This window comes from Metopolophium dirhodum, chromosome 6 (genome assembly GCF_019925205.1).
Source record: "Metopolophium dirhodum isolate CAU chromosome 6, ASM1992520v1, whole genome shotgun sequence".
Classification (NCBI taxonomy): Eukaryota; Metazoa; Arthropoda; class Insecta; order Hemiptera; family Aphididae; genus Metopolophium; species Metopolophium dirhodum.
This window is the reverse complement of record NC_083565.1, coordinates 10,713,803-10,785,891: the sequence shown is the minus strand read 5'-3', so window position 1 is coordinate 10,785,891 and position 72,089 is coordinate 10,713,803.

The following is a 72,089-nucleotide window of genomic DNA, read 5'->3' as shown; positions in this document are numbered from 1 at the left end:
AAATAGAGGTACCTACCCATCAATATCGCACGTGATGATTACTGTGTCAACATGTAACATGCCCAGTAATAATGATAATACAGTTCTACCTAATACGACAACGATACGTACACATTATTTTAACACGCGAGAGGCACGACCGGATTTCGCTTGCGCGGCATGCGTATTGTGCGCGTCGTCGGCGAGTGTGAAAAACACAATGTCGGTAATTGACTAATAATAACTATAATAATGCATACAAGTGAAGAAGAAACCGTGCATGAAAACGCCCACGCATTATATTCAAATGTCCGTCCGATGAATTATGCATAACACATGCTATTACGAATAGGTACCTATGTAGGCGTATATATATATATATATATATATATCATATTGTTGTATGGAAAGATACCTAGGCGTAATACAGGGTACATGGTCTAGGCGCTTGCCTATACGTACGTACAATGTACATAATGTGTTTAGTGCATATTGTAGTGTATACTGTATAGCCGTATAATATAGGTATTATTACAACGGATAGTATGTGCACATGGTATGCATGCATGACATCTTGTGGCGGCGGCGGCATGATCGCAGCTCTTCGTGCATATTATTATACAATAATATTTGATGTATTTTGTACGCATAAAAAATACTTGTATGTTATACATTTATTGTATATTTATAAATCCAGAGCAATGAAAATTAAAAAAAAACCATAACAGTTTATGACGAAAACTATCAGCAAATTATGTACCTAAAAGTTTACTACATAGGTAACTAAAAGTCAACATTTTATAGTATTTCGTACGGTATTTTTTTCCATTTGAAATTTTTTTCGAAAATATTTTGTTCATAACATAAGTACCTTATAATAATAATAATAATAATAATTAATCGAATAATTATACAATGAAACCATTCGTATAGTACGCACTACACACTACACAATATGTATCATACATGATGAATATGATCTGTAAAATAACTTATTTATACTAAACTTTAGGTGTGTAGAACACCAGATGCATGATAATTGATATTTGAATTTGTGACAAATATATTTATTTTATCGTTGTAACCAAGTCCAAGACTTTTTCTAAACATATTTTTTTATCAGTTTCCGTATTTTTAAAATACTTTAGTCACTAATATTTAATAGTTAATATTTATTTTAAGTAGGTACACAGTATTATGCATCTACACGAACATTAATGAGCTGAGTAAAACTGTACAACGAACAGCTTGATAAAAGAAACCACCCACCGGTGTCACTTCCTATATTTGTTTGGTTTTTTTTATTTATTGGTGAACTGATATTAATAAATTAGCAAGTATCTGCAGAATTTTCACAACACTCGTCTTGAAGGGTTATGACTTATCAGGAATTACATTAGATGGTAAGCTTTGGATCACGGGGTCAGCGTGAAAGCCAAGGGGTTACGCTTATATTGACATTGTTTGCATCTTCCTGAACAGTATTTGCGCAATATGATAACGTTAATAAACAATAATATTATATAAATAAATAAAACGTTTGTTCGCAGATAGGTACACCTATTACCTATATACTATATAGGTATAGAATATAGATAACCCTCTGATACGTAAAACGCGTTTCGCGGATGACCCAGTAAATTTAAAAGTGTAATTAACACTGGCTCATACCTATAGTACACCTCGTATAATAATATATACGCACGCAAACGGGAAATTTTTTTTTAACGTTCGTCTCGCCCGTACAGTAGAAGTATATAGAGGTCGGTTGTAGTAGTACCTACTAGTAGTAGTAGTAGTAGTAGTAGTTGGTATTGTAATATTGTTATACTGCGATCAGACGATGTGTATAATATAATAACGATATTATTACAATATAATAATAATATTACATACACGATATGACCATAAATATATGCATAATATATACGGCGACTGAGATATTCTTCGTGTCTGAAATTAATTAAACGGTTAATGAGAAAATATCGTGAATCGATCCGATTAACGATTGCCGTCCGTAGGTTATATACATGATATAATATCGTGCGTATAATAAAATATATTTTATATACTTACATCTTTGTAAATATTATCCATCTGAAATATTATATAATAAATACTATATACAGAAATACAGTACAGGTACAAGTGCATCATATTTTACACGTTCGTTTGAGCACAACACGAAAATATAAGCGCGTGAGTTTGCGTGGACAATTATTATAAGTACAATAAAGCATTATTATTATTATTATTATTATTGCTATGATATAACACTTACTATAATATTCCTCCGGGTGTACACACACAATAGGTATGCATACATTTAAAATGTCCGATGATACGCGGTTTTTAGCAAAATAAAAGTGGCTTACATAACTGACGCGATGTTGTGATCCTTTGTGCGCACGATGGAGGTAATAAGGTATATAGGTACCTATAACTCAACGACGTGTTCTCACGAGGGAAAATAATGCAAACAATTTAAGTATCAATACTTTTGTTTGATATATGGGGCATGTTTCATAAAAACTAAACGATATTATTCAGTAGCCTATGAAGACGAACTGTCCCACTTCCATTATTTTATAACAGGCGCCCCACATGTTAGATCCACCTCTGATATTTCTTACTCGAATAATACCATTTTGACTACTTTCACTAACTAACGTCGACCCAATGCAAGCCTTTAAGTTGCTTAAAATTCACACCAAAAGGAGCTCAGACATGTGCTCTCGTTTAGTCTTATGAAAATGTAAACAAGTCAGCCCATATACGTTTTTCCCTGCGTCCCGGAACTAGCGACTTTACTTATCGATGGGTAATGACATGATTTTCCACACATAGTTACCAAATAACCTTGACAAAAAACTCGAAAAATTTGTCTCAAAATAAGAATTTATAAACTCAAACACCTTCTTAAATGGAATATTTCATTCAATACCTAACTCCATCTCTATGAAAAAATATTCGGTCCAATGGATAACCTTTATTCCATCACTCTCTCAGACAATTCAACTCGTCTGCTTGAACGAAAATGGCTTATAGACCTTCTCAATGATTGAACCCATCTATTCCAGACCAATAAATAAATTCTAAAAATAAAAAAACATTTTGGGTATAGTGTCAATGGATTCGCACCGATCCTATTTTATACAGATTAAAATATTGCTTTATAGTAAAAAAAATAAAATCGGGTGTATGTATGAACTCCATTTTAATGACTATATTCGTACACGTCAGTGATAATTAGTAAAATAAATAATATGCAATGCTGCATTATCTAATATAGTAATAATTAGATCCTTATTGTGACAATCTCAGCATTCAGAATTAATGATTTATTGATGCCAGAATTATTGTTGGTACTAAAAACAATCTGAATCCCGGTATTTTCCTGGATGGATTATGGAATATTTCGATTTTTTAATTATTTAATTTCGAAACATTATTAATATAAATTAGTAATTTATGATGGTATTCACTCTGAAATGTTAAAATAAAATAGTTATTAAAGGTCCGTCACATAATAAATATTATTTATATTTTGTCCAGAATATAAATTTAATATAAATTTAATCAATAAACAAAAAGCAAAAGCTATAATATTATAATATGATATATCACATAATTTAAAACTTTCGACTTTTACCGCGAGAGTTGCAGACAAGTAAAATGCGATCATACATATTATAATAAGACGACGTTATAAAATAAATGTATGAATAATAATATAATATAGATTTTGCATGAAAGTCGATTTACTATAAAAATATATGTATATATTGCAAATGAATTCGCGTATGCAAATACCTATTTAAAAACTAATTTGGATTTGTATCAATTTTTCATGAATATATTACATACGCACTTACCGTACGAACATTATGTCATGTAGTTAATGTATATAAAAAAAGCACCAGTTACTTATTATTGTAAATTATAGAAACGTCATAGATATCGAAAACAATTTCAAATACATAATGTTCACAAGCTCTTCAATTCGTTATTAAATATTTGTATAATATTATATTATTATAGATACAGAAAAAATATATAAATAATTATACGTGCAAGTATTTTTTTTTTCAAATGTATTTCATATGTACAGCATAATACTGGTACAAGGACGATCTGAAGCTTTTACTACTTATTCTACCTATATATAATAATAATATATAATGTGTAATAATAATAATATGTCGTTCAACGACGGACGCGTTTGCTACACGTATATTATGTATAGTCTCCTTCAAACGCGTTAATTTAAAGCGTTACAAATGCATACAAATTATGTGTTAGAACTTAACACGCAACGACATAAATATAATACGAAATCACATTTTAACGTAACGCAAGGATGATTATACGAGGTGCCCGAGGAGTCTGATTACTTTGTACCTACTTAACGTATATACTTAGTCACATATATATATATATTAGTCGAAACGTTAAATGCAAATATATTATACAGCCGCGTATCATCGTCACGTTGGAATATATAATATATTAGGTAATACAAGACGTATAATATTATGTAGGATACCTATATGGAGTGATTCATTTATTATACAGTCTTGTCTCAGTAAATGTTTAAGTAGCTATTTTATTTTTCATTATTTTAAATAGATGGTAAACTTACTTATTATAATAGCTATAGTTAATAGTTAAGATAATGATTACATTAATTTTTTGTAATTTTGTTTATTTCAGTCCAACCCCTATTTTTATCCAAGCAATTCTAATTTAAAAATCATTTATAACGAATACAATATCATTAACGTTGGTAACGTCAAATAAAATTATTCCTATTCAGTTAATGCTAAGCTATTAATGTTTTATTTAAACACAGTACACATAATTGAAACTCAATGCGGAAATCGACAGTTTATAGACAATCGTCATAACTGGAGCAGAATTTATATTTTAAATGAAATATGTTATTTTTTCTAAACTAAATAATAATATGATGAAAGAATAATTTGAGTTTTCAAAAACTATGAATGATTATACCTTCATCAAATTTAAATTTAAAATAAAATAAATAATGAGAAATGTATGATAATAGAGTGTTAAATATGCACTTATAACTGTATGAATCACCCTGCAATTAGTAAGTATATAAAATACAAGATTATTATAATATATTTTGTTTCCCGGTGCTTAACGTTCTCCTAATCGGCCTTCGGAACTCACCTGAATTTCGGTTAAATTACCAATAATTGGATCAAATTATGAAGAGCGATAATCGCATCGAATTTAAAACGATTAAGCCATTCACAAATATTATATTTATATACTGCGAGTATATTATAGGTAGGTACTATAATAGTGGTCACTGTTCGAGTCACAACAAATGTTGTACGACCGGTCCGTTTAATGTCCATCCAATGCACACCGAGTGTATATATTATGTATATGTATAGGTGCCTGGTAGTACATGCGTTATATAAATAATATATACACAGACGACTAATAGGTGGCACATTGACTCGCGGGTCTTTTTGTCTAAATTCAATTCCGGTAGCTCGTAAATTGGAGTCACAATCGTTGCTGCAGCCGCCTCTGCGCCTTGGAAGGACGCACGTTTGCATGAGCGACACAGTACCGCGAGAGACTTGAATAGTCGGCGTGTTTTGTTTGTGTTTGAACGCTTTGTGAATAATAATGGTGAAAAACACACGACGTGCGCTTGTATTGTATAATAATATATTACACTATAATATAGTTACTGTTTACATTATCGTTTAACACGAAAAGTATAATGATATATTATTATATGTATATATATTCCAACATAATGTGTAATTATACAATATATAAACCTAATATAGAATAGAATGTACTATATACATCATAATAATATTATATAGTTATCACTGATCCTGAAATAATGTTCTTATGATGAAAACTGCAAGTCTTATATACAGACGATAAAAATCGATTTATGTATATAAAATATAAGATATATAATAATATTATATAATAATACTTTATACAATACCAATAACACCTATATACCCAACACACGGCTACAGTCTATCTTATTTTCTGTAGCACATGATTTTCTGTACTCCATCATAATATTAAAATCACACATTAATATATTTATAAGCAATTTTTCTTCTGCTTCCACGTCCATCCGGATTATTCTTCCGCGTCCATTCTCGACGGATAAACAACAATAATTATATAATATAAGCGAGTATATACCGAATATCGTTTTCGAACGCTCGTCCTGCAATCCTCACAGTCGCTTTTGTTTCCGCAGTCGTATACCTACACCGTACAGTTGTAATAATATAATGCGTGTGTGTGTGTGTGTGTGTGTGTGTGCTCGTGTGTGTGTGACGTCCGCGCGCGGCGTAAGCGTTATCCGCGATGGCGATCAGAGATTGCATTCGAATCGAACGAACGCCACAAAAAAAAAAAAAAAAAGGAGAAGAAGAAGAAGAATAAAAAAATAATAAAAAAATAATAGCCGGGTCCACCTGCTGCCCTCCTTTCAGAATCTTTCCGGGAGATTAGAGACCGCTCTACAGATGCCATTGATTCGCCCCGGCCGCCGCGCGTTATTAATGATATCATTATGTGCCGGCCGGGCCCGCACGATTTCTCGGAGATGGGTTGGCGACGTGTTCACTTTGCCCACCGCGACTTAGGTTTATGTATAAAGTATATAAGTGATATAATATCATACCGCATTATACGCACCCGCTAGACGCACACGTATGGGTACTATATATATATGTGTGTGTGTGTGTGTGTGTGTGTGTGTGTGTGTGTGTGTGTGTATGACGTGTCGTGTATAATAGTAATGTGTGTTGTTGCGACGATGGCCGATCCGTTGCGCGCATAACTTCCCCGCCGGATCCGATGCCGCCACTCGGGCACATGATATTATAATATGTTGTGCGCCGCTCCTGCAGTATACCTACGTGTACATAGAGGTACCCATGCCACTATTGTGCCGCACGAAAGCGTGTACCTACACCTATGATGCCTGCTGCCGATGTCCTATACGTATGCGTGTAAGTATACAAGTATACCATGTCTGAGGCCGCGACGGATTCGTCGTTATACGTCGGTATTATATCCGGTTCGATTGACCGGCTCGCGGTCTAACGTGAATATTGTCAATGTTCGGATTTATATACATATTATATAAGAGTAGACGGGTAATGGGTATGCCGTACAAGCACCCAATGAGCAGACGCATTCCATGTGAAATGCAATTTACTGGCTTCGACCATTAGGGTTGTCACCTTTTCGGGTATTCATTTGCGATGTTCAAGCTTGTCATTTCATTCCTGTCGCGTATTGGAGTTTAAACCATTTTTACATCCCCTATCACTCTTAAATTTCGTTCAGACTTTGACATTTAATAAACACGATTTAAAAGATCTTGTTGGGTTATATCTTGTTTATTTTAAGTAAAAGCTTAAACATCATGGGTTATTAGCTTACAGTTTAAACACAGAGATAAAAACAGGTCGAGAAAAACTAGATTGAAATATTAATAGTTGTTTACAAATTTTTTCTTATATGCATGATGTGGACAAATGTGTAGATTGCTTCGTTGAGAGCTTGTCGGAGAGATGTTGGGTTGTTGAAAATTATCCGTGCCTAAGTTACGTATACATGTTTTATAATTGTGTATTAAAGAAATTATTATTCATATTTTCCAATAACTGAACAAACAACAATGGATAACTTTTAACATTTCACATACCTACTACGACTTATTGTAATAAATTATAAAGGCTACTAATTTAAAAAGTTTTTTTTTCTTAATCAATTATTTATATTTATTGATAAAGTATTAAATTTTTAACTTATTTTACTTACTTGTTTAAAAAAAATGGTATCTATACATCTGACCCCTAATAGTTCTTCTTATTATTATTCGAACAAGTCAACATTATCAAGCCGTTACGCGATATTCGACGTTATATACGTCTTCCTAGTTCCGATTATATCAACAAAGGATTACACTGGGTGTGGTTATATAATGTTAATGTTTATTATGTATTATACAGATTGATATTTGATAATAATACGGTGTATGAGAAGATAAAACAAAATACAGAACGAAACGATAAAAAATAATAATATATATTATGCCTTCTTTGGCGGATCAATGGAATACCATATAATAGCAGCAACATGTGGTGTATTATAATAATATCCTACGTATTCTTTATGACGTTTGGTTATTATATACACTATATTATAATCGTCAGTCGGTGGATTTTCAATTTTCTAAAACGTTTACTAAATAGTTTATAATCAACATTTATTTTAATAGAAATTCGCAAAGTTTCAATTTTCAACCAACAATAAATATGTTTTATTGTTAAAATATTAATGTGGGTACAGTGTTCACGTATTAATTTATTGTTGTTTTGTTTTCATCCCGTTGCGTAGTTCGTTTTCGACGATATTTATCAGTATATTATTCCGTTTAAACTGGTTTTATAAAACCCGGGCCCGTAAGAAATTCAAAATCTTGCTCGTCACGAACCATGTTTTTGGCGCCGTGGGCAAAACTTAATTTATATTATATCAGCCATTTGTTCTAACGCCACGCAGTAGTAGGCACCTACATTATAGTACGTACCAATAATTATATATCCGCTTCATCGTGTACATTACTGAAAATATTGTAATTGTATACCGCGGCACCGCGTATATGATGGTATACGAGGACTCTACCATCAGTTAGTACACAAGCAACGAGTGGGAAATCAACAAAGTGGTAGGTATAATGCGTGTACAATGGGCAATGGTCGTTGTGCGACGGTCTCGAGATCGGTTATGCCAAGACTTGGGACCTGCGTAAACCGCGTTACGGATGAAATGTGTGATATAATAGATAACAATATACTCACACCGAATCACGACCGCTTGTCATAAGGTCATATTTGGTGAAATTTTTATTATTTTTTTTCCGGGAGGGCTTATATTATTATTTAAAGTGGCCGACAAATAGTCCGCGGATGTACATAGAATTTCACTAAGGGGAACTAAACCCCCGGAAGCCTCTCCCTCGGCATTATATATCTACCTACATATATTTCAATGCAGTATATTATGAAATAATATGCAACCGTGGATAATGAGATCATACGGCGATGTCAACTAGCACTTCACCCACTTTCTTACGGGTCATGAGTGCTTTGGGAGCTATTTGTTCAGATTCAAGAAGCTGAACACCCCGGAGTGTTACGACTGTCAAGCGCCAATCGATGATCCTGAACATGGAAGATCAATGCTGATTTCACGCTCCTCCTCAGACGGTGGTCAACAAGATGATGGGGAGTAGAAAACACAGGAAAGAAATAAGCTATTTTGTAGTGTAAATTCTGTAAAGCAGGGAAGAAGAAGAGCGACAGCGTCAACAAAGACCAGCAGTAAATTAAATACTAGTAGAAGAAAAAGAAATTATTGCGGCACAAAGGGCAAATTTTAGGGGATAGAGCCCCTCAGATACTTGTAATTATTACTGTGTGAGGTTACGAGAGTGGGAGATTGGCCCATCGGGATCCCTTATTATCATAATTATTGTATTTTAAGTGTTAATAATCGGAGCTCAGCCACTTGAGTGTTGGATTACCGAAAGAAAAGTCCCCCCCCCTCGTAATTATGAGAAGCACATGCAAAAAAAAAGTATATTAAATATACATAAATATTACATTATAACTTATATAAGTTATAATATAACGATGTATAATATTATTATTAGTAGACTTTGATCTTTATGCACCTATATTGGACAGGTTAATATAAAACTTGAGACGCACACGTAATAATATGAATATTAATTAATAATAATACACATGTATTTATACATAAGTACCTACTCAGATTTTTCACTTAGACGTTGTACGCGGCATTCGTATGGTTGTGTTTCCAATAATTGACTGTTTTTCGTTATTGATGTCTTATGCACACTTATTCCTACCGTCTACAACTTACTGTATGATATATTATAGGTAGTACACAATAATATTTATTTATAATATAATATTTGAGTTGAACGCATATTATATAAGATATAAAATAGGTGTTGACGTGTCTTTAATTAATATTATAATTCACAATAATATGTTCCATTGTGATTTTTATCCGAAGCGTAGGTATATATTATAGTCGTTAATGTACGCCGCCATATTATTATATTGTCCGAAGACAATAATTATAGTTAAAAAGTAATTACATTGTGATAAAACTGACGATAATCGTACCTAATGAAGTTAGAGACGCTACACGTAATAATATAATATGATATATAGTAGGTAATATTGTATATCTACATATCCTATACATACAATGTGGACCCAGTTTAGTTACAAGTAATTCGTTCCGGTGGACAGCATTAGTTGGTCTTCAACAATCGACATTATAATATAATATAGGGGGACGAGGTGGCCGAGTGGTCTAACGCGACGGATTCGGCACAGCCGGTCCGAGTTCGATCCTCGACCACTGGGCGGCATTTTTCTCCGTGCAAGTCACGGTGTCCGGAGAACAAGTGCCGCCATCCCCCCACCCCGGGGCACGGCAGAAACCTACGGGTGCCCCATTAGAAATTCTGCCAAACACAACACACACGTGTACCAACCTACCCAATATAAAACCTACCAAACCTACCCAATATAAAACCTACAGTGCCCTCCCCACACCCAATGGCCTATGTTGCCGCGGGTTACCCAATAAAAAAAAAAAAAAAAAAAAAAAAAAAAATATAATATAATACGTACACTACACATATACAGAGTGCTATTTCGCCTAAACAATATTACGCGTGTTTTTTTGTTCCTACAAAAAAACAGGTCTACACTGTAACATGTAACTCAGCCTTTACCGCACAGCGCTGCTACTTCATAAATGGAAACTTATTGTACCTACTGCAGTCTGTCTGTCTATTATTTAATGCCACGGTCACTTCGTACGGTGAATATGTTAATATGTTGATTGATCGTGGACACATACGTCGCGTCATTATAATTATCGATGTACGATAATATGGATATAAATTTAAAATTATATTTATTAAGGGTCAAAACAATTTTAAAACATCCGTGGACCAAAAAAAAAAAAAAAGCGGTTAAGACTATAAAATTCGAAGTGATAGATAATTATAAGTGATAGAAAATGCATAATTTCAGAGACATAATATCATATTATGTAATGATTATTAATTAAACTATATGATTTTTTTTACTATCTGAAATTCTGAAATATGTTGTTACTGCCTACCGAAAATGGTTGGTACAAAGTGCATAGGGGGCATTGTGAATATATTTATGTAGAGAAATTTATCAACCAATATAGGTTAGGTTCTTATTTATTGATTTTGTTCACCACAAAGTAATATTTATCATCAAGTAAACCCATGACTGCAGCGCCTGTGGGATAAATTTTTATTTGGACGACGAAATGGGAAAGTAATATTCGATTATTTAGCAATAACATTAGGCACCTAGTTCAAAAGTCATTATAAATATAATTAATAATTTTTAGTGAACCTAATACAAATAGGTATCATTAATACTTTTAAAATGCATTTCTACAGTGTAATCCGGTATTTTATAAGATGTTTATACAATTTCTTCTAACTATGTTTTAGGAACAAAACTTATAGTCAATATGTATAATAAGTACAATGGGGCGGACGCAACACTTACACATTTGAAACATATAGTTTAATGGTTTTCCACAGACATTGGCGGTCTCGGGTTAAACTTACCTCACTTCAATCTTTATAAATCTGTCGGCAACCGCCCAGCATATAGTTATATTTTACGAGTCGTATAGCAATGCGGTGAAGACAATAAGACGTATATGCCTATACTACACGCCTGCAGCGCGATTCGCGGTCACGTGTAGGTATTCAACATCAAAAGCGTTCGATAATATTGCTCGTCACCCGCGCAATATGCAATATTATAATTTTATAACCGTTTATCAATAAATTATCACAATCGTAATATATTATGGCGTTGATTTTGTTTTTGTTATCGAACGTTTTCGTTGTTACTGCACCTTCGCGGGTCTTCGGGTGCGAAGAACGCGTCGCATAGTCGCGTACGAGTTGCGTCGCGAAAACACGTCACAATATTATGATATAAAAAACGCGCACAAAAGAGTTGACGAAATCCGTAGGTATATCTATAATATTATCATGCCCACGATATTAGGTCAACGGGTTAATACGGTCGGTCGCGTGTGTTGAAACACCGCGGCGGCGGTCCGAACCCTATGGGCAGTACGTTATTATTATTATAAACACGATACACATATATATTATTATTATTATTATTATTATTATTATTATACGCGGCCAGAGATGTATTTTATTTATACATTATACATATATTATATCCGAGATGGAATAGTGCAGGTCGTGCTTTATGCGGACCACAACTACAGCTGTATATACATAATATTATATATTATTATTATTGTAATTATTATTGTAACGTAGTTATCACACGGGGGCATAGCGGTTTTGTTTTTGTCCGTACACTAAAAATTATGCGGTTTACAGGGTGATTCTTTTGTCGTCGACCAGGCGCGATACCTGCATGTAGAAAGTACAGCGAGTACCCACTGTCACGTTTAACAAACAATAATGTCAATATAGATATATCGACCATATTGTAGACTGAAAATGTAAAATATGACATAATAATATTACTTCGGGTATGAAAAAAAATAATAACAATCGGTTCATCATAATATGTGATATCCTTAGATGACGTAGTTCGGTTCACGATCGACGAATCCGCCCTGTACGTAGTGATACGTGAATATTATTATAATTTTTTCATCGATATTATACAGATATTATTATAATACACGTACGTCGTACAATAATATGTACCTACCCATGCTCGTTTGTGTGCGACGGGTCACAGGGAAATAAAACGAGAGAAATTTACACGCGGCGGGCGTTGTGCCGACGACGATATTAATTACTCGAAATTATTTGCATGAGTGCGGGAGAGATTTAATTACGACAACGGTGGCGGCGGCGGCAGGTCCGCGACAATAAATAATATTATTATAATCCCGCTTAGCCCCCCCTCGTGGAGTGCGCACGCGCGTCGTGATTAGGCCGAAGGCGGGACAATAATGTTATACGCTATTATATTATTATTATTATAATAAATATTTATATTATACACACAATATAATATTAGAATAATATACGGTGGCGGCGGCGGCGGCGGGTCGTGACGGCGCGGCGGAGGCGGCCGAAGAACACATTTGGATTACGCATGCGTATACCGGCTATGTTATAATACACGCACCTATATATTAATATAATAATATGTATAGCGTTATTTTAATAATAATAAATTATTATCTATTAGAATATCTGAAGTGTGCACGTAAATTTAGGTATAGGTATGATATTGTAACCGGCATGGCCGTGCGTATAATCTCGAACGGCTTTGCTGCAGAAGCACGTACCTTGTTATGACGTATACTGTGCTTTTGGATGTATTCTGTGCCTACTCCCCGTAATAGTATTAACAATGGTATAGTTGCTACTGTTATAATATTTTTTAACATACTATGTCTGCGACGAATCTCTCCTATTGCAAATCGCAATAATATAATAATATTTTATGTGACGATACAATAATATAATATATTACAGGAATTCGCAACTGCTCTCAAACTTTCGTCCGAGAGAAAATTTTTTCTCGTTGCGTTACGTAAAAAATATGGGGTTGTGCAATAAGTAGAACAAAACGACTTCGGACCGACGTCACTGCGTAGGTATCGTCGTACCGACTGCCTATTATTATTATTATTTTATACGAGTGCGCAACAAACACGCCGAACGAAGGACCGGACGCTCGGCGCATAAATTCTCAGACCGCGAAGAATTCCGACAGACCCGCGAGAATTCATTCTCCGGTGGACGACACGTCGTCCTGGTACGTATCCAGGTGTACCTACTACGTATAATATAATATCATTATGTACACGCAGACTTCGCCCGGTTATTTTATTATTTTTCGAATGCGTAATAAACTAATAAGTAATAACATTGTGTAGGTACCTGCAGGCCGAGTATTGTAACAGTTTCGTGCAAATACCTACGATGTTCATTGATATATTATTAAACAATCACAGTATCGTATACCACGGGAGTTTGATATAACGGTGCAATAGAGAGAGACAGGAAAGGAGAGACTACGTGTCCTCACCGAAAAACATTAACAATTTCGTTTTTTTCCGTTTCAAGATTATACAATTTTATTCTTAACTAGCTGATCCCGTGCACTTTGTTACCCGTTAAATGTACAAACTTTTATATGACTCAAACTATGTTCAATGCGTTATATTTTAATATTCGGTGTATGGGGTTCTAGATTTATCTTAACCTTTCTGTTGCCCGGAATAAAAATTATAATCCGCAGCAGTTTATTATCAGGTGGGCAATCTACCTGTGGTAGATCGCAAACACCGTGCCGTTTGTACATAAGTGTATGAATTAACTCTAAAGTATCAAAGCTATACCAAGTTTGTCGCTTTTACTTGGTATAACTTTGATAAAAAAAATGATTAAAAAAAAGTAAATTCCCTTTTAAAAAGTAAAAAAATTAACCCTTTTAAAAACTATTTTATTTGACCCATTTTAAAATTAACCCTTTTCAAGCTGATCCCGTACGGCGTTGTCCGTGACAATAGCAGTGGATTTACCTCTTCGTAAACTTTGTTAAATATAAGCTGCACTGATAATAGAGCATTATATTAGTGAAAGAAATTTTTGAAATCAGTACAGTAGTTTTTGAGTTTATTATTTCCTCTTTATAATAACAGACAACAGTATAGATTATAAAGCTGAGGTTTAGATATAGCAGGTAGTATTATAGAATATATAGATATAGGTTATCGGCATTTCAAAACAAATTTGACTGAAACAAAAATATTTACTATTAATTTTATATTTTAATAATGTACAGGCTGTATATTGCTCGGATGTACAATAACAATAAGTGTATGTTCGCAGACAACTATAATGGTACACTCTATATTCATATTTTTACATACCGATTGTTGTATATTATTAATTACTGTGATACCCATTTGTTAGCGACAAAATTATTATTATTTAGTACTATCGACGATTATATTTTGTAAAACACATCAATATTCCGAGAACGTTAGTACAAAGTGCTCGTATTTCGTTTATTGGTGCTCGGCGCGCGTAACAGGTGTCGACACGTAGTCGTAGCTAAGTTTTGGCGCGGAAACACACTATATGCGCTTCATAAATACAGACTGTGGCATTCAACGTGTTGATCACCAACACATTTAATTGGATAAGGATTAATATTAATGTGTTGACAAAACTCTTTGGCAATAACGATTGGCGATAATGCATTAATTTCGACCAAATTTGATTACCATAAAAAAGGTTATATGTGAGTCCGATCTTAAAATATAGACATATACTGTCGCGGACATTTTTTTAGATCATTTAAAGAGGGACAATTCTTTCATACAATATAATAACTTTTGGGCAACTTGAACCGTTTACGCAACGGAAGCCTTCAAATACGAATAATTTTCCCCGTTTTTGCAACATTTTTCACTGATGCTTCGCTCCTATTGGTCGCAGCGTAATTTTATATAGCTTAAAGCTTTCATCGACAAATGGACTATCCATCACAAAAAGAATTTTTCAATTCGAACCGGTAGCTTCTGCGATGACTAGCGCGTTCAAACAAACAAACTAACTATTCAGCTTTATAATATTATAAGTATAGATAGGTGTGAATAGCATTGTTAAGGATTAACAACACGGATCATTAGATTTAAATAATTTACATCAGCACAATAAATTAAAACTGTAGAGTTTAAGTAAGGTACCTACATAACTTTTAAAGTTACAAATTATAATATAGCTATATAGCTTTCATTATACTATACGCATATTATGATATAGTTACATTGTCGTGGGTAACAATAATATAATTCTTAGTTTTTATTTATATGATTTTCCTTTTTCTTTTTACAATTAATATGGATATTATTTTGACACAAATAAGGTAGAAAATATAAAAGTGTCGGATGGATTTGAGTTTAACTTTACTTATTTGTTTTAGTTATTTGGTACCCTATTATCTTCATAATAGTTACTATAAGAAAAATAAATTGTTCCTTGTATATCAATAATATGTATTAAAAACAATTACTTAAAATAATCTTTTTGGTGGAAACGAATCTCAACGATTATCGGTACCGCAGTGTTTTATTCGATTTCGCCGGACATTAATTGCATATTATATTGATTCCGCCGGCTATCGATTCCACTTACCAATAAATAAAAAAAATCGTCTAAATAATAACTCGAATACTGATGGGGGTTATTGTTTTAATTTTGCTGATTTTATATAGGTATTACGTAATTGAGTCTTCTTGTATGAATTAGTTTGTATTTTTAAACTCAGTATATGTAAAAACAAAAACATAATATTAAAATGCGCTTTAGTTAATTGTGATTGAAGTTTTGAATAAAACGAATCGCAACTGCAGCGGTTGTGGTATATAGTTCGTTCCGACGATATTGAATACGATAATTATTCCTACATATTTTTGGATTAAATTTAGATGTATTATCGATACAGGTAACACAGAATTTGTTATGCCTCTCGTCGTAAATTTTTAGTAAAACTGTATAACACGAGCCCGGGGAGACAACATAGCGGTATAAAAGAAGTACGTCGCGATCTATAACTTTCTTACTGCAGGTAAAAGAGTAATTTCGGGGGAATCGGCGGTATCGGTATGTACTGGTTGTATACCGTACTGGGACGCGGCGTACATAGCAATTAATATTACTATCGTTAATAGCGATGGACACGTCATCTGCAGATACCTCCATAATACAATAGGTTAGGTTAGGTTTACTGGCCATATTGTATTATAATAAAATAATATTATATAGAACGGGTCTCGTCTGCGGCTGGCGAGTGTATTGCCGCGCGAAACAGACGCGAAGATCGTAAAAACGATAACATCACGACGACGCGGGCCGAAGGTAGAAAGCTATGATATCGTCGGGGGGCCCGGAAAATAGGTAATGAAAAAAAAAACCGTATACCTAATAACAATTATTATTATATTATAATACATAACGTTATTATTATTATTATTATTATTATTATTATATAGGTAGGCAGGTACGCCCGCTCGTGCGGCGCTTACGACAACCGCGCGCAGCAGAGACCAGTCGGCTACCACCCGCAGCAAGCGGCAGCCAACAGCACCCGAACCGCTGTCGTCGTCGTCGTCGTCCTCGTCGTCGGCGGCGCTGACGCAACCCACGCGGCCGGGTCACGCGACCTCTCGCCGACGGTCGTGCGCCCGTCGTCGATTTATCGGCTCGACCGATTCAGAACGACTCGACGCAGACCCACTATTCGATTTTTTACATAACGTACCGACCGTAGGCATATACATTATTATACGTGCATACGTGTATATTTATATGTTATCAATATCATTTGTCAGCGTTATTGTCACATCATTCGCGTCTTTGTCGTGGGCGCACTTTCCCCGCGGCCCCCTCCCCGACGCCGCTCGCAACCGATCACAACTGGTACACAGGTAGGTATCTACAACTGCAGTTAGAGGTACGATATAGGACGTGCCCATAGCTATAACGAAATACTCAATAACAATAATAATAATAATAATAGAAGTAGTAATGATGGAAGAGTATACAGGGTGATTTTTTACGACAATCCGATGTATATATAATATATTATATTGCGTGTTATGCAATCGGTCAGTTTTTGAGTGCATTTCGAAAAATGTTTTCACGCCGTTCGAAATAATATGCAAGTGTAGACCGTAACTTTATAATAGTATATAATATAATATTGTAAGACACAATACTAAGTAGGTACGTAATATTCCGTGTTGGGTTTTTTTATAAAACGGTCATTTTCTATAATATTATGTTGTGTATAATATTATATAGTTCAGTGCGATGCATATTTTCGTCTGAATGAAAATAATATTTTTCCAACAACGTCTAACCATTAATAATGTAAATATAACTAGTGATAACAAGGGGTTAGAGGTATCAACACTTTAAATTAAAAATATATCAAGTTATTTGTCATGAAAAAAATATAAACTTTAACTTACTAAAACGTTCTGTTACAGTGATATACTTAAACCATTAGTAAAACCGTTTTCGACAAACACGACTGTTGATACGTCAAGAAAACCACCCTATACAGTTGTAATAAGCACACGCCTTCGTTGAGTTCATTATTATTTTTATTGTCATATGATTATCATCTATGTTGCGTTCCAGCGTTACGCGCTATATCTATGTTCTATATATTATTATTTATTATAATAATGGATATATGTTATGTACAGATACCTAAAGGTGTACAGGCACTATGACCATAACAGACGATTTTTTTCCCCGGCGATGACGACGACAAGACTTTCTCGAGTTATTGTCATTTATTTTCATCCGTTCGAACCAGCTTCCCATAACATAATAATATTATATTACACTATTATACACGTCATAATATTATTATTATTACTGTCCACGCATGCGATTAAGATTTTCAATTTTTTTTTACGCGGAACATGTTTTGTTTTTTTGCGGAGGCTCCCGTGTATCACGTTATGAAAATCCGTGACCTCGTACTTATTTCAAGAAGTTGTCACGGTTTTGGCAAGATGTTTTCCCATTTAAATTAACAACTCGTATGTGTACAAAACTCGATTTCCAATTATAATAAGCAAAATATTATTATGTGTACTCGTTACTCAGTCGTCCTGTATGAGTTGAACGTTGATTTTTGACTAAACTTCTTGTCAAGTTTAAGTCGAGTGTTTACCGATTATAATATAAAAACAGGTAGGTTGTATTATAATAAGGGACCTGCAGAAAATACGTTCCTGGCATTCTAAAACTGACGGACGTCGTGTACTCGTGTCGGCATCACTTGGCGTGTATTATAATATTATATCGGCCGTATACACAGAAATTACTAATTATAAACGGTTGGACACATATTATTTCGATTACCATTCGAACCATCCTGGTGCACGATTTATCATTAATCCTTTTTACGACAGAAAAGTATATATTGGCAATTATTATAGACGTCCGTCAGTCGTCAAACGGCCAGACTGATTCCGGTTACTGAGTATATGTGTGACATAGATTTCCCCACCCCACCCAATTCAATTTTTCAACATTTTCCCGAGCAAATATTTAGTGCTCCATTCCTGCCATCACTCCCGGAATTCCTGCTCAACCCCTGCCCCCGCAAAAACTAAAAAAAAACTGGGCGGAGCTGGGGAAACGTTTCTCCAGCGTTGAAAAAAATTGAAAAATTGAAATGGGTTGTGATGGGGGGAATGTACGTGCGTGGCCACTGGCTATAATAGTGCACTATAGCAATACTATACGTGTCATAGACCGAAATGGATGGACAAGGTGCATAACCTTTTAGAAGGTCAAAAATTCATAATATAATTAATAGTTTACTATTTAGAGATTATTATTACTAATACTATTTTACCATTTACTACAAACTTCTTTTTTTCAAAGTGACAACCAGACTTGTCTATTGTACGTTATTTTAAGCAGACGACTTTCTTTTTTGAAAATGTCGTATATGTAAACCAGAATTCAAACGGGTAGTTAATGAGTTCTTAACATCTATAGGTAGGCTAAGTATAATATAGTTCTGAAAATGGGTTTACAAAAATATTAAACTGATAAACTATTGGATTTTCTATTATCATGTGTCCATAACTTTAGTAAAAAAAGTTAAATAACTCAAAAACTACTCATTCGAATTTCGATTTATAGATTCATAAACATTTCCAAAACACCATCTGAATAACAATTTACAAGAAAAAATAGTGTATCTCGCTTGAAAAATAAAGTTGGATTCATCACAGGAGGACTTTCTTTCCACGGTCAAAGGTGTATACGAATTATTTTAGTATTTATTTATTGGTCCTTATATTATAAGTGTTCGTACCTACTTAAAACGGTCAGAATTTGAATAACTATAATGCAATTATTTAAAGCAAAAATATCGGTGACTTGTTTGGTAAATTATCACGTATATTATAATATCACAACTTGAGTCTATTGTGATATTCTTATTTCGTACACGCCACATTGCGTCCATATATTATTATGTTTCTGGCGTCTTAAACGTAATCGATGTGTTTCCTTTTTTTTTTTTTTTTGTTTGCCGCTGTCTTACACGAGTTGCGTACAGTGTAATATATATAATAATATAATACGAGTAGTATAATATAATACGCCTTTCGTCATTGCCACGCATTCGGTGCGATTGCGCAACTCCGCTCATTTCACCGATTTTCAAAACGTCCATCCGAAACTGTCACTGTGTCGCGTAATTTTCTACGCACACATTGTCCGCACACGATACACACAATCAGCATGCATTACTTCATTCGCGCGAGAAGACATTTTTTTCTTCCGTTTCCGAGCTGAATTTCAAACGTTATTTTCGTTCCTCGGTATTCCTACAATATATCATACTATAATATAATATTACCTATCGATATAATATTCTGTCTGGGCGGCGAAATTCGAATATAATTTCAAACCGTCTTCGCTCGTGTCGTCGTATACCTAATGGTATAACACTATAATACATTGTATAGGTACCTATCTATATATTATTATAGTCTGTAATATAATATTATTGTTTCGTCCGATTCGTCAGCCTCGTTTGTTGCGTTCGCACGCGTAACGGCAACGATTAGACGTCGACGGCGCGACTGCCGCAACAGTGTAAATTAATAAATTATATTATAGCATAATACAACAACTACACGCACTATAATGGTAGTAATAATTATTATTTTATTGACACTGTTCTTTCCGCATTGTTCTTTCTCAAAAATTTCACCGGCTGGTTTTTTTTTTCTTTTATCCGTCTCAACTCGCCCGTTACGTTCACGAATACCTACCGATCCCACCCGTCTCTACCAACTATCTAGCTACACCGTCTTCTTATATTATATTATAATACTATTTAATATATTTTGTTTCATAAACAGTCGAACGAAGCTCGATTTTCGTGCTAAACGAAATATTGTTGATAACAATTTATTAGTTGTTAATGGATGTCAAACACCTATACTGTGGTCGTTGATATTGTGGTTCTTCTTATATTCTTAAGACATATACTATATGTATACCTATTACGGGTATACGCAATATTTTTATTTTCACTTGTAAAAAATGGATAGAGCCAGACTTGGGTAATAGTCCGAATACAGCATTTGAAATATATTTTAAGTATTTAGAATACTTTTGAGATATACTGTTGCCAAAAATATTCTTAATAACTTTTGAGAATATTTTTTAAAAGTATCTCATTCCGATGAAAAAAATACTCAAATTACTAGCGGTGAACAAATGAACAGCGGTGACGTACTAATAACATTTTATATAATGTGTTATTATAATATTTCAATATAGTGAATACAAATCGATTATCCGCACGAACGTCCTCCTCTCAACGCGCCAAAAGTAGAATATGATAATATAATATAGGTGTATGCACGTAGGCATATAATTACATTGTTTCCGACAGATCGGTTTCCTCGAAATGATTTCAATACATCATAATGTATGGCGCTGAATATTATAATATTACCTACACCACGCGTATTATTGTTTGGAGTCGTCTTAAATATAAAAGAACTCTGAAGAACTCGGAAGCAATAATTGATCATGTCCAGTGGATTGGAAATTCCTAAACAATGCGGTATAGGTGTACCTGTACGATGTATAGCGTATACATTGTATATAACATACTACAATTACCCGCTTACGCTGCAAAACGAAATCGCGTCGGTAACGTGACTGCAGCTCGTCGAGGGGAAACCTAATTTTCTATGGACGTTCTCGTAAATTAAATCTTTGCGGTTCGGCGTGTCGCCGTCATGCACATATTAATACATCGTGGAATTGTTTTTAGGCGATGTTTTCCCTCGGTGAACCGTAGGTACGCGTGGCAGCCGCCAAACAGTGAAATATCGCGACGGTCGTCGGTTTTTTCTTTTTACGTGCAAAACGCGTTTAGACAATACTGTCGCCGAGAAATTTCTAGTCGAACGGCGCCATCATAATTTACATGGTGTATATATCTGCACGTGTACAGTTGGTACAAGACAATATTATTGTAATAGTTTATATTATACTATATTATAAAATTGCAGTGATGGCAAAGAAACATTTTGCCCCAAACCGTCAATAAGTCGCACAATATTACGGTTTCAATGAATCACAAACGTTACTGCGTTAGAAAAATATGCTCTCGACTTCATTGGCGGTGACCAACAGCGAAACCGAGAAGAGGGTTATAGATATAATATTGTCTAACGAGAAGAGTGAGCGGGACGGGAAAGGTTTAGTCGGACGAAGGCTACTAAAGTATTAATAAAACCGATCTGGGAAGGAAAATAATTGTTGTGGAGAAACCGACTCAATCCGTATAATGACTAATAAGCGATACCTATATAGTAGGTACCTATATACTGTTTGAAGAATTGGACCGATCAAGAGTTCCACGCGCTTTCCATTATAAAACCGACCAATATATTATCATCAGCATTGGCGTATTTAGGCCGTGGCCTCCGGGGTTCCCAAGGTACGTCTAAGTATTGGGGGGGCCACAGTACTTTTATCATGACATTTATAAACCATACACTGAGAAATTATATTTTATTTTTTTTAATCAAACGAATGTTCTTAAAGTTCATTTTCGACACTGATGTGTGGAGCGACGAATGTATTAATTTTACGACGATGTGTGTTTTTATTTTATTTCCGTGTCTTTTGTCACCTGTATAGTTGAAGCTATACCGAATTTCACTCTACGCCACCGATCATCGTTCGTTATAATGCGATAAAGTTTTGTATAATGACACATCTATAGCGGTAATCTGGTTTTAGTGCGTTGCACGTCGACGTTTATAACTATAATAATATTGTAATAGTTATATTGTATATAGACTGCAGTATATAAATGCCTACACCGAACGGTCACATGACATTATAGGATATGTTATACAATATTATAGCTATGCGGATGTCAAACGAAATCTCGAACACGGTATAAGCAATATTTATTGGGGGAATAAATAATAGGAAACGGTTTAAATACAACGGACGTGTGCGGTTCAGCGTGTGACTTATTATGCGTCGCAAAGTCGTAAATCGGTCGTCATCGCCTCGGCCGAGAGACGCTTTATTATGGACACTTCGGGCAGGACGCGTTGGGTATGGGTACGCCTGTGTCTCCAGGTGGATTTTTACGAGTGCGCACACACGCGGCGTTTCTGTAAACGGTCCGGCGGCGCGTATGACCGCATACGCGGTATGTGTTATTCATCGCGGTCGCAAACAGATGTTCTCACAGCCCGTTTTCGGAAGTCCCACACGCCGCCTGCCACGCTAACGCTGCACCGCCGCCACTGCCCATATCATTATGTAGGCTGCCGTCGCCGGCACTGCATTTCTTGCGACAAAAGTCGGACGGCCGCGCGGTGACTTTGTGAAAACATAGGTAGATGTACTCGTCCGCCGTTGCAGGTACGTACCACACCTGCGGTATAACAACATTGTGCCCGAGTTATAACAATATTATATTATTAACATTGTGGCCGTGCTGTCGTTCAGACGCCGCTCGGTCCGAATACATTAATATCATAAACATACATTATTATAGCATGTGTGCGTGTGTGTGTGTGTGCTGTGTATACTGTATATCGTTATACGTCATATATATATATATATATATTATTATATTTTAACACATGGGTAGGCGTATTATAGTGACAGACGTGCCAGGCCGCGGACGCGTTTGACGGCCGTACGAACGCTGCAGTCGTATAATATGATATACAATGTGCGACTGCACTTTTCGCATTACACATAGTATCATATTATCATATTATCATAGGTATTATAATCGACTGCGATGGTATAGTGTAATGGTATCACACGCCGCTGCCGAGGTATCCGTGTGCGGTGTGCGCGCCGATTATTGACGTTTTATAATAATATGATATTGTACTGTCGCCGCACGGGCGTGTTATCGATCGTCGACCAATGCCGATTCTCGATATTATATTATAACGATAGGTATTTCCGAACGCTAACATAATATCCTAAACGCACTTATAGGTATAATAATTATACCCACCCGGTGGATACGATATAATATTATCATGTCAAACGTCGCGCGCGTCCAACCCAATAACGGTCTAAACAGCATTATCAATTATTATTCCGGCATTTTTATTATTCCATTTGGATGGTTGTATTTTTACATAGGTATGTAGGCATGCGCGTTTAAAAGCTGTGATACAGCAATCGTCTACAATCGTGTTTATTTATTTAAACTGTCAACTTTTGTCTCCGGTTGTCTTGCATAGCAGATTTAAGAGACGATAAAAGTATAGAATACAATAGACGATCCCAGGTTATCATAACGTTTACGTCACGGAGTAATAGATATTATATGGGCTGGTATCGGAACGTAATCAGTGGACTTCAAATTGTGTCGATGAAACAAGTGCGGGGGGTCTTGATTGAGAATTGAAATACACGATTATCAACGACATCTACATAATATAATGATAATATTTTCTATTAGTAATATAGAAAAAATAATACATGGTTGTACACAAGTCTGGGCATAAAGGAGTTAAAAAGTTAAAGTTAAGTTACTATTCATTTTTAAACATAACTTTTTTATCAACTTAATTTTTAACTTTAGAGATTTTTATTGTTATAAACTTAATAAATATCGAGTTTCTTTTAATCAAATCCAAGTTACGTTAGGATTTTATAAATAATTAAATACCTAATACATATAATAACATTATTATTTATAATGCATATTGCATAAACATTTATTATTTATTATTTCAATTTTCAAACCATATTGCCGGTTATATATAAAAAATATATTATATAAAAAATTAAGAAATAACTGTTTTCCATCAACTTAACTCAACTCGATTAAAAGACATCATTAACTTGCTCAGGCTGCGTTGCACACAATTACATGGGTATATAATATGACGTACATAATACATTAAACACAACGACTTTCATTCTCGTCGCGCGTTCGAGTGTATAATACATTATATTATATTGTATAGGACATGGGTATACTATATAGACATGCCTATAAAACGTCCAAACTTTTGACGAAACTCTCGCTTCTTCCCGCAATTATAGTAGCGCGGTTACCAATGGTCTACGATGATATTAAAATACGCAGGCTTTGTTAGTATACATGATGTGGTTCATAGTGTTTATACCTAATAATATACCTGTAGGTGCCTATACAGCAACACCGAGACGAGTTATAATATTCCATCGATCCGCAGCCGCCGCCGCCGCCGCTACTTCCGTCGGTGGTGCAATGATACTACGCGTTTCAGGCTACGGCCGTGGGAATGATTTATATGAAGTCGGTTCAATATCATATCGTATAAAAAAAAATAATAACAACAACTACAACAATAAGTAATAAACAAATAATGTTTAGTATTATTATTGTTTCGCGCGGCGGCATTACACTGATGATGTACGATTATTCGTCAGATTATTGTTTTGTACATCCGTTTTTCGTATTGTAAAATACATCATTATTGCGATGCACAATGCGAAGCGCACACACGACGAAACGATAATTCAAACGTCGTGCGTAGGCAATGCCTTTTTTCAAAAGTGTCTTTTAATTTGTCGTTGCGGTGAAGAACAATACTCAAACGTCAGCTCATTGACTCTATATAACATTATATTACAATTTACAATAACATTTGCGTGATGAATACGTTATGCCTATTGCATGTACAATAAATATTAGTATAGGTTATAATTATTATATTATTATGTGGCCTGACGTGGCGCGGTTGTTGTTCTCAGTCACAACTCACAAAACGTGTTCTGAGGTCAAGCATCAACCAGTGTCACTAGTTCTCGGATGGGTGACTACTCTGGTTTTGGTTACAAATCGCTTGCCATATATACACACTTGTTTTAATCAAACGTATCCTCCCCCACAGTTAAAACCTACTAAAATAACCTCTAGGCTAATGACCTGATAGATGTCGAAGCATTAACTCAATAATAAAAAATGAAAAAATATTATAATAATATATTGTATTTAATATTTTCATATTTTCGAACTTCAAGTTATTTATTTATTTATTAGAATATAAACACCGAACGACTATTAAAAATACAATAACTAAGATGATAATAATATTATAATTAACTTAAAACAGAAATAGTGAAACAGTAATAAATATAATAAATTATAACAATAGTTAATAATTAAGTAAATGTAAATACTATAGGGTATAGACAAAGGTCATTTTAGGTGCATCTAAGCATTCTATGTAATGGATTATTATGTCTATAGGAAGTTGAGTGAGATGGAATATAAAAAGAAGTTTGATTTCTGGTGTTGTGAGAGGGAACTTTAAAAGTAACACCAGAGATAAGCTCAGGGCTCAGGAGCATCTATTAAATTGTTGAGAAGAGCGTAAATAAACCGGAAGTCCGTATCGTTCCAACGTGAAGACAGGGAATGTAAATTCAAGATGTCGAGAATAAAAGTGTAGTCATGTTGTGAAGATGACAAATTAAGTTTGAAAGTGACATATGATAAGAATCGATGTTTTACACACTCAATTCGTATTTGGTCCTTATAGCAAGGTAAGGTGACAGCGCAATACTCAATAATTGGTCGGGCAAGAGCACAATACAAAGAACGAAGACTGACCTGCAAAGCTTGGTGTTACGCTCAATAAATGCTATAAGTCCTTATAAGACCTTTTGTTTAGTAACAATGACAACATTGATATGATGATTAAAGGAAAGAGAGTTGGAGTAGTGAATACCAAGGTATTTAATAATGGAAACACGTTCTAACTGTACAACATTAAGGGTGTATGAATTATGTTCATCTTGTAATTTAAGGCAATCAGCATGGGTTTCGATTTTATAAAATATTTATATATCATCAGCATAATATTATAGTAAGAATTTAGCTTTATTCAAATAACTTCAAAATAAATAAATAAATACATTTTCAATATTATAATAATTTAAAAACATGGAATAAGTTTGGAAATATTTTGAATGTTTCTTATGAAATTTATTATACTACTCTATCTTTTTATTTATGTTAATTTGGATTTAGAATTATTTGTATGTAATTTTGTTTATTATTATGTAATGTAACTCTCTACCACCATTACAAGCATTACGCTTAAAGGAGGTAGATACTTTATTGTAAACATTTTAATAATATGTAAATCATCTCATTTATATTTTAAATGTAAGTTGATTTTCAGAATTTGCAAGTTCGCGGGAGCTAAGTTATGGTCAAAATTAACTTGGCGTTTAGACCTATAAGCTGGTCAAAATTAAACATACTTGTAGTAGTCCAATTTTAATTTTGAAAACGTTAGCCTCTTTTCTATGTTTTTTAGGAAAAACGTTTAAATTTTTTTGTCTTGTTAGCACTTTAAAGTGCAAGTTAATTTTGAGAAATTAAGTAAAGTCATTTAGAACCGTAATACGTTAACTATCCAAAATGCCAAAAATATGTTTACTACAAATCATAAAAAAAAGGCAGACGAATTCAAATAATTTTTCAAAATTTAAATTGCATTACTACATTATAATATACATTACCATCATAAACTGTTGTAACTAATAATATACTGGAAATGTTTATAGGTAGTTCAGTAGTCGTAAAGCACATTTGCATTTTTTTTGCGCCTATTATTAACCAACGAACGTCGCACGTAATACGAACTTAAGATTTATATTGTAAACTATCGACTGTGAGATAAAAAAAAAAATGCATACTATGTTTTCAAATCAAATAAACCACATCAGAGACGACATTATAATAATATGGGCTTGAAAATGTGTTTTTCAAAATGAGCTTATTTGCTCCGTAGCAGTCCGGACGGGTAACATAAACGGAACGCTTATAAAATAGCGGCGGCGTTCGTGTCACGTTGAAATAATTCTTTGGCAGGTTTCTAAAATGCATATATGGTCTATAATATAAATGTATCGGATACCTGCATAATATTAAACATAATAATATAACAACTGCAACGGGCGTCGTGCAATGTTAAATATTTGAAACGATCGCGGTGTGGCAATAAATCTAATGAAATTGTATTCGGAAACATATTATTCGAACCGACCAATAACTCAGCGACAGAAACGGACACGTCCAGGTAGAACCGCACTGGAATACGGCGACACGGTGTGTGAGAAGGACACCGTAAGACATCATACGTATTACTATGTATTATGGGTACGTAGAGCGTGATTCATGCGACCATAGGGCGTTACTACAAGGAAAAACCGCTCTGTCGCTAAGGAAGTTTCAGAATATCGTGACCGTTCGCTGCAGGTAGGTACATCAAACAAGTATAAGTAGGCAGTTATACCCAAGTCGGATAATATAGCGCATATGGACTCCGGCGGTATTATAATGTATGCGCGGGAGCCCGGGATTTATGTGCGCGCTGAAAGCCAACCGGCCAAATATGCACCAAAAAAGGGTTGACCATCGCAGATACATATGGCCGGTACACGCATCAAACAGATTAAACATGCAGGGTAAGGACAAAATATGCACTCGAAAGTTGCAACGCGAGTGTTAACTGTCTGCGCGTAAAAGAAAACTGTTTCGAAAGAACCGACGGATTAAAGGTGAACGTTTTATGTAGTGGCCGGGAACAAATTTCAGTAAACAAGTTATGGCAGGTTTACAGGCAACACGATTGAGAGAATGTCATCATCCGGGAACTTAAAAATTCCAAGTCTCAGAATTTTAATAAATGCATAATCGAAGAAAAATTGGGGTGAGCGTCATGTTCGTTGAATTGTTCTGTATAATATTAAAATGTAACGGTATATATTATGTGAAATTTAAACGTTTTTATATTTTCGCGTTCAAACTGTTAAATGTAATAAAAAAAATCTTATGATATATTTAATATTGTTATTTATAGACATAGAAAGCCACAGTTTATTAGGCTTTTAAAAAATGTCAAAATTAATTAATTAATTGATAGGTTTACTCTGAAATTAATGTAAAAACCATCATCGGTATAATTTATTATAAAATAATTTATGCCGATAATAAATTACGTTTGTACAAATTTTCCGTTTATTTAATTAAAAACCATGTAAATAGAAATAAAAAAGAAAATATTTGTAACAACGGTAATAAATATTTAATATTAATTCGTAGTCGCTCGTACTAAAAATTACGTATAATACCTACTAACGAAAAATTTGTTGAAATCAAACTATGTAGGAACATATCAAACCATTAATGTATATGCGTTATTGGACGCAGCCATGTATATTATATTTTATAGTGCGGGGGTATGATATACCTATTTAGTGTTTCGCGACCGGATTTACAACCCACGCTCGACGGAGGAAAATAATTTATTTATTGTTTTTTTATTAAAATAGTTTATATATGCGCCTATAATACAGTATAATATATACCGTCCGACGACAGTGGCCCGCGGTCAGCGTTGTCTTCACCAAAATCGGGATATAGTCAAAAGAATAGTCCAATATTATAATATTATTATTATGATGCTTTACGGCGGCGGGCTCAAGCGGTAATCTAAATAATCGCAGAACAGTGTTGTATAATAAATAGGTAAAGAGATCAGCAATATCATAGTATGCTAGTGTGCATAAATATTAAGATAAACCACGGCGCGGCGTAACTGGAGGCGAAAAAATCGAGCAAAATTGCCACGCGTTTCTCTCTATTTCTCTCTCTCTCTCTCTATATATATATATCGTTTATAATTGGACTCGTGTGGAGGGTTAATTAGGAGTGCTCATAACATAATATAATAATATTATAGTATCACGTACACGGCGCACGCATGTATATATATATATATAATAAGGCTGCTGAAGTGAATTATAAATTTATGTGCTTAAATAATTTATATGTTATAAAACATATTATAATAATATACAATACGCGAGGGCCGATGCGACCATTGAGATAACGCGCGCGGCTAACAACGAACCGACTACACAGCTATACATAATATACTATAGCGTGTAATACCCACTGATTCGGATCTTAACTAGGTGGCGAGGCCGTTAATAAACAACAATAATGATTGTGAAAAATAAACAGATTGTAGCACATAATATTTCGGTTGAACCCCCTGAAGTTGTTGTCGGTCATCGCGCGCCGAAGAGCTTGCTTGCCCCAGACGTCGTCCTCGCGGACTTCCAACTGCGGTCGGTCCATGGACCAGCAGAAAAATAGCGACTGCAGTTATTCGAATCCGTATACGTACCGACACGGCACACGTTAGCTACACACATCATCACAAATTCCACAAGTGCCGAAAGCTAAATAATGACCAACAACCATTATAAGCGCATATGAATTAATAAAATAAATATTTTATCGAACCAACGCTTAAACTAATGTTTACACAATCATACGTGCTTTGTACTTTATAGCAATATTACGCATGGATTGCCAATCGTCTTTCATGATTGATTGTGAAATAAACTATTTATGGACTTAAGTGGGAAACATGTTTGATGAACTATCGAAGTGCGAACCCAAAATTAAAAATTAAATCTTGCGAACGACTTTCTTCGAACTGATAAAAACTATTAAATTCGATGATTATGTGCTACGCGGCGTATATATAGTAAATTATCGATTTCATTAGTTCGGAACTGAAAACCAATTTCGCAACTAATTCGAATGACATCAAATTATTACCAATTACTGTTACCTCGCGCCGTATACTCCTACCTACGTAGAAAAGAAAATCATAATTGGATAATATCGCAGGAAGTCTTAATAGTTCTCAACTATGTCCGGACTCGGTGGTCATGCATACCGCGGTAGAGGTAGGAACTCGCTCCGTTAATGACCGTTATGCGAACTTCTACTTACGTTATATCATAACAGTGCATCACTATTCGTCGCGATCCGAGATCAATAATATTATGATATTATCTAATTCGAACGATGAAGAAACAAAACGAATTTGTGCGATACGTACCTAATATAATATATTATCATAATAATATATATTATACTGGCTGGTATTTTATGGCCGTCAGCTGGACTAGCAATATATTATAATATTATGTTATATATACTATGCGAAACAAAATCACGCTTGTGTCGTATCATATAATATATAATACTATGTAGGTACCTATATACTACGGTTTTCGACTTATCGCGACGTAATAATATCACAACGAATCCGTTACATTATGGCCGGGACAAGTGCGCGTAGGCGGAGATCCGCACAATAAACTAGTAGTAGTAGTAGTAGTAGTAGTAGTAGTAGTAGTAGTGCGAGTTTATATCACACTCGGTCAAACAGGATTTATGACTTATACACTTGCAGGGCACCGCCGACGAGGACCCACGGGGATGTGGTATAAAAATGGCTTCCAGCGATCGTCATAGTCGTCACTATTAAAGTCGTAGTCGTCGTCGTCGTCGTGTACCAGACATCGCCTGCTCTGAGGCCAAACTACTCACGCGCCAAATACACCCCTCGGCCCGTTATCTGATCGCTCGCGGTCTCATAAAATCGAAATAAAATAATAATGATAATAATAATAATAAAAAAATCTGCCGTGCAAACGCGCTCGCCGGCGTGTTTGCGTTTAGTGCGCGTGTGGGTGTACCTACCCGTGCAACGCGTGTGTATTACATGTACACATCGTTATATAATTTATTATTGAAATTATGATTTCAGCTCGCGCGGTTTATATATTATATTGTCTCACTCGTGATAGACTACCATTTCTTAATTTTTACGGCCGTCGTCTATCGCGCTCGCTACCACTGTACTTAACCCGAGACCGCGGGTCGATCGGTCGACTGCGACACCGCCCTCCTAGGGCGATCTTTCTTATTACTACGATTATTATTATTGTTTGTACTAATATCACATCATATTATATACTATTATGTACATATACATAATATTATTACGCGCATGCATATTATGTACACAGCGATAATATTATTATTATATTCACTGCGTACTGCAACTCTGCAGTGTGTGCGAGCTGCGCACGCGTTATAATCGAAATCTCGTTTATACAATATAGGTATATATTATATTTTATTCGTGTCGGAGGTTACGAGCGCTCGGGTGTCAAGGGAATTGTGTTTTTCGTGACCGATATTATATTCTATATTATATTATTATGCCGGGGTATGCGCTATATATATCGTAACGTCGCATTATATTATTATTATTATTATTATATTATATTATATTGTACGCGCGTTATCGCCGGACACATCTGACGCAAGACCACGTAGGTATAACGCAGACCTTATACCGGGTACGTGTTATAACCGCGTGCGATGTGTACGACGCACAAACGATCAGATAGTTGACCGATAGCCCCTTAACCTACATCCCCACAGCGGGCTGGCGGTGTGGGGTTCGCGGTCTGCACAGAGGAGACGATATTATAGGTATATTATTACTATAGTTATGGCACAAGACCTAGTGCACCTAACGTAATATTGTACAACGTTTTAGTCAAATACCTGAAAACAAATTGCATTCATTGCGAGAGCAATATCAGAAAATTCGAAACACAGAAAATTGATTTTTCGCGAGGACGTCATTAAAAAATCAATCAAAAACAAATCTGTGATGTATTTACCGATGAAAAGATAATATTTAGATTTTGAATTGACAACATTATTGATAACTATTATAATATTATAACATTTAAAAACAAAAACAAAGTTTTGGGGATGTAATCCAGTTCACCTCCATGTGGGAGGCAGTACTTTTAAACCTTTTTTATGGTTAGGTTAGAAAAATTATCCGAAATCGAACAAATATCAAGTTTATAAGAAAATATCTTCCATTCCCGTTATTATGCACACCAGAGTAAGTTATTCAAGAAATAAAGTTGGTACAACGCAAAGGTGATCTGTATCTATATAATATAATATATACGGACAAATGACAAGAACGGAATTGATGTCATAAATCACATAAAAACAGTAATGACAAAACGAAATACGTTTTGTATAGGTAGGTTGCGTTATAAATTATTATAATATTATGTAGATACCATAGCGGTAATGTTTTTTTTTTTTGCATACGGAGAAAAGCAATAATAATATCTTAATCATTTTAAACGATTTAACTATATGTCAATAACAGTAATGACGTTTAACAGACACGATCGACGTTTAGTACAATAAAATATGTGGTATCTAAATTTTAGAGTTTGCATTATATTATATTATAATGATATACCTGAAGCTCTGTATATAGATAATCTCTCGGTTTTGAAACTAAGCAAATATTGGGTACAATATACGCATTCCAAGACAGGTATATACGCTGCTGCGAGACGCGTAGGTATAATGAGTACGTATACGATTTATATAGATTGGCGGATAAAATCGTTATTTATAAGACATTATCCAGCCATGAAACTGATTTCAAGTACCCGCGCGTTTAACGAAGTAATAAGTTACCTACTTCATTTCAATTTTTTTGTTCATCAAAGTATACGCCGTACTTGCAGCATAATAATGGTCGCAGTTTGTGCACTGCATCAGATCACATGGCGTCTATATACATCTGATAAAACCACAATATATATACACATACGCGTACATTTTATACATTTTAGAATAATATTACACAAAATTGTACCTATGCAACAGTCAGCCTCACCTCAAGTCGAACGGATAGCGTCCCGAGTCTGGTGGGTAGGTAACCTTTTGGCATAAGCCGCGTCTGCTGTTATCTTTTTTTGATTTACAGCATGACAGATAAGTGGATTACGTTTTAATTAAAATGTTGTTTTTTTCTATATTAAAGATTATTATTGTTTTATGTAGCTGCGGTGTGCAATTGTAAATAGTACCTAAATAATGATTTTTACTCATTAATTTATATAATACAATTCAACATTGTGATGATCGTAATATTTAGCCTTTACGACATTATTATATATAAATAAATACTAGCTGATCCTGATATACCCCTAGATTTTTTTTAACGTGTTATATGTGTTTTTGGGAGGTACACGATAAAATGTTGCCGACCGATTTTTCGTGAGGTATCCGTTGTCGTGGTTATTCTTTAACGAAAACAAAATATATTTTCTAGTTCTAGTTAGATTCTCCCTGTAGAGGAAAACATCGAGTATGATATAGTTTTTTTTTTTTTTTTATAAAAATCAGAGTCGTTCGATTTTTTCCCGGACGCGTTCGTAGCAGGCCAATAAATTTAGATAACTGGCGAACCGCCATCCATCCAGGTACCCATGTATCATACAGCAGCGAACGAAGCCGCAAAAGTGGCAACTTTACTATTATACGCCCAAAGGCCGCGGATAACGTCGGTACGACGGTCGTACCAGCGCGGCGTGTCGGTCGTCCCGTTTTTAATAGCGTTTTTGTTGCGTTGATTGAGACGCGTATGTCGGCGGCGGTTGTCGTTGCGCGGCGGAGTTGTGGCCATCGGGCGCGGATCGCGTGACAGTGGCGACGGGGTCAACGCGGCGGCGGCGGCGGAGATGCCGATCGGCCGATAACCGCGGGTGCGACGCCGAAGCGTCGGACCAAGAAATTAATCGGCGACTGTATTTTATCCTCGACCGCGTGTGTGTGGATAACCATCTACCGGGTAACGTTGTCAATCGGCCGGGCTGTCGCACGCGTACATTATAATATTATATATCATGTATATAATAATATAATAATATATGCCTATCCCGACGACAAGCGGTATAGATTGCGCGGAAGTCTTTTGTGTGCCGCGGGTTTTCGTCCGATTCAAAGGCTCCGACCGCCGCCACCGCCGAATGGTTTATGGCGCCCGAGGCGCTTTCAATGGGGTCAAAATATAAGAAAATATATCATTTGTTCGTGACCGCCAACGCGCGCGAGTATATTATATATTATATCGCGTATACCGCCTTGTGTGTGTGTGTGTGTGTGTGTGTGTGTGTGTGTGTAATTTATACTTACCGATTCTACACCGACGGTATTGTGTACGGTCGGTAAGCTGCTGCTGCTGCTGCAGCTACTACAGCAACAGGTAGTGTCGGTAACATCGTTTCGCCGAGTCCGGGCGAACGCGTATTAGTTAAATAGTAGGTTTACGCGGCCACCGATAATAATATTATAATATCTATTTATACTCGTCATGCGTAGGCTTCATGAAAATTTTTTCTTTTAATAATATTTTATCTGTATGAAATATAAAAATAATAAATAAAAACATCGCTCTAGTGACTATAGAATATAGACTACAGCAAACGTTTTAAAAATTTGATGGAAATGTGTTTTATACACAATTAATTGTACAAGTTATACGATTTTGCATAACAATAGGTATTTGATAAAATATGCTTTATTATTGTTCCGTAATCATTCGCGTCATCACTTAACTAGGATCCCAACTAAATTTGCAACATGATATAACTTTACCCCCTTAATGTTTTTCAAACTGGTATTTAACTTTATTTTTATTATGAATTGTACATTATTATAAATTATATCACGCAATGGCCATTGTTGCCGCAAGTTATTAGTTTAAAAAAAAAACTAAAGTATTCGAATAATAAAACCATGCAAACGTATTTTTCTAAACCGTATGTCAACATTTTGAGTGTGTTGGGGTTCCAGATCAGGTACTATTTTAGGTTCCGTTCTATGCCCTAGTACAGGGGTGGCGAACCTTTTTTGGGTCAAGTGCCAAAATTTAAAATCAAGTTTTTTGAAATATGTTCGCGTGCCACCAACAAAAAAAATGAATTTTACTAGGTAAGATGAAAAGAAAAAGCATGCAATAATTACACACATTTTATTAGGTATATACTATATAATTTAATAAATAAATAATAAATAAATAATATATATGTAAAGTTTTATTTCATTTATTAATGTGATTTCTGATGTTGGTTTTTAGAAGACGACATTTTAATATCTGGAGTATAGTTGGTAGTTTTCAGTGAAACACAAGCAGCACTAGTTTCATCGATTAATGTATTTCTCTGCTTCGTTTTTATTAAATTCATTATGGAGAATAAACTTTCACAAGCATAAGTTGACGAAAAAATCGATAGGATAGAATGAGCAACTTTTTTTAATGTATTAAATATGTTTGGAAACGGATTCCAGACTTTAAGAATTTCAGTATCTGCATTTTTTTACTATGTTTGCTTGAAGTCGGTTGATTTCTATTTCTTCGATTAGTTGTCTTAAGTCAATGAATTTTTGTTTCCACGTATTACAGGATTGAAGATCAATTAACTCAAATTCAAATGTACTTATTTATATTCATCCATTCAAAATAATGTAAATCTAATTCATCGTAATTGCAAGTATCAGGGCATTTGAGGAACTTAATATTACATTCAAACTTTTTAAAATCTATAAACTTGTTATTGAACTGCTGAATTGTTAATTTTATGATACTTAAAAATTGTTTATATTTTCATCTAATTTAGAATTTTTCGTTGATTTCAACCGGTCGCAACCGGTCGCGGTATCGGTAAATTTAAAATAAACTTCGTAATCGAATGTTGGGTACTTTGTACTTCTATCGTAGCAATAAGAGTACAAAAATCATAAATATTATTTATTATAACATTTATAAACACATTTTATTACAAACTTATAAATTTAATTCTTAAAATTTCTCATACTAAAGTTTTAAAATATAATATTTTTTTTTAAGATGAATAATATTTGCGTGCCACTTAAATTTGGTCAACGTGCCACTTCTGGCACGCGTGCCATAGGTTCGCCACCCCTGCCCTAGTATGTATACTTTACTTCTAATTGTTGGTAATATTATATTTTTTTTTTTTTCGTTATTATTTGTAGTTTATATATTTATGCACAATCTACATTCCACATTATAGTTCAGTCATATATGATTTTGTATAAACGCTCTATTCAATAATATATCGTATTATAATATAATAAGGTAACTACGTTTTACTTAAAATCGGAAGTACCATCTCGTCATTCGATTGAATCTTGATATGGATCAGATGTAAAAAAGAGTGAATATTTTTAGTAAACGATAATATATTGAAAAAAAATAACCCTTATAGGCTGTTATTGGATAAAATTGAAATAAATATTATACTGAATCACGTTGTTTTTTTATGTAATATAATACGGAGCGACGATGTCTCTCGACGACAACGACACTTTCGGCCCGGCCGCCGGTTTGGCGTCGACGTCGTATTATATTTTTATAATATTATGGTTATGGGCTATATTATAGACGTCTATTCGCAATGCAAACCTACTTAGGTGTGTGGGTACAGTCTCGGCGAACGGCGTGCCAATGATTTGAAAACAAAAACAATTATAATAAAAAATAAATAATATAAAACGTTTTAATGCACAATTATAGGTACCTATTTGAATGTATGTTTACAATATACAGGTATACTATATTATAGTATCTACACACATATTTTCCGTGTGCTGCAGAAGGCGCGTTCTCACATTAGCTAATTGGTTTTCCATGTACAGTAGCCCTGAATTACGCTAATGACCGGTACGAAAATGGTACCGACGACGATTATTATTATTGTTATTGCCGGATAAGGTCAAGGTACGGTCCTATAGCTGGTGGAGCGGGGAACGGAATTAAGGATGCGGACTTATCGGTACAGCGTGTACATATATATGCAGAGTATATTAAGTATAATATCGTATAGGTATACGGAATCCTTGAAAGGCGCCCGGGACCGAGAGCATTCAGCATAATGTAATAATATATATATAATAATTGATTCCGATATATGTATGCCTATATATAATATGTATATGAAACAGTCGCGTTTGTGCAATCCATTATCTCAAACCAAGAGATAGTCCGCGTTTATTTATTATTATTATTATTATTATTATTATTACTATTACTATTATTGTACCCATTGTTGTGTGGTCGTAGGTACAATCATATACGTATAGGTAATATTATAATGCGCGTACGCGCGACTCTCGGGAGAGAAAAATCGAAGAAATGGTCACGACGCACGAGGCGGCGGCGGTCGGTCGGCTTTTTTTCCCCCCTCGTCGTCGGAGCAAAGAAACGGTCGACGGAGCCGCGGATCCTGTTTATTCATCTGGTTAGGTTAGGTTATATAGGTACCGTACCCGGTTTGGACAATAGGAGCGGCGAAACAACGCCCAGGGTGCAACAACGCTGTCGCATTAAATGTGGCACGTAACTTTTTTTTTCTCTCGTGCGCGCTAGGGCACTGGCTAGTGCGCGTGTACTCGCCCGCACATTATAATAATAATAAGTTTAACAGTGCCGGCAAGTCTAAACGGGAAAACGCGGCGGCGGCGGCGGCGGCAGCGGCGGTGATATCATTACGATCGCACGGCCAGATAATATAATGGTGAACGAAAGAAGAAATATAATATATAGGTAATTACCGCGCGCGCGCGTCGACACTTTCCAACTAGGAAACGGTTACCGACGATATTGCACTGTTCGCGAGCGGCTACTGTACCTAACCTAACCTAACCTAACCGCCTAGGCGCCTTTATTATGCAAGTCCATGTGTTTGTCGAAGGAATATACATATTATTGTGCAGTAGGCAATCAATACTATGATTCCATCGCGAAACCGTGTCACCCCCCCCCCCCCCCCCCCCCCCCGATGATCGGACGGCTCGTCGTCCTCCGGTTGTTATTCCTTGAATATTGAAAAAACTTAAACTCATTAGTTTCTCTCGTGCGCCAGTTTGACCTCGTCTCGTATCTTATACTATTCATCCCCTCAGATGGCAGTAATATTTCGATAATATTATCAAATAGAAGAACAGGATGTGCAGTTTTTATATCGCAGTGCTTTTTATTAGAATGGGATCGAAACTTATTTTGATATTTTTAAAGAACCGAAACTGTCGATGATAAATAACAATTGAGATATTCTCGTCTCTGTAAAATCTATTGATTACCGCATGCACATATTTTTATAAATACAATATTGTTTATTTAAAAACAGACATCCGGTGTTCGGCAGCTGCTATCTATACTGACGCTTCTTGCCATCATTATATGTAAAAAAGAGCTAAATGACAGTGGCGCCAGTCCATTTCAACTGTCATCTTTGACATTATCAGTGTCGTATTTTTTATTCTTAGGTTAATGGGAGTTAATGATCTAATTATGATGATATAAATATAATATCTATTAATTATTATATTATATGGGAAATGACAATATTATAATAATATGTAAAGTACCTATTCCAAGTTCCTACATGAAATATTATATTAGGGCTCTGGCTTTCCCGTATTAAACAACAAAAACCACATTTCCTTTCCCACTAGATTTGTCTAAGTTGGTAGCTTATGAGGTTGAAGATTATTTTTTTATCGCCAGTTTTTATAATGGGGTTTTTTTTTAATTACGGAATATACATTTATTAATATTGTCTCTTAAATTAAATTTATTAAAATCAAATTTATAACTAATCAGTTACTTAATCATACCGAAGAAGTATAGAATTCTAACTGCTCAATAATAAATACAAATTTAACAACCAATTATGAAGAAAGCGTAAAATTGTTCTGTTATTTATTTCCAAGAGGACCTCGTAACTTTACTAGGTTATTTTTGTGTAGGAACTTACATAGTATCTCTTTTAATTTTCGTGTAATAAGTAATTACTATCATATATCTAAATTATTAAGATATAAATTGTGTAGGACTTACGTTCACCCAAATATACACTTGATCATACAACGCCCAACAAGCCAAATCATACGTGACCCGAATATACCAAAGGTATATTATTGAAAATAACAAATTCTGAAACTATTTGATATAATACATTAACAAAGCACAATATTTAAAAATGTTTATAACAAATTTTATCTAAATCAAGATATCAAAATATATTCTTCAATAAATAAAAGCTATTTTTACCATCAATATTTTAGTATTTTGTTTTCCCATATGTTCATATTGTTATAGTTTAAGATAATAATAATATTATGTAAGAATGTAATAAGCTTCTCGAGGGGTTGGTTTCCCCATTCGCACCCAGTCATAACTACGTCTCAGTAGTTATTAGTTAATAACTATTTAGCTGTTACGTATTTTGTTTATAGCTGCAAATATAAACACTCCAATACTCCATAATATTTGTAATGATATGCTCATACACCATTATAATAAATAAACTAAAACCTTACAGAATAAAAAATAACGGCCAGACTGTCGTTCGTATAAATCGGCCGCCCCCCAATAAAACCATTGTCGCCTACAAAAATGTACGATCACGAATTAAGAAATCAAATTCTCAAATACACGATCTCGAGAGCCCTCCGAACATCTGGAGGAAGGTAATAGCGCAATTATTTTATTATATTTACTGTATTTCAAAATTACAGGGTGATTGCACACTCAAAATCAGGTTTTTCGCTTAGGTACTCGAAAATATTTACCGTACCTACACACACAACATTTTTTTTCCTCGATTTTTTCACCAAACGTAATTATAAAATTGAAATAATTATTTCGAATAAAGGACACAAATAATTATTAAATAAATCATTTTTTTTTTTTTTTTATTGTTATTAATTAATTGCAAATTATATTTAGTAGTTAAACAAGTTTTTTTTACTTCTCTAGTAAAAGCTATATATTCTACAATACGATCATGAATTAATAAACAATAAGCTATACAACACTCATATTATATATATTTTAAAAGACTAACAACTCGTTAACTTCCAAAGAGTAATTAAATTAGCAAGAGCTTGCAAATAATTCATAGGGTTGAAAATATAACAACCTGAATCCACTTAAGGGAGTCGGAGCCGGTCCGTTTTTTAGTACAAAATAACACGTCTTACGGGAAAAACTCTTAACGCCCTGCAGAACAGTCGGACTCCAGTTTACGATGCTGTTATATTGGAATATCGCCTAGGTACCAGAGAAAATATTTGTAAAGCCGTGAATATCATTATCATGTGGTCATAAAAAATCGAAATCGTCGTATTATAAATCCTGCAATATTATACTTTCATCGTCCCGGTAGTTGGCCGTGCAGTCCGATTAAGTTTCTCGAGCGAATTAAATCCGTAAACACATTTGAACGTGAAATAATAAAATGTAATAATTATTTACGATGTGTATTGCGTGTTATGCACGTATGGCGCGGGACAAAACACACATAACAAATAGGTTAATGTTCCAAATAGTGGGCGGCTCATTAAAATTCAACTCGTGTCAAAATTTCGGTTGCTGGCAGCTAAAAAGTGCCTACATGTATATTATACACGTATACCCGTATGTAATATACGCGGCGTCCAAACACTAAGCTTGGAACCAATTATCTAAATCGAAATTTAAATACCACCGTGAGGTCGAAATCCGTCGACGGAGGTGGAATTTATTAAACTGAACATAATATAATGTATATGCGTATACGAACCGACGCGGAGACGTTCCAAACTACTACTACACTAGACGTTGTATACGCATGGTTATAATATAATATTATTTTAATTATGATTATTAAATATAATATATTATGGGCACGCACGACGCGGAATTCGGTTCCCGATAGAGCATATTATATTATCGTATAGGTAGTCGTCGCGCTGTGCGACTCGAGGTTTACCGTGGTTTAGTATAGTGTAGTCTCTACGTAAAATTGCACTTGGACTAAAAACAGCCAGGACCCGTTTAGACGAATAATAATAATAATAATAATATAACCTATTTCAAATCAGTGTTGAGGACTCGTTTAGATTAGAAAAAAAAAATAGAACGCGACGTTTCTCACGTTGTATAGGTAAACAAACTCGTGAGCACAAAAATTATAATATTTTGAATTATCTGAAGTGTATATTATAATGTTAATGCTCGGGTGTAAATAAAAGGTAGTAACTATTTTCTAAATTTCAATAAGAAATTAAAATTACAATTTTCATCTAACACTGTATAATTAGTTATAGGATCCTGAAGCATGAAGGTTTTTAATTCGTTTAATTAATATAGCATATTGAATATACTTTCGAGTGTACTTACTATATATCTGCATGGTGTGTTCACGCTGTTTTACTTCTTTATAGTCTTACATTGTATTACACTTTAAAGTTTTTCGAAGAAACGAAAATAGAACAATTGAAAAAAAAAACTAAAAATAATTAAAAATATATATAATTAGTTCAAGCCTAGTCAAAATATTTTGAAAATTGTATTGTCTACTCATATGAAATGATAATAATATAATCGTTTGATACAAATTTCAAGTACCTACCTACGGTTATTGGTTTTGAATTACAACAATGCACAAAATAAAGAAATCGTTCTACGAGAGATTGCGCGGGCGAATATTTAATACTTTAAACGCTCATAAAAAATAAATTTGTCTTTCCTATTAAATTTTATTCTTGTTAAAGGTATATATAGTACACTTACGAGTAATCCTGTATTACGTTTTAAAATGTTTGATCACGTAAATTAATAAAACTTCTATAATTATTATAGCGTTGTAATATCATATTATATTAGAAAATAATATATAAATGGGTATAGCGTATTACACATTTACACAGTCCGCAGCAAACAGTAACCGCCGAAGAGTTGTCGTGCTATTGATATTATACATTAATATATTTTATATAATAATATTATGTCATCTCGGTTGTTGTGACAATAATACGAACTCATCGTCTCAAGAACAAAAAATAGAATTACAATACACGATAATATTAAATTATAGGTTCCTCCGTGCGTCGAATTAATTCGTTTCCATGCCGTTCGCTACAACTGTCCTGTAACCTACGTGCGATCGCTGTCTGGCGATTCAAAAGCAAATAAATATAAAAAAAAACCTACCCGCGTGTACATTGTACATGTTGCCGTACACGTCGAACCGCGAGGAGTATATTATTACAGCGTCGTTTATATCATAGCATACAACAATGTCATTATGGCGGATGTGGGTTGGAGGCAGATGATCCAAGAGGTAACGGAAAATAAAAACCAGCGAGATAAAAATAACACGTCTCGACGGTTTCTAAATGATGCGAAATCGACGGCACGTCAAACCCGATGTCGCAGACAATAATAATATTGTGAGTCCAAATCGCGCCTTAAACGGAATCACAGAACGATATTGTCGTATATGTATAATAATATATTATGTGGCTATACATACAAAGTGATTTACCGAGCACGCTCGTCCCTAGACTTACCTTTCATAATGAATTTATTCAAATTGTTATTTTTGGAATTTTTAAACATATTATACTTATGGTCCATATTGCTGTACAGACTTATCTGTATTTCAGACATGACCCCCCCCCCCCCACCCACCCATTCTAATGAAAATTATTTGTTGTAAATATTATGTAAAACAAGACTACGGTCATTTTATTCGGAATCTTTTAAAACGTTAATTCTATAATATATATGTATATATGTATCGTTAACTTGTCAAAGTCACTAGATATTATGCTTCTTCAACCGACGTAATTATACGCAGGTACCTATTATAAATCTGAACTTTATGGTATACCTATTGACTATTGCCCATCGACCATAATATCTGCATATTATAATGTGCCGGTGCTTTAGCAGTCAGTTGACTTATAAATGTAATTATATACCTTATACGTTTTACACGTAATATTATAATATGATTACGCGTATATTATAGTGATATTTTTAACAGTTCATCAAAATTTCGAATAATAAAAGTAACTCGCGCGTACGCTCTCGTGACGGCAATTATTTTAGCGTTTTTTTTTTTTCGTCTTTTAAAAATTTATATTATATAGGTACCTATATAATACGACCCATTAGAGTAAAAAAATTCAATTTAATTGCGTTACAAAAACGTGAAACGTATCGTATAACGTTTCATCAAATATACGCCCGTTAACCGCGTCGTATACACCTATATAATATAGTACCTATAGTAAAGTATATCATTACTATATATCGTACACGCACACACACACGCACAGACACACACCGACACACTTGTTGGATTATGCCTCACCGCGGTCACTTGTGTATACTCTTATTCGTTAAAATATTTACGGGCGTGCTAATAGTATATAATACAGCGATACGATGTACACGGAACATAATATTATAACAACGTTACTGCCAAACGACGAGCGTGATATGGGGTATAGGTATAAGGTTTTTTTGCAACACTCGTTTGTGATGTATACGCAGCGCGTTTTGAAAACTAGAAAGTCTGCAGGCCATCGCACTACGCTGCTGTTATCGTGGAATTCGTATGGGCACTACGTTGAGTCCGCGAGAGGATCACGCGAGTCCACCGCTGAGAGATTAAAATAATATACCCAACATAACGAGCCGAATATCAATTATTGATTAAATAAAAATGCGAGTATAATAGATAATATAAGAATGGATAGGGCACGAGAACTTATCACATGAAACTTTACTGATACTATTTTTAAGGTTTATGGGGCAAATATCGATATGATAATTGATGAATAATAATAAATATTGAATAACGTAGTTTTATTCTGTAATAACTAATAACATTATTGATTAATAAGTGATATTTAACAATATTATTCTATATTCTAACAAAGTTTACAGTAATTTTCCAGGCACAAGTGGTACAACAATCAAAATACAAACTGACTATCATGTTTTCATTATTATTTAATAAAATAGTTTTGCACATAACCTTAAAAAGCCCCATATCATGTCTTTCTCTTTTTACGTTCTCTCTTCCCCAAAAAAGCACACGGCTCCATATGGAACTGGTATAGGCATGTCCTATCCATTCTTATATATTATCTATGATTGTTCAGCGCTCACACAATATAATATAACAATAAGAGTTTTTAATCTCTAATCGCCGCATACTATATAATATAATATGCTCAATACAACGAGCGATCTCCAGTCCTCGTCCAGTACTATGTTATAATATTTTATACCTCCACCCGTATGAATTTCGGTTCCTAAACTTTACACTCATAATACAGCGGTGAACAATATAAATTGAAACATTGATACATCTTCGTGTGGTAGGTACCCAACAATATTATTATAGGTACGGCGTTCCTTGTGATCCGGACGTAAGATTACTGTAATTATTGGCTGACCGTAAAATATGTGAGTACATTAAAACACTCTTAAGACGAAGTGCGTCCACATATTATTTTATAACTCTCCTTCGAACTTCAATAATTATAAGTAACTATACTAGTATTGTACACATTGTTATATGCACACCGACCGATCCGGGCATGTTATAAACCATCGTTGATTGGGTCAATTAAAATGGTTATACGCAAAACGCGAATAGTTTAGCAGCATAATATTAACTTCTATTTACGATATAATATTATCATGCAACAATATACATGAAAAACATATTGTAGAATAAATAGGTATGCTATCTCGTCCGCAAGCAGACTTGAAGACTGCAGTGTGAAATTAAAGGAAAAAAATCTTCAGACTCGCTGATTATTGCAGGTATACGGTTTATAAAGTTCACACTAATGTATAACCATGCAGTCGTTATAACTCTCGCCAGTATAGGCCAGGGCGCAATATTGTAACGAATTGTTTTATTGAAGATTTGTATACACAGTCTCGCGCACAACTTTCCAATAATGATATTGCGTATATCATAACGAGGTTGAAATAATTGAAAATCTTCACCGCACACATAATACAACACAATAATATGTACAACTGCTGTGGGATAAGGTGCATTCCGAACGGTCCGTATAATTCGACGGCTGTCGGAATCAAAATAATAACATGTCTGTCGTCATGATATTACTATCGTCGTATCATTGCGCCGCCGCCTCGATTGCACTCCCGTGTTTGATCGACTCAAAATTTCTGTTTCGACTGATCATAGTGCACAGCTGTTCATCGTGTAATATAAATAATAAATACACTGCATAGGGGGGATATAGGATGATATGCATTCAACTGACTCACTCTAATTTTCTATTACCCACCCAGTCAATTTCTACGATATTGTCAAACAATTGTTTTCCTATATGGTTTGGACTGTTTGAAGTGTACAGTTCAGGTGCCTAGTAATTATTATACGTTTTAACACTGCATTATTTTAACAAACAAAACTAATTTTTACTATTTTTTTTATCGCGATGATTTTTTTTTTTTTTTGATTTCTTGGGTTATTTAATCACAACCTACGTTATTAATTTCATGACAAACTTCTTCTCTGAAAACGTTGCCGTATGAAAACAGAATGCCAAACAAACAAACCCAACTGCCAACCGCGATAGGTACGATATAATATTACGATAGTCTCTGACCTCGAACAATATATTATACAGTCCCAGGGTGTCCTTGCGGCGGGAGAGTCCTAGAGATTAAAGAAGGCGCATACTATAACATTATAATATCAAAACAACATGATGTGACTAATGTGAGTTATCGTATGTGGTGCGATATTTACAATACAGGCAATACACATTTGAAAATTATATTACACTATTATTTTATGTTATGTGTATTAATCGGATATTATAAGGGCTCTTCTAATGATGAATCGAGGGATGCAGAAAATTATGTTATGTTCCGGGCGGACAAAGTTTCCGTCACGTGTACGTACCTCTGAGCTTGTGTTTATATATATTACTAGAAGACCTCGTGCACTTTGTTGCCCGTGAAAAATTCCAACTCTATAATATGATTCAAACTTTGTTCAATTCGTTATTTAATATTCGGTGTAATGGTGTTCAAAACTTGACAATTTTCATCGGCCATATTGAATTTCAAAATACTTGTGCAAGCACCACTTTAACATATGAATTTTAGAGAATTCTTTCTTAGTGCACATACTTACATTTCAGTACGAAGGTTTTGTGAAAATCGCAAGCTTCATTGTTAGGTTCTGCGATTATCGGTCACTGAGTCAGTCGGGACACGTTCGATTATATCATATTATAGCCATCCCGCACGACGTTTCCCGTGAGACGGTGAGACTCGTATATTATTATATATTAATTACTTTTCATAAAGGCTAATATTATTAAGAAAACTCATTACTTATAGAACATCTTATTCTGGTCGTTGTCACGTTGTACATTTTGTAACGGTCTGTAAGAATCGAGTTGGATGAAAAGTATTTGGGGAATTTATTCCATTGCACTTGTACCTATTCGATTTCTCATTCGAAAATTCGATTTGAAAAATCGGCGTGCACCCGAAAACGTATATTTTACCGATTCACTGCACGGGTATCACGACTTCCGGACTCCGCCACCGACCACAATATAGGATACCGGGGCACCGGGTGGACGATCAAAACGCGTATATACACTATTACCGATATGCGACGATACAGGTAAACAGTATAATATATATTATATGAGGTATAAACCACGTACGACTCGAAACGCAATGCGCCGGCCATATTACACAAATAATTAAATACCCTCCGCGAAACCGATTGATTCAATACGACATGGCGTGCTCGCGCGTATATCGTCATCGTAACAATATTACATGCACACAATATAATATATGTAGTATATGCTAAACGCGTACTTATAATATGTGTACGGCCCGCATTGAAATCACGTCGTTGTAATATAATAACAATATACTTATATATGTATATATTTTGTATATATTATTATGTACTCCTCGGCGGTCCACTATACGACGTGTAGGCGAGTTATATACCGCAGCACTGGTAACCCCCCCCCCCCCCCCCCCCCCCGTTTCGAGAGAGCAGCACCGCGCTCGGTATAAGATACCCGTACGTACGACACAATATAGTTGCTATATTATATACCGGTATACCATGATATAATATTGTTGTTGTTGTTATTATTATTATTATTATTATCATTATTATATACCTAAATAACATAATACATATATACGACCGGGTATGTGGACGACGGCGACGACCAGACCGCGAGTGGACTTTAACCGTAGGTATAGTACTTATACCTGTGTACACTGTACATATACCCTGTATATAGTATAATAGTGTTCTTATACATATAACGATTCAGACTATAAAACAACGCGTACGATTTATATAATATGTATACCTATATATAACGTATGCATCTCACCGTGTAATACGTTCAGCATTGGGAGGCCAATGACCATAATCGCCTGAATGAATTGCCATCGTTATTGAAATTTATCGAATAATGCTGCGGAGTTTTCTTCTTTTTCTTTTTTAATTGTACCACCTAAACCTACGTCGCCGACCGTAAATAGCGTACGGGCACGGGTACGGTACTTACTATATTATGATAATATATTACGATACTTATAACAAGTAACTCCAATAATACGTCGTCGTCGGTTCAGTGACTATTTCTATGCAATCCGTAGCGATGTATATGAACGCGTATTATTATGATAATAATATGTAAATGTACACCTAACCTATGGGTACCTATTGGCCATTACGTCCTGTGCGAAAGCTCGTTTCGACATATTATTATTATTATGTTTTTTATACGACAAACGCACAACGCCAATATATATTTTATTATTGTTTTTCGGGGGCTTGGCGACAATCGTTCGTTTCGTCCACAATACATTATTCGCGTCTATTTTTCACAAACGGTATGCTATTCGGTATACTATTCAGTGGTAGATGCTATTATATTTTTCAAGCCGGTACTATCCACACCATCAACCTTCGAAAAATATCGAGAGTAAATCTCAGAAAGTTCCGCAGAGTTCCATTCGAATCGATTATCATAACCCGATGATCTCGAGTGTACACAACATGATAAGATGAGTCAGCGTATTGTGGCATTAATAATAAGGTCGATTAATATTACCGATTATTATTATCGATGTACCAATGTTATAAATAATAACACACATAAACGATTAGCGTTAAAATCTATAAGTGTTCAATCGAATGCCTGCCTTTGCGGGGAGGTCATCTCTAGAGATTGTATATCTTAAATTAAATATAAACAAATAATATAGGTACACATTTTTGTTATAATTATATGTAATTGAAAATATTATATAGGTACCATAGTAAATTAAAATTTTAAATTGCAAACTAAATGTAAAAATATTTAAAAAAAAAAATTAAGTATGTAATTATTTTTAGAACTAAATGTGACAAATATCTTTGCATACCTATTTAAATCATTTTGTGAGCATATTTCGATAGATTTATTTGAATAAATCATATTTACGCAATAAAATAATATCACAATATTATAACCTAAAGGTATAATAAAAAAAGAAAAAATATTAAAATTTAATACAAAAATTAACCTAACTTTCAGGTGAATTAAGTTTTTGTTGAGCGTTTATTATTGCAATAAAATAATATTTATTCTCATATTTAGTGAACAAGCTATATTTTAGCATATTTTATGTTAAATAAAAAGTAAAAACTAACAATTATATTTTTAATTTGCCTAACCTAACCTAACCAGTTAATGCATATTATAATAACAACTGAAAGTAATAATATGTTGGTAATATACACTATAATATAATATATTTTATTAAAATAGTTGACATGTTATAGATGAAAAACCATTTTACGTTCTACAGATATTAAAAAAATATTGCAAAAATAAGATTATTTAGGAATGGAGTTAGTCTCTATTAAAAATTATATTTATCTATACATATTACAATGTATTTTTATTTTATTTGTTCTTTTGTAGTAACCCGATGCAATTAAATAATATATCGACTCGTAATAATAACAGCTAGAAAATTATTGCGAATTTCAGATGAAGAAATGTAATCATAATTGATGAGTTTATTTAAATTTAAAAGAATGACGTCTTTTAAACGAAAACAAATAGTGGAACTGTATGAGAGTATGATAATGTATATGTGATAAAATAAATTTTAAAAAGTACAAACCAACATTTCCAAAATTTCCAAAATAGTGAAAATGTGCTCCGAATACATTTTGAGTCCAGTTGGTTTGGAACGGCGTTTGCGTGAATTAATTGATGGATCGATAGAGTTTCGGAACTAGTCGTCCAAAACAGGTTAGTTATGTATGTGCTGAATATTTGAATGAGTAAATTTTGAAATTTGAAATACCGAGGTTCCGGGACATATAGGATTTAAACCGGCGACAAAGTAGTAGTGTACTTATATGGTTAGTATGTGGTCATGTGGATACCTCCACTGAGTCAACTCGCAGGGACGTTCAGAAAAATTTCTCTGTTCTGGCCCGGCCGACCGGCGAGAATAGGCCTTTAGGTGCCTCTTAAATAACGAAAACTACCGATATTTAGCCGGAAACGGGAAATCCGTACCCGGTAATGAAAACACAACAAATATTCGAACCCAAGGAAGTTCAAGCAACGACCGCCGACTGGTTCGTAATATTTAATACACTTCGGTAAACTGGCATAAGATATAAATGTCAAATTATAATAATAATAATATATAGGTTGGCATATAGGTAGGTATATATATACATATATTAAGGCGGATACAGAATATATAGTGCGCTGGATAATAACGACTTGCGTCCTGGAAAAAAAACCACCGCAAAAGCAATTACAACAATCTACGCGCGCACACACACACACACACACACACACTCGAGTATACCGTATTATAATATGTGTATAATATTATTTTTAAAAAAAAAACGCAAGCGGGGCGGCGTCGTACGCGTATAAAATAACTTGTGTGATGCAATTTACACCTAGTTTCGTATATTAAGTATGTCATATAGGTACACCGAGACCACCTAGATACACGGCATTTACGACCTCCCTAATTTGGCCTGTGTGTTTAATGAACACATGTCGACCACCCTGTAATTATCGTGAGTGGCCGCGCGCATAAAATAACGATAATGATAATAATAATAAAATATACCGTACGCTGCGGCGGCGGCGAGTATCTATATATTTATATATAACATTATGAAGTATAGGTGTATAGGCATATCATGTAAGCAGTATGCAGCGTCCGAGTTTCTACGGAATTTTTTTTTTTATTTCGCACCGATTGACTGTTATGTTTCTTGTAATATTTTAATAATATAAACTATATGCGGTGCATATAATTCAATGTTATTATTTCTCTCGTGCGCCGGTCGTCAATAATGTCTGTGTAGATATTATACGCAACCGTAATAATATTATTATTGTAGTAAGGTTACGCCTTCCTATGATACGCGTACGATGCACCTATAATACCTATCGCACGGCCAATATGCTATTTATAGTCAGAAAATCCGTGACCGGTATGGACGACATATTATATTAGATAGCTGGTACCTATACCTATAATACGAGAGGTGTAAGTACAACACTTGTTGTCGACCGACACACGATCAGCTCGGCAAGTGTGACTGAAAACGATACTCATATCAGCACACAGTATTATGAACATAAGACTAATGGCGAAAGATCAATTACAAACCTTCAAACCGATACATCTGACAGATACCGATGACTGTGATAAGTTAGGACGAGCAATGGGCAAGTGGAGGTAACCCCCCCCCCCCCCCCAAACAAAATATTGTGTTTTATAAGCAATAAAATTCAACACATCTAATTCTAAAATCTAAGAACTTTAGACCATATAATTTAGATCGGACAATCAACAGTACTAACTGTCCTTCGCAAAAAGTGGTTTCTATATATAGGTACTTACATTACGTTTATCCGCGGCTTACTATTTTATACTCTGCATAGTTATAGTTACTGTCTGTAGACCGTACACCGGAAAGTAAATGACAACCACGGAGATCAAAGTTTCCCCTTAGTATACCTACACATGATATCATACAGTGGATCACGTGGAAATATAATCGTTTCGCTGCTGCCGCCGATCTAGTACGAAAATAATAATAATATCATCACCGTAATAACGACGGTGGAAACCCACGCGGGCGTGCGATAATTACAAAGTAGGATAATATCATTATTTTTATTTTCTCTTTAGCCCGGGCTGGCCGGCGTAAGTACGCGATAAAATATTATTATTGTTTTATATCGTACCCGGCACCGTGATATATCATAATATTATTATGGTGCGCGCGTTATATTACTATTAGGCGCCCGTCATGATATGATGATAATAATATGTGATAATATAGGAACCGCAGGAGCACACCGATCATGGTTTCAGTGCCACGGCATAATAATAATAATATGTAATGGGTACCCGCACTCTACAGACTATACCATATGTGCGTCCACGCCGTTTACGCGGTATACGGTCGTCGCGGTCGTCGTGTACTACGGTGGTCGTATAATCAATAAACCATTACGCACACCGCCGCTCTAACGACCGGTGCCTAATATCTCTGGAAAATCATTTACTGCGCGGACGTAATTCGGTGGCCCGGCGCGGCCCTAATTGCACGGCGAAAATGATAATATTATATCATAATATTATGGGCTACGCGTTACGGCGTGCGCGAGCGAGCATGCGCGTTAAATAAACGAGGTAGCTGCTGCATTTTATGCGTTAGTGTGTGTAGGTGTGTGTAGGTATGTGTGTGTGTGCGCGCGTAAGTCTTGGTGGTTTGCGGGAGAGTATTCAATTAAGTTTTTATGCGCGCGTTACGTACTTACGTTTTTTTAGAATGTCTACATAGCGTTTATGTTTTAGTGTCCGCTAAAAGAACGTTGAAACAAAATCTTGTAGATATATTTTATGTGGATCACTGTTATACAGCTGTTATGATCGTATTATACGCTACACGTATAATAGCTGCACACGTTTAGCCTACCCAGAGAACGGATTTCGTTCGTGTGATTACATATTTTTTTTTATTTATTTAGTTATAAACGTTACGCATCCAACTATATGGACACACGCACCTGTATCCGTACATATCACATTATACATAGGTATACAAACGCGAACAAAATGGGTACCTTCGTTGTGCATTAATCGCATATGTATTGAGTAATCCGACACATTTATAATGTTCTACCAAGTAACGATCCAATCGCCACGGCCGTGGTATAACGTTAATACCTTTATATGTAATGGCAATGTATAATTTCGCCGGGTGTAAGACATGTTGTAAAATTATATCGCCATCTGCAAAAACGCGCTAATTACGTTTTTCGAACAACTTATTATTACTATATAGGCACATACGAAATGGTCTGTACAATTATTTCAAAGTATGCAGTGTTAAAGTCGTTGATAAAAAGTTTGAGATGTAGGAATTGGTATCGGTGGACGGTGGTACTAAAACTCAAAAGAAACTTGACATTCTTGTTTCTTATATCCGACGTAAGTTAGCCTACGTGAAATATTAAATATGGATTGAAACTTCAAAGTATGCATAATATAGAAAAGATTCGGCATTTGGCGTTTGTGATTTTCTATAAAATATGTTTACACAACAACGAAAGTGTTATAATATAATAGGTAATAAGAAAGCACCCGCACTTTTCTCAAAAAAACTTCAGTCTTATCAACATTGTTACAGTTTCTTACTATCAGTAGGTATTTCATAAAATAAAAAGGCTTGAAAATGAAAAAACACTTATCAGTCACCTATTTTTTTACACGTTTTAAGCCATTATAAATCAACATTTTTCTAAATAAAAACATTTTGTTTACTACTTTTTATCGTTATCATTATTTGAACTTTTTACTTTTATAATAGCAACGTGTGTTTTTAATTCCGTAATCCAACACAACATAGGCACAAACTCCTCCCCACCCCATCACATAACATTTTATAAAAATTATATATTATGTTCAGTACAAAGTTTTGACTTTTGAATTGGAGGGACTTGGCAGAAATTTGGAAGGACTATGTACCCACAAGCCCCCAACCAAATTCGCACTAATGTAAGCAAAATATTTTTTAGACTGCCTCGATGAATAAAAATCGAATTCTGGATCAATTATAAGTATATAATTATTAAAGTGAAGATAATAAGCGGGACAGAGTGGTGCATAGGTGCTCCCCAAACTGCTGATCCACTACGTCGTTCATCTAAATCGAGTTTCATTAATTGCAAATCACCCAGTTTTGAGTAAACTCAAATTCAAAATTGGGGGGGGGCCAACTTCATGTAGCCCCCCCACTTTGTCCGATTCATTTCAAAATACCGCCAAATAATTGCAAATTAATTGCAACTAATTGCAAATCGAGTTTGGCTAATTGCAAATCATTTTTTATATTTTTTACGAATTTTTCAATTTTTTAGCCAGCCCCCCCACTTTGCCCGATTCATTTCAAAATGCCGCCAAATGGGCAAAATGGGCCAACCTCATGTACATGTCGGCGTTATTAGACAAGACCGCCGGACCGACGAGAGTACCCCTCCCCCCTAATATTATAATATATATCATACACCGTAGACTGGAAGTCGCCAACGTGTCCGCGCTTCGTCGTGGTAATAATGTATAATATGCGCGGCCACGATGCGACTTCGCGTGCACGGGGCATGGCGAAACGGGGGTGGAAACGGAGAGGACGGGGAAGAAGAAACGCATATCATATTATTATTATACACACTTTACACGATATAATGATAATAATAATAATAGTAACAATAAGATACCGGACGACGTACGATACGGCCACTCGACGTGAACCCGTCGCCGTCCGTCGTCGACGCCGTTGTAAATCGTCGTCTCGAACCGATAAAAATAATAATAATATATCACAATAATATAACGTCAGCGCCGCCGCGGTGGAATTATATTTTACATGCGTCGTGTACGACGACGACGACGACCACCGGACGGGTCAAAGTTCCGAGTCGCCATTATATCGCATGTACACGCGTGGTACCTACGATAAAAGTATATAATATTATCTACACAATATTACTATTTATATATATATTATTATACGATTACGAGTATATAATAGAAGTACATATTATTATACCTGAGCCGTACGATGATCATTTGGCAGCGGGCCCTCGAGTGTATATTATACATCGTATAATAAGATGTACATTATTGGTATCTATGTGAATGCATCTATTATTATTTTAGTATTATACGAATGCCCCTCGCCGCCACAGCTCGGACGATTTTTTATACATTTCGCGCGACCGTTCGCCAGTAGTGCGTCGTATCCAAAACGCACGAATCATATTAGTATTATATACGAAAAACTATTGGCGAGGGGGCGTTGACATGATAATATGCATTATCAAACGGCGGTTAATGAGACTGCAGTGTTACAAGTCATAATCAATACAATATTTAATGTTGATATTAATATTTAACATTCATAATTTATTTCAACAATGTAAACGAGCTTAAACTGTATGAAAAAAAAATTGTTGATTTCACGCAAATCAATTTATCGGTTTATTATGATAATAATAATAATAATATGTATGTATGTATAATGCAGTTTTATAATCTTTAAAATAATTATTATTATTATATTTTAATCGAGCATAGAGTATATTTTTATATGCTAAATTAATGTATTAACATTATATTCTAGTTGATTAAATTTTGTTCACGACGGACTATATAATATAATATTATATCATCAAGTTTTTTTTTTTACTATCGATTTGACTGTTTTTTGACCCCCTGCAGTGTGTTTAAATTAGAGTTCTGAATTTAAAATATTTCACTTGAAATTTTCCAATTGAAATATTTCAATGAAATTATGAAAAATATTTTCTCTTCTTTTAAACGTGTTTGGTTATAGATGATAAGAAATAATATATTGATTACACACTTAGAAATAAAGAGAAACATATTATTTTTGTTGATTTATTATTTCATATTTGTATATTCTATATTTAGTGCTGAAAAATATTCCTAGCATTATTTTGAGAGTAAAAACGTTTTTTTTATGAGTTTTAAAATATTGTTTTATGCGGACCGTCAGTGATCCAAAAGATTATGGTTTGAAATAAAGTTGAAGTCAATTGCAACCAGTAAATGAAATAATAGTGTATATTTTCAGTAATTATTAGGTGAACAAAAGTCGTATATGTGTGTGTATGTGACTGGGTGATGTGGTTATGTGAAGGTGCTCTGGACTCTTTTATTTAATACTTAGATCATATTTTGTATATTGTACATTCACGATTGTTATAACAGTGCCGAGTGGTTTATATCTATATACATTATGAATATAATATGATATAATTATACTATAGTATAATATGCATTCACAGAGTCAAAGCTCTCAACATTATGTTATGATGTTGAGTTGGTTTATGAGTTTGTAACATAAGAGTTAAAAGGCAATGTTTAAATTTGTTATATTATAGATTTGTTAAACAACTTATAAATTATATGTAAATATGTTACATGTTTTCTTTGTTTCATACAACAAACAACTTTTAAAAATATTCACTTAGAATTTGACGACTATAAACTTTTAGATAATATAATAAACATTTTATTTTTATTTTTCATGGAAATGAAATATTTCAAGAAAATAAATTTCATGAAATTTTAAAACCCTAGTTGAAATTAAATGGTATCTCTTTGGGTCGATCTGGATAATTTTGAATTTTTTATCGATAAACAGTAATAATATATTATGGTTAGGTAAATTATATAAAATTATATGGACTGAGTTAATTGCTCTGAAGTAAAATCAATAGAATTATAAATAGAGTGTACCTATACGGGGCTATATGAATATACCTAATAATAAAGTTTATCGAACAAACTCAAAATGGCATCGCTACTAGTCAAAAAATATGATAAACTTTTCCAGTCTTCAGTCTTCGTATATTATATAAAATATAATATTATCATAATAATTTCCAACAAGATCTGGTTGAAGGCCTAATTTTTCTGAAGGTTAATATAAAATATTAATATTTTATATTAAACAAATCACTTTTGAATTTTTTACTTAATACATATTTTAAATTGTTATGTTTGTATATTAAAATACGCACATGCTGTGATACATAATACATAATACTAATGATATGTTTTATACAAAAATAACAAAATTCAATAGGGTATTTAAAAATTAAGTTTTGAAATTCGTTCACTCGATTCTAAACTGATATGATGTGTTTAAAATTTATTTAAATGTCAATAACTTTAAATGTTGACTTTGTGGAAAAAAGCAACATTTCACAACTGTATCAAACACTTAAATTTAATGTCATTTAGATACTTTTTCAATATCGCACGAGTTTACCATAATACAATAGTTCTATCGAACAAATAACTATTTGATCACGTGTCGGATATCAAGTTGGAGGAATAACATCGATATAATTACACTAGGTATATAGCGCTGACAGTCCTGCATGCGCAGCCCTGTCCTGACAGTGCTGCACCCACTAAAAGTGTTTACTTTGCGGTTTTTGATCGTTTATAACTCGTTTTTTCCGTACTATATCACGTAATCGTCGGGTATTTCGTTCTGGTTTTCTACGGCGACATTCTTCCCCTCCATCGCCACCAGCACCACCGTCCGCGCACTGTTACGAACTAACTTTGGACTAATGCACAAAGCATAGTGCGTTCGTCTATCATCGTTTCGTAACGCCGATCTATAAATCGTGGCGTAGTAATCGTCATCGAATTCTACGAGATAAATAGATTCACGAACTTCTGAGTTATTAATAATAATAATTAATGTATAGAGGCCACTTCTCGTACGATTTAGGTTTGTATCGGTAGTTTATTGTGTATCATGATCTTCGGCCGGCTGTGTCCGTCGATTAGAGACAAAAATAATAATCATAAACTCAATAGTTACGCAAACTGATTTTATTAGTATTGGGTATCCAGTATACATTATACCGAATTCGTTCAAACGATCTATTGCTCCCCGTCATGACCTGTTACAATATAGTTTTAGACTGTGCGTCACGGAATTTTTTCCCCGAGCATACTTTACGGTAACCTTCGTAACTATAATATTTATTGCCATATAGACAAATACTGGTCTTGATGACTGTCACTATATATATATATATATATAGGACGTAGGTATAATATATTATAATATATTATATAGATATAGAAGTAATGCACGGAATTTCTCGTATATTACAAAATCTCAAATACGCACCAATCGATCTAATTTATACTCGTATAATATTATTTATGTTTCTTTGGGTTTTTTTAGATCATATTATTCATCACCCTCTTGACTAAGTACCGAACGTGTTAAAAAAAAATACGGTGTCTGATATTTTGTACCATTGAATGTTTTTTTTTTTATAGGTACTTAAAAGAACACCAGGATATCCACGTATAATGTATAAAGTGAGTATGACACGGAGAATTTGAATTCCAGTTTACACTTGTAGATTAATTTGCATCAATATAATAATGAATGTGTTATTATCAAATTTAAGGTAGCAAAATTGTCAGCGTCGTTTGTCTACGTTTTAAAATTAAAGCGAATGGGTAAAAACTAAAAATGATCAGACATGGGGACACGACTTCTTAACGCGTGCATAATGCATATACTATAGTATAGTACTATAGTTCTAGACGCAATGCCGGTTTTCGTTAAAGTTAGTGAAGATAGTAAGTGAGAAAAGATTCAAAAAACATGAATAAATGGATGGGTGACGATGAATCTTAGTTTATAATACACTGAGTTAATACTATATTTTTTTTTATTGGATTGTTGAGGCTTCAACTTCTGAGGTCATTATCCTGTAATAATTACAAAATTGGTCTGAACACTATGGAGGTAAATTACGTTTAGACTTGTGCTAAACCTGTGTTTGTGAAACAATTTTGGATATTTTTTTAGTTTTCCACGCAAAGTACTAGTTGCATCGTTAATGGGTTTTGGAGAATCTGTCTGGAGCTGTTGAACTTGGGTCATTCTACTGTGATGTATTTGATGATCAGTTCTTAGTCACAGAGTCCGCAGATCGGACAGTTTTCTTTTGTTATGAGGTGCGGGAGGTTAAACGGGAGTGTCCAATCCGGGTCCTTGCTATAACTATTTCTTCGTGCCTGGACGAGGATGCAAGGGGATTTCCATGGAGCGATTGATGTTTGGATTTCATCAAGTTTATTTGTATTCGGAGTCTCTTCTCATATGTTTTGCCAGTGACTTTTAGTGAGATTGTTGATTTTTAAAAGTGCGTCTTGAAATGTATTATTTTGTTTATTCTTACCGAGCTAGGAGATACTATTGCTATTCACTGGCCGACCTATCGGATAGTACGTGTTGCCAATTATCTGTTCAAACAATTGGTAAATTTCTTTAATTTGTCCTGCCAATATATGCCAATGAGATACCTGTAAGAAGTAGCACGAATCCAAAACGTACAACGAGAATAATCAGAAAATTCTTTCCGTGTAGTTGGTGTGGGTAGTGTATTTTCTGGTTAGCTTATCGCTGATCTTGCGGGCACAATATTTTGATCGTATAATTGTCCGCGCGCGATAAGCTCGCATATGTGTCTTACACTTGCAGGCTAAGTGCACAGCTAAAGTGCTGCTCGCACATACGAGCGTGAAAAATTCTACCGTTTATATGATATTATTATAATTACTATTGCCAGTGATAAATGTTCGTATATCGTGAGACGCAGTCTAGATTCCGGACTGGCCACCAGAGAGTACAGATTTAATAATAAAAATAATAATAATAATAATAATATGGTCTGACGCGCATAAGGTGCGCACGGGGTACTATACGGAGTGATATCGCGACACTGTATTATTATTAAAATGTGATTATTATATGTGTCATGATAACGCGTGCGCGTTGTTCGCGTGCAGTTGTCGACGTACCTCATATATTATTATAACACGAGCGTATCATATTATAATATACATTGGCCGCACGTCGCCGTCGCCGTGGTGGCGCACGCGAATAATCGCATCGTCGCCGGTGTTTATTATTATTATTATTTTCACGCCGCGGTCGCAATGGTTCGTGATGGTCGACGGTGAGATACGATCGTCAAACCGGGAATTATTGCGTCCCGGCGGCCGACCATCAATTAAAAGCCAGAGGAGACTCGCGTGGAATATCATATCATACGTATAATATATTATAATATTATATATGATTATACATAGTTTCGCGCACGCGCGCGCGAGCCGGCGGAAACGCGATCGTGTATATATTATCGTACGGGCACACGGTACATGAAATATGGTAACGACAACCTGCGCGCATAAATCATACCGCACGACGAATGCGATAATAATAATAATGATGATGATAATATTATATTGTGCGCGAACGGCGCGAATGGGACGAAACGCGCGATCGATTCGCCCGCAGTCCGACTGCGCCTGTAATACAGTTGTAGGTGATATAATATCTGCGACACGCACGGCGTCTGTATATTTTGACGTCGTTACGTGTGCCGCAAGTCACGGCCTTTGCAGTTTTTCTACTTGGCCTTTGTCGTCTCGCGGATATATCATATTGTGCGGATACGGTCTCGCCGCCGGACCGGCTGGCCGCGGTCGCTTCCGGAAAGACGGGTCCGCGTAAATTCTTCGACACACTCCAACGTCCGTCCGGCACGTATACAATACACCTCACGTACCGCATTTGTAAGTAGGTACCATCATACACGCCCACAATAATCAAAGTGGGTAGTAATAACGGCGGCGGCGGCGGCTAACCCGACCTAACCCACTAACGAGGGCGTTCGCGTGCGCGTTTTTCAAGATTCCCGAGCGCGAGAAAACGCCACCGCCTGTGATATCGCATTATAATATGTAATAGTATCGCAATCGGGTCACATCGGGTCGCGCCATCGAATAATAATAATAATAATAATAATAATAATAATAATACGATCGGGCGCGCGCCAGACACACGTTTTCGATTTAATTTAAGACACGCGAACCCGATGATAAATCGACCGCGGCCACACGAACCTATTTCGAAACGGCGACAGACGGACGGACGACGCACGCCGTAACCGTTGCGCAACAACAGCCGCCGGCAGACGAACGACTGTTGCTGAGCTGCTGCACGTCCATGATGACGACGTCCGACTCGCGCTACGGAGGCTCGTCGGAGAATGTGGGCAAATCGCGTCGTGTCATAACGCTATAGTTATGACTTACTCGTGTTATAATATATTATATTATATTATAGTCCCTAAAACATCTAAATTATGTCGGTACAACACTACGGCGGGGCCCATCTAAGGAGTGGGGAGGGGGGGGGGGGTTGGCGCCAAGGGGACCGATGACGCAGGGGCCACTATATTGTTTTGCTATTATAATGTCTTGATTATTTCAACGCAAAAGATTTCGATGAATTAATCTTCAACCTTCTTAAATCGTATGTCCAACTCGTTGATCGTTATGGGCCTTTTTTTCAATACTAAATAGTTTTGTTTCCAAAACTGAGTTTACGGAACCCTATACCAGCTGTTGAACAAAGCATAAACGTGATGTTTTCGTTTTTTACAGTTCAGAGTTATTTTTGACCTACGTTCTGTCCTATTACGTGGCAGTATTGTTTAGCGGTTCGGCCTGAATAAAAAAAAAGTAGACAAAATAACGAAATATATTAAACGTGTAATAAACGTCAATAAACCGCTATAGTTATGAATATAATATTATAACATTATCCGGATGTATTTCGTAGCTTCAAATATTCTGTAGACAACTACCTGTATAACCTGATTTCACTAGGGAAAACATGAATAAACATGAAATACGGCGCTGTATCTATGTATCTCGGTCTGTGAACTAATTCAGCCAAAATTGGCAATCCACCTATTAAGGATTGGGTATGGTACTTAGTAGGTACCTATATTTTTTGACTTATCCAAACTACTCTAAAAATGTCGCTGATGACTCTAAGAACAATCACTGAAACGTTCATCGAAATCAGTACTATCCTTTTTGAGTCTATAAACTAGGGACATATTGACATTGCCTTTTTATGTACATTTGAATAATGTACAATTAATTAAAACAATTTCATAGCAACGCATGGTGGGTCAGCTGGTCAATAGCAATATTATTCAAAATTATTTCTGTAACCATGGTTGGTGCAATGAAAATTTTTATATATAAAAACAAAAACATATTTGATTTTCACGAGCCAAATTCACGTGTGGTCCACCCGTAGCAGACTTTAGGGAATGAGAGGCAGAACCTCCACCGACGATTTCCTCAACACTGACATTTTCATATCCACTGACGATTCCGCCCCTCCCGACGTATGGTTTGGCTGCAGGAAGCCGTGAACTGCACACTGGGATCTTATGCGGGTCCCTTCTGTTCACAACCTGCGTCAACCTGCGATCTGACTTCGTAGCCCCTCGCGCGCAAATGGTTCAGCCAAGGGACTGGCCCAAACCTGGCTCGATGGTGCCGTGGCCGCGAACCCGACCCTCCTCGACTCGACTAAGTCTGCGACAGTGGGACGGAGGGCCGTACTCGGGTCTATTGCTACTACTCCGGGAGGATGATATACAATCGAGGAGTCTCATATATTGTATACATAATGGTCGACATACGATTATAGAGTTAAAATAATGACAGGAAATCTAGGACTTGCCCCTGAAAATCGTCTAGCACAAGCTGCGGTCCACGCCATAATCACATACATCAAATCCGGCCAAACTTAGGCAGCGCCGACCCACGCGACACGGTTTTTCTCGTAATACACACATGGTAATGCACGGGTATACAGTCACTATATATGGGTATGCACTAACATCTCGGCGACCCCGCGGATTCTGCGCGAGCCCTCCTCCAACCTCGTATTTCCCAACGTCAATCGTGTGTACACGATAATATTATATCCTTTTTTTCCCCCCCATCATTTTCCTCCGCCGCACACGCTTCGTTAAATTTATTATTTTCGTGAAAGAATTCGCAATGCCCCCCGTCCGTACTACATACATCACCGATACGCATGATATATATAATACGAGCGCGCGTGCACCGTCCGTGTAGAGAGGTACTCACAAACGCACTTGTATAATAATATTATGTGTAAAGCGCGTGTACATATAGGTACTAAATATATTATATATATATATATATATACACACACGCATGATATACTGTTACACGAGTATATACATATCGTTCGATCAGCTGATACGTAGCTGCATACCCGTATTATACCGATATACCGCAGCGGGCTGTGGAACACACCGCACACACGACATTACAATAATATTATGTTTATGTCGTCTTGATTGGACCGACACAATGGCTTTGGTGCAGCGCACAACTCGCACACGCACGCGTATAATGTACCGGGCGCTCGCCTGTTCGCATTACAATCTTTACACGCATAATATTATTATAATAACATGCGAGATCAATTTGTTCGTGCGTTTCCATCGAAGTATACCACGTGATAAATGACACGATATTACGACGTACATGATTGTGGCGATGGCGCTTTTGACGTAAGAATTGCACGGAGGCACCCTGCAGTGGCGAACCTAAGAGGGCATCTAAGAGGTGTTCGGCCCAAACCCCTATTGACCGCGCCGTGATAAAAAATTATTCAACGGTCAGACAACCTGACAACTTGAAACTTAAAAACATAATAATTTAATCATAATACTGCACAATGTTACAATTTTGAGCGTATACTTTACTCAATTCGCAAATAATACTGCGAATGTCTTACATATAAGAATAAATAAACATGATATTATCGTTACTACGTCGTTAAAATATATGATAATGGTCTATCGTTAGTTGAAATTGTACTATTATAAAAATACAACCCTCTCAAGATGTGTGGCCACTATAGTTCATAATTAATATGTATTATAATCACTTCATCTAAACTTTAAACGCTTACTACAAACGTATGAAAAAATTTGATTTTTATACATCGAATATATTATAATATATTACATACTCTGTAAATTTAGAAAAATTATTAATAATTAAATAATTAAATGTACATATATCCTACAAACTCCCTCTATTGTTAAACATAATGTATCCCCATAGTTGTAAGACCAATACTCAATTAATAATATTTTGTAATTTTTACAGGCTAACAACCTCAGGAGTTGAAGCCTTATTTAAATAAAACAAAAAAAAAAAAAATACTCTGTAAAATCAGTAGCTTTGAATAAAACTAAAAACGGATACCTATATTGTTTTTAAAATAAAATAATAATGATAAATCGTTAATTGTGGATTGTGGACATATCAATATAGCAGGCAACAAAAAAGCCCACACAGCTCACCTAAAGCTATCACTATACCAGGATTCTCTTACAGGAATTCAAAAATAAATAAGTATATACATAGCCTTCACCACCAGGTTGTTTTATAAGACAAGAAACAATTATAAATCGTTCACACCTCATTTACCCATCGACATAATATAATCGACAAGAAACGACCCACGCAAATGCCCTACCCGCGGCGTTCAATTTACTATTTAACACATCCCTCACTGAGCGCAGAAACTACTAGAAAGATCGAGTGGAAACCCTCTGATCCACACATCTCTACGAAATCCTCAGTCCGGATCCAATTGTAACTCACAATCTATTTATTAAAAAAAAAAAAAAAATAAAATTCGTACAAAGAAATATGAGCTATTCTAAGTTAAGATTATATTATGTATGCATCTGAATTACTATATGTCACTTTATATTATGTTATAATTATTTAAGTCACTGTCAGACAAATGGCCAGAACTGCCGCAGTCTTTATATTTAATAAAAAAAAAAAAAAATAATGATAAAACTAGCAAAAAAAATAATTTATTTTTATTTGAAAATATTATTTTTATAATTTCGAGTATTTCTATTATTTTTCAAAATAATGAGTGTATATTACGTAAAAAAAGAATCATCATTTATACACGATATTATTTATAAAAGTCAAATTATTTTCTAAAAAGTACAGAATAGAATGCAATTAGAATCTAATTATTAGATGATTGCAGGACATGTAAAAAAGTATGATACTGTATACAGCATTATAAAGGGGGAGGACTTATTGAAAAATCCTGGGTAGGCCGCCGGAGACACCTCTACCTACCTGATGAACGATATAGCGTTCCTGTATAATATACCATCGTGTGCGTCGGAGAAAAAAAATAAACCGACAGGTAAAATACACCCGACGACACTTTATTATACAATTGTACCTACATAATATTATTATATATTATAATATTGTGGCAGATAGGTAGGCGGTAGCCAGTAGTGTAATGACGTTGCTAAATATTCTCGTATGCACTTTGCACGTCACGCCTGTGGCGATCGAATAAAACATTTAACACGCGTATTGTGTTATATAATATGTATTTTATTTGTTTTTCGAAAAGTCCACAGAGCCGCAAAACTTAATAAAGCGAGTTGACACTATTATAATAATATATTATCATCACGGGGGCAACCACGCGCGGTTAGCCGATAAATCGGAGGGCACGTGATAATATATAAATAATATTAACGTCGCGTACGCGATTCTATAGTAATTGTCAGCGCATTGTATATTTTATTATATTGTACATAGTAGTGCGCTGCAGCAACGGCAGAATATAATATAATACGAGCGAAATACCGCCGGAAGTATATTACTATTTTATGATCGTTGGCTCCGTGTTTTTTCTTCGCAGCTCTTCAAACCGACATATAAATTTGTCGAGATTTTCCTTCTACCACGCTAATTTCTCGCGTAATCGTAAAATAAACCGAAAGCAACTATTATAATACTACAATACCCGACAGATTTACGCCATTCCGTCGCTTTATTTGCACTGCGCGGCGATTGGTGTCACATTCGATTCGTTAGGAGGAAGCATTGTGCATTATATAATTTTATTATTATAATGCAATAACATATATTAGAGTATCACATTAATTCAGCAGCCATCGAGACAAACGACAATTTCAATTTAAAATGCGACGTTGTCGCGGCTACCGGGATAACACATAAATATAATATATAGAGATAGTGCATGCAGTATACGTGTAGTACCGTAGTCGTGGTAAATTGTATTGTATGAGTTGAAGGGAAAGAAGTTTGACTTTAGATATGCCGTTTTACAGGTAATTTAAGATCAACTATCGGGTTCATTCTCACTTAAAAAATGTATGAAAGAAACACGGTATAATAGACGGCGACTAAATTCCTCTTCGGCATTTAAATGTTATGCACCACTTACCAAGTAAATACACGTAACCGTGTATAGAAATACAAATAAATACCAATGAATAGTATACAAAAATCAGGTATAAAAATAAAACATTTACATAGTATATAAAAAACCAAACATATTAGTACAAAAAAGCTTTTGCCACAAAAACTCTGACGTCAATATATTTATAAAAAACATATTTAATACAAGGATAATTTACATTTATCTTTTGCAAGACACAAACCCCGACTACCATTTTTTCGCCGGTAGCTTGTCCTATGTCACGAAAAAGTGTTGAAGGAAAATATTTGTGTCCGCAACTCGCATCGCAAGATTGACCTAATTTGATATCCGCAATTAGTATTTTGATAACGAAACCCGTGTCGTTATATTATAATATTGACCTGAACAATTCGTCCGCAACCAGTATGCAGCCATTTTTATAAAATGTATCAAAGAAATACAATATTTAATCAGTAGTACCTTAATTAAATAATATCTATTACTACAGGTTACTTATATTTCAACTATTCAACCAAAAATTAATATAATATGTATTACCTAGATGTCCCATAGTAAAGTATTACCTAAAATGATTTAAGTGGCCCTTTAAGTTTTGGACATTCGGACTACGCATACGGGCCAAAGTTTCATACCTTCATTAAGGTATATATAATATGAGCAATAATTATGGTGTTTGGGAAAATAATCGTCCCGATAAGTCTAGGTAATAATAGTCTGGCTGATTAGAACGATTAACGTACTCCCTGGCTAGTAATAAACGACGTTGTACCCGTCGCCTAGGAAATATTAGAAACTGTTCGGTGATAAACGGGAGATATTATAATCTAATTCATTTGTGATTCAGAGACCATCGTCTTACGAACTACTGCTGCCTAAAACGAAGACGACCATTGATGACGTGCTGAAGGACCTACCTATGACTGGCCGAAATCGTTGACCATAGACCATAGTGTTGTAAATTTGTTATTCTCGACATATTTGTTCGTGCACGATGGTGGTCAATATTTATCTAGGTTTCGCTAATTTAATAATTAATTTGATAACGTTGACGACATGGCGGCCATAGTTTTTTGAAGCGGTGAGCTTTGGTCCTTCTCTGACGGTCGGCGACGAATCCCTATACCGCAGTCCTTCGAGACGTCCGGGAGAGAGACACCGGTGACCACACAAGTAAGTAGGAAAGAAGTTCATGCCGGCCGAGGGCCACATAGAAGAAATAGACGGTGGAGAAATGGTCAAGTTGAATGATCCGGGACCAACCCCTATAATTTGCGATACTCCAAGCTGACGGGGGCCGTTTGAAATTGTCTACATAAACAAAATATTGTTTCCTTTTTTTCGTATTAACGAGAGTATTTTTATTTTTATTTATTTCAACAGAATATTGAGCCTCACTGAACAAGCTCATATAAGGGCGCGTAAAGAGTCTACCAACAATATTTTTGTTACGTAGTTACCAAATATTTTTTCTTTTACATATTTGTTAAAATTTTAATTTTAATCAATAAAAAAACAAATTTGCTTTTATCATTATAATATTAGTACGTCATATTAGTAAGTTCAGAGTTAAAATTGTTAGGATTTCCATATGGGAAATATGTATTATCAATGCAATATTTCTGCGCTAAATTCACAATGTAAATCCACGTATATGCGGTACTCTCCGATTCCATTAAAACATATTTTTATATTTAGTGAATATTCCCGTATTTTATTAAAAATAGGTAATACATTATTAACTAGTAAACTTATTGAATTTAATTCCCATTTCTTATTATTCACCTACACTATTTTAGGCGTATAAATAATAAAGTAAATGTTGACAGATCCATCACCTATAGAATCTAGATTTTATGAAAGCCAGAAGTCAAACTGATGTCCACTATATAAAAATTAACACCAATTGTAAAAATAAATAATTTTAATTATAAATAAGTTGTCCGATTTTAATTTAGCTTTTATTTTACTTTACTCGAAAATTGATGTGTCTACAAAAATCAACGTCCGAGGATAATCCATAATAACCGATAGGTAGCGACATAATTATATATACATTACCAAAAAAATTAATTTTGGAATTATGTTTTAAGTATTTTTTATTGTATTAAAACATGTTTACGGCTCATAGCAAATGTTTAAAACATGTACCTAATATTATATAATATATACATATTATAGTATAATATATAACACCGTGACAAATATTCATGACGTATCACATATTAGATATTTAAAAAAAAATCACAATAATTTTTGGTTCTGTTCCGTTAAACCTGGACCATGTAAATAGTATGTTTTAGTTTATGGGTATTATAATATATAACTCTCATCGGAGTTTACAGTTTTAAAATATTTGTTGACTGTGTTATAACGCAGAACTAAACTAAACATCTAATAATAATTTTGATGTTCCACAGCAACCGGTTTACTAAAATATTTGGTTTGTACAGTAATTTAACCACATATTGTGTATCATGTTTCCACGTCGATCATGAATAATGATATTATTATATATTATTATATAATATAATTGGTATACTAAACAAACGAGGTGATATTGAGATTATTTGCATATAGTTTTGACATTGAATACGGTAATATATTCGTAGGTAGTCTATTGAATATACTTGGATTGTTGAATAACGAACGTTTCGCTTAAAGTAATATAATACATTGTATATAATATGTACACGCATATACCATGTATAAGATATTTTAATCGAACGAGATTGGTTATATTTTTATAAAACAATACAATATAATATTATATTTAATACTTTTTTACTACAATGGGGATAATTCGGCGAAAAATGGTTTTCGGTAAAAACGTTTTATTTTTGCACAGATATTTTAAACATTTTATTGTGTGTTGAAATTAATAATAATATACGTTATGGCGAAAAGTATCTTCGATTGATAACATAATATTATAGTGAGTGCAAACACCGGCCGGTGTCACTATAGTTCCCAAATTGTTGACCACCATAGTTCGTGGAAAATTCTTGCCACACATGTTCTCATGTTAAATTCAACCGTACCACCCCCCCCCCCCCCCCCCCACACACACACACAAAGCTGATGAACATAATTTCCGGGCTTAAAATCAGTAAAAAATAATAGTAATGAACTAAAAAAACTAAATCAACTCTGCCAAAAATATTTCCGTTATTTTCTAGTTATCTTAAAAAATTACTATGAATTGTAAACCCTGCAAAGTAACTATTAAATCTAGTTTGCTAGGTATCAGAAACCACCGTCAAACTTGAATATTGAAATATTATTCCTTTTACTACTCCAAAGGTGATGGCGGATACGACAAATAAAAACATATATCATTATGTGAAACCTGCAATAGGTAGGTACATTCATCGCTAAGTCAAAAAAATAAAATGAAATACCTAATCAATTTGTTTAGGCGCAGTTACACTTCTTACAATTTACATAATATACGTTTTACGCTACCTATTGAACCTTGACTAAACGACACGAATAATATTAAATTGTGAATTGTAAATCATTAAAATGATTAGCACGACGTCTCATCCGTGTGATGGATTCTTAATAACCAAATGAGTGGCGTGAGCTGACAGATTAATGAGAAGAGAAGACTATCAACGGGTAAAAAATGAATTAATTTCGGCCGACTTCAAAGTACCTGCTAATATCATATTATTATACATAGGTACCTCCTACGGTTATAATAGTGTGTAGAAATTATTAACATAAACAGCAAAGGTATGTAACCCCGGGGATGATCGACATAAAAGGACCTTGTGATTGATGTAGGTATAATAGGTAACGCGGTTGAACGCGGTAAACAACGTTCGGACGAATCATTTCGGATGCAGTAAAACGTTTTACGATATTAATGGTATTATACCTCCTGTATAGTCGATACTATAATGCATATAATATAATATAATAATTATGTAGAACTTGCGCCGCACTACATTTGTAATAAACGGTGTTATTATGCACGACAAGGAGTAGGTAGGTAGGTAGGTAGGTATACGTCTCGTATTTATCGTAAATATAATTTGTTGATTAAAAAGCCGCTGGTGAATATAATATATACAATAGTTATGAATGCCGTTGCGATACAGTTTTCGATGTGGCAAATGATAATATATAATATTGTATGATAATATTATATAAACGTCGTACGGATACGCGTAGGATCTGCGCGGAGGATGCAGGTATGCGATTGACTCGGTGTCAAGGTCAATGTTACGAAAATCCCACGGACGACGTCAAATCGATTTCGTAACGACACATGATTTAGGATGTTTTGATTTCAGAGCTTCGAATCGTATCGGTATGATGCGATTTATAATAATTATATTGCTATCAATATTGAAAACTAGGCTATATATTATAATATCTAATTGACAAACAACCGTGAGTCGATACGATTTTCGTAGGAAACTACCCAAATAATCTGAACACTATACGTTACTACCATATTAATATACTGAAGACTGCAGTTCAAGTGTGGCGTACATACGCCTCAATGTCCGTTGGCACAAATAGTGAGGGGGTGTTTTTCTTTGAATGGTGGGGAGGGAGGGGAGGAGGGCGTAGCCTTTTGCCAAAAAACTCCCTCGAAACCTGCAAGTTCGCGTCAAGCGAGTACTAATAGTAAATGTAATCTTTTTCTATAACTTCGAGATTAAACATAATATAATTTAAAATTTTGTTTTTGCGGCAGAGTATTTTAGTCAGACGGTAGACGATATCATATGAACACAAACGATAAGAATTGTTTTTATTCCGTGGAAAATGTAATGAGATTTTAATAAGAATTTATACACAGGCATCAGATTTGTAAGCCATTTTCACACTTGGTTGTGTTAGTCGTTCTGTTATTCCGTTTGATTGTAATAGATATATACGCCTATTACATAAACTATATACCTATATGGAATGTTAACTATTATTTGATTTCTGTAAATTATAATTTGTATTTGTAAATGTCAATATCGGTTTTTTAATCAATATTATGAGGGGCATAAATTCCCGCAAAAATGTGAGTTATTTACGCATATACCCATCTCTATGTTAAAAAAAATACGAATGCGTCGTGCGTATACGAATTACACAGTAATACACAACGTATGATGTTGCTGCGAACACTATAAAATATTTTGTGTTATTATGATTATTATTATTATTATTATTATTATTATTATTATTATTATTATTATTATTATTATTATTATTATTATTATTATTATTATTATTATTATTAGAATGTTCTCGCGGTAGGTATCGAAATTTAATACGTTGCCGGGCCAGACCGGTAAATAATAATAATACGCCACGCTTCACGGACGATTAGAGCGCCTAAATAAGCGAAAACTAGACGCGCGCGCGTTACCTAATACTGCTCTGTTTTCAAACTATTACGTATGTTATATCATTTTCTAATACCGTTTGCGAATAACACAAAAAAAATAAATAAATAATATTCGCAATATAATACCGACGCGACCGTATTTTCAACAGTACCTGTTTATCGAAACATAGTAATATAATGTCTGACGCTTGCCGGGACGCACAATTTGAAAATTATAAAAAGTCCGTCGAGACTCCACTCGTTAGACGATATTCAAATTTTGACCGTTCCAAGCAAAACGCGTTTTCGACTCTCCCTCGTTTCACGATATTTTTCATCCGTATCGTGTGCTCGTTATTAATTTTTGACGGACATTTGCCATAGGTAGACACCTCATAATTAGTCTTACGTGCTCGGGTCGTTAAAAATTTCGAACCGCAAGTATAAACGTCCCCGAGCGTTGTGCACATACATAATAATAAATATATATAAGTATACAAGCACACTTAATAATAATTATGCTTACAGCTGAAATACGGCCGTTACATTTTGGGCAGATGTAGGTAAATAATAATACGA